General features: G+C 46.4%; 2 protein-coding genes across 2 annotated transcripts; both read right to left on the reverse strand.

Moving 5' to 3' along the window:
• Positions 1-26,686: 26,686 nt before the first annotated feature.
• Positions 26,687-28,021, reverse strand: LOC115460013 (gastrula zinc finger protein XlCGF26.1-like). The gene has a single exon (XM_030189874.1). The coding sequence runs from the start codon at positions 27,917-27,919 to the stop codon at positions 26,747-26,749; it is 1,173 nt and encodes a 390-aa protein (XP_030045734.1). The 5' UTR covers positions 27,920-28,021; the 3' UTR covers positions 26,687-26,746.
• A 34,585-nt stretch (positions 28,022-62,606) lies between these two features.
• On the reverse strand, positions 62,607-64,193 carry LOC115460754 (gastrula zinc finger protein XlCGF26.1-like). The gene is made up of 2 exons (XM_030190505.1): positions 63,986-64,193; positions 62,607-63,901 (listed from the first exon to the last, which is right to left on the reverse strand). The coding sequence occupies exons 1-2, from the start codon at positions 64,146-64,148 to the stop codon at positions 62,607-62,609; spliced, it is 1,458 nt and encodes a 485-aa protein (XP_030046365.1). The 5' UTR covers positions 64,149-64,193.
• Between the last annotated feature and the right edge of the window lie 7,690 nt (positions 64,194-71,883).

Genomic DNA, 71,883 nt, shown 5'->3' on the forward strand with positions numbered 1-71,883 from the left:
ACAACAGTTTGGCCGGCAGGTTGAGTAGGATAATGCAACCTCACGAGTGGTCGCTCAACTCAGGCCTGGTACGCAAGATCTTCCGAGCGTGGGGCACTCCCTCGGTGGATCTTTTTGCCACTCAGACCAATCACAAGGTCCCTCAGTTCTGTTCAAGACTTCAGGCCCGCGGCAGGCTAGCGTTGGATGCCTTTCTCCTTCATTGGTGGACAGGCCTTCTGTACGCGTATTCTCCCATACCTCTGGTGGGGAAGACTTTGCTGAAACTCAAGCAAGATTGCGGAACCATGATTCTGATCGCTCCCTTCTGGCCACATCAGATTTGGTTCCCTCTTCTTCTGGAGTTGTCCTCCGAAGAACCGTGGAGACTGGAGTGTTTTCCAACCCTCATTACTCAGAACGAGGGGGCGCTTCTGCATCCCAACCTCCAGTCCCTGGCTCTCACGGCCTGGATGTTGAGAGCTTAGAATTCGCCTCCTTGGGTTTCTCTGAAGGTGTCTCCCGAGTCTTGCTTGCTTCCAGGAAAGACTCCACGAAAAGGTGTTACTCTTTTAAATGGAAGAGGTTTGCTGTCTGGTGTGACAGCAGGGCCCTAGATCCTTTTTCTTGTCCTACACAGACCTTGCTTGACTACGTTCTACACCTGTCTTAAGACTAACTCAGTAAGGGTTCATCTTAGTGCGATTAGTGCTTACCATCATTGTGTAGAAGGAAAGCCTATCTCTGGACAGCCTTTAGTTGTTCGCTTCATGAGAGGTTTGCTTTTGTCAAAGCCCCCTGTCAAGCCTCCTCCAGTGTCATGGGATCTCAATGTCGTTCTCACCCAGCTGATGAAACCTCCTTTCGAGCCACTGAATTCCTGCCATCTGAAGTACTTGACCTGGAAGGTCATTTTCTTGGTGGCTGTTACTTCAGCTCGTAGGGTCAGTGAGCTTCAGGCTTTAGTGGTTCATGCTCCTAATCTTAAATTTCATCATAACAGAGTAGTCCTCCGTACGCACCCTACGTTCCTGCCGAAGGTGGTGTCGGAGTTCCATCTGAACCAGTCGATTGTCTTGCCAACATTCTTTCCCCGTCCTCATACCCATCCTGGCGAAAGCAAGCTGCACACTTTGGACTGCAAAAGAGCATTGGCCTTTTACGTGGAGCGGACAAGCCCCCACAGACAGTCCGCCCAGTTGTTTATTTCTTTTAATCCCAACAAGAGGGGAGTTGCTGTCGGGAAACGCACCATATCTAATTGGCTAGCAGATTGCATTTCTTTCACTTATGCCCAAGCTGGGCTGACTTTAGAGGGCCATGACACGGCTCATAATGTTAGAGCCATGGCTGCGTCAGTGGCTCATCTGAGGTCAGCCCTATTGAAGAGATCTGCAAGGCTGCGACGTGGTCATCAGTCCACACATTCACATCTCACTACTGCCTTCAGCAGGACAGCCAACGCGACAGTTTGGGCAGTCGGTGCTGCTGTTTGGGGTTTAGAATCCAACTCCAACCCTCCTAGGCCCATTTTTATTCTGTTCCAGGCTGCACTCTCAGTTAGCTGTTTCTTGTTTCAGGTCAATCTTTGTTATTCCCTCACCGTTGTGAGGTCCAATTGACCAATGGTTATTGTTTTGAGTGAGCCTGGGGGCTAGGGATACCCCACACGTGAGAATATCAGCCTGCTTGTCCTCGGAGAAAGCGAAGTTTCTTACCTGAAGCAGGTATTCTCCGAGGACAGCAGGCTGGATATTCTTACAATCCCTCCCACCTCCCCTTTGGAGTTGTCTTTCTTTTTTACTATTGCATTTAATTGAGGAGCGGGACCACGCGACAGGCGGGAAATTACGTGCGCGCATGCTCAGTACGGTTGCCACGCGCGGTAGAACACTCCAGAAGAGACTTCTACAGATTTTTGCTGAAAATCCTCCGAGGGCCGACGTGACGTCACCCATACGTGAGAATATCCAGCCTGCTATCCTCGGAGAATACCTGCTTCAGGTAAAGGATATGATATGCTTTGATGTCCCCATGCATACCTCCGACCCACCCCCATCCTCCCACCCTGTCAGACTGTCATAGTAATGCTTGAATGTTTTCACTTATATACACTGTCAGCTAGCACATTTGCTTATTTCCGATCTGACGAAGAAGGGCAACCTTCGAAAGCTAATCAAGAAATTTATTAAGTTATGTCCAATAAAAAAGGTATCATCTTATTTTCTTTTCCATGTTTTATTTTGTTTGATTTCTATTGATGCTTCAGGTAAGAAACTTCGCTTAGTAGATGATGGCAGACAAAGACCTGCACAGTCCATCCAGTCTGCCCAACAAGATAAACTCATATGTGCTACTTTTTGTGTATACCGGACCTTGATTTGAATCTGCCATTTTCAGGGCACAGACCGTAGAAGTCTGCCCAGCACTAGCCCCGCCTCCCAACCACTAGCCCCGCTTCCCACCACCGGCTCTGCCACCCAATCGCCGCTAAGCTTCTGAGGATCCCTTCCTTCTGAACAGGATTCCTTTATGTTTATCCCACGCATTTTTGAATTCCGTTACCGTTTTCATCTCCACCACCTCCCGTGGGAGGGCATTCCAAGTATCCACCACTCTCTCCGTGAAAAAATACTAGAACATAAGATAAACTTGCAACATTGGGACAGAACAAAGGTCCTTCAAGCCCAGTATCCATTTTTTTAAGAGAGGCCAGTCCATGTCACAAGTATCTGGGAAGATCCCAGAACACTAAAACAGATTTAATGCTACTTATCCTAAAAATAAGCACTGGATCTTCCCAAATCCATCTTAATAATGGATTATGGGCTTTTCTTTTAGGAAATTATCCAAACCTTTTTTCAACCCTGCTAAGCTAACTGCTTTTACCACATTCTCTGGCAACGAATTCCAGAGTTTAATTACAAGTGAAGAAATATTTTAAATTTGTTTTAAATTTAGTACTTAGTAGATTCATTGCATACCCCGTAGACCTAGTAATTTTGGATAGAGGACATTTCACCTCTACCTGTTCCACAAGCAAACAAATTTTACAAAGCCAGAGGAGAGGAAGCAGAAAGTGAGAGTCTGGTAAAGCAGGAGGAGCAGGTGCTGTGTGAGCAAAGGAGAATAAGGAAGAAGAGCCCGAGGGGCTGCAGGAAATAAAGAGCCCCAGGAATGGATTGAGCAGTGCCAGGCTCATTTCTTCTGTGTGTGTGGCATTGCCTGGCACTGCATCCCCTGCTGCCCACCTCCTGCCAGTGAGGGGAGGAGAATGAGGAAGAAGAGCCTGAGGGGCTACAGCAGGGAATAAAGAGCCCCAGGAATGGATTGAGAAGTACTAGGCTCATTTCTTCTTGTGTGTGTGTGGCATTACCTGGCACTGCATCCCCTGCTGCCCACCTCCTGCTAGTGTGAGGGGAGGAGAATGAGGAAGAAGAGCCTGAGGGGCTACAGCAGGGAATGGATTGAGCAGTGCCAGGCTCATTTCTTCTTGTGTGTGTGGTATTGCCTGGCACTGCATCCCCTGCTGCCCACCTCCTGCCAGTGTGAGGGGAGGAGAATGAAGAAGAAGAGCCTAAGGGGCTACAGCAGGGAATGGACTGAGCAGTGCCAGGCTCATTGCTTCTTGTGTGTGTGTGGCATTGCCTGGCACTGCATCCCCTGCTGCCCACCTCCTGCCAGTGAGGGGAGAAGAATGAGGAAGAAGAGCCTGAGGGGCTACAGCAGGGAATAAAGAGCCCCAGGAATGGATTGAGAAGTGCCAGGCTCATTTCTTCTTGTGTGTGTGTGGCATTGCCTGGTACTGCATCCCCTGGTGCCCACCTCCTGCCAGTGTGAGGGGAGGAGAATCAGGAAGAAGAGCAGCAGCTGCTATGTGAGGGGAGGAGAATGAGGAAGAAGAGTCTGAGGGGCTACAGCAGGGAATGGACTGAGCAGTGCCAGGCTCATTGCTTCTTGTATGTGTGTGGCATTGCCTGGCACTGCATCCCCTGCTGCCCACCTCCTGCCAGTGAGGGGAGAAGAATGAGGAAGAAGAGCCTGAGGGGCTACAGCAGGGAATAAAGAGCCCCAGGAATGGATTGAGAAGTGCCAGGCTCATTTCTTCTTGTGTGTGTGGCATTGCCTGGCACTGCATCCCCTGCTGCCCACCTCCTGCCAGTCTCCTACCTGCTCAACACAAACCCCAAGAGCCATTCTTCTGCCCTTCTCCAGAGCTCGATCTCCAGTACTGGCCCCCTTGGTCCTCTCTACACTTCTGGGGAAGCTTTAAGTCTGAGCCAAGACTTGGCTTCTGTTTAAATGGTGGCAGACGGAGGAGTGAATTAGGGAAGGAAGGAGCAGAGAACTGATCATCACTGAAAGCTATGGGTGGTTTTAGTAATAACGTCTTTGTGTCACTTCCTGGAATATTTTAGCAAATGTTAAGCACAGAGAGAGGAAACTCCAGGACCATTAGGACCACCCTAGGTGGAATGTGACAAATCAGAGTATCAGAGGGGCGGGATCTTGGCCTCACGAATCTTGACCAATCAATGGAAGGGGCGTGGCCTTCCTCACACGCTGTGAGTTATCTCATAAGAGTCACTTCCTGGGCGGCACAATGCAGTGAACAATGAGGTTTAAGAAACAAGTGAGCCTGTCTAGTCTACTGTAAGCAAGGAAGCCAATTAGGACAATCTCTGTTTCCCCTTCCCAGCGCAGCTGTCATCCCCATTCACTCAAAACAAAGCAATCAACCCTATTTTTATTTTTGCCTGAAGTAGGAATTGAACTCAGTTCCTCAGGACCAAAGTCCACCACTCTAACCACTAGGCCAGTTCTCCACTGTTGCTACTATTTGAGATTCTACATGGAATGTTGCCACTCCACCAGCAACACTCCATGTAGAAGTCGGCCCTTGCAGATCACCAATGTGGCCGCACAGGCTTCTGCTTCTGTGAGTCTGACGTCCTGCACGTACGTGCAGGACGTCAGACTCACAGAAACAGAAGCCTGCGCAGCCTTCTACATGAAATGTTGCTAGTGGAATAGCAACATTCCATGTAGAATCTCCAATAGTAGCAACATTCCATGTAGAATCTCCAATAGTATCTATTTTATTTTTGTTACATTTGTACCCTGCACTTTCCCACTCATGGCAGGCTCAATACGGCTTACATGGGGCAATGGAGGGTTAAGTGACTTGCCCAGAATCACAAGGAGCTGCCCGTGAGCACAGTTCCCCAGGACCACAGTCCACCACCCTAACCACCAGACCACCCCTCCCACATGAGCTGCTGCATCCACATTCTCGGTTTTTTTTAATTGTTGGTCCATCATCTGTAACAATTGTAAAGCTGTTTCAGTTTGATAGGCAGTGCTTTAAAAGGTGGAGGGCAAAAGGTTTTGGGGGTTGTTGTTTTTTTTACTTATTTACATAGGCGGTCAGTCAGTGGCCCAACTGTTTGGAGAGGCTAAAGGGGGTGGGGCGGGGCCAGGCTAAAGGAGGTGGGGTTGGGGCAGGGCCAGGGGTGGGGCTTACATCCATAATTGTCTGACAACACAGAAAAAAATAAGTAAAAATAAAAGTTACAATTAACACCTTTTATTAAATATAGATATTAGATATGTATGATATGTCAAAAAAGTGGTTGCTCAAAGCATATACTAACCAATGTGTATACTACCGTGTTTCCCCGAATATAAGACACTGTCTTATATTAATTTATCCTCCCCAAAACGCGCTAGGTCTTATTTTGGGGGGGATGTCTTATTTTTCTGGGATCGTGGTCGCCCCCCCTCCACCCGCCCTCCGTCGCTCCGGAACTAACCTTAAACTCCTTTCACCTTCGCAACGCAAGTTCCCAGCAGCAAGCAGCAGCAGGGCAGACCTCTCCTTCCTTCCATGCCCCGCCCTCGCCTGACGTACCGTAATGTCAGGCGAGGGCGGGGCATGGAAGGAAGGAGAGGTCTGCCCTGCTGCTGCTTGCTGATGGGAAGGAACTTGCGTTGCGAAGGTGAAAGGAGTTTAAGGTTAGTTCCGGAGTGACAGAGGGAGGGTGGAGGGGGGGCCCGGCGACCTCAGGTGGGGGGGCGACCTCGGGTGGGAGGGCGGGGGGCGGTCTTGTCCGGCTCTCGGTGACCCTGCTGCAAAAAAAAAGTTTGCTAGGTCTTATTTTCGGGGGGAGGCCTTATATTTACAAATGTAGCAAAATCGCTACTAGGTGCTATTTTCGGAGGACGTCTTTTTTTCGGGGAAACACGGTATTCAAAAATGTTATCAATTATTAAACACTGCTATTTCCATCCATGGAAAATCCCAAAAGGAAATAGTCACATTAGTGAAGTAACATCCGTCAGCTAGACTTCGCAAACTTGTGCAAAAACATACTCAGAACCTAATACACCAATATACCACCCAAACGGACATCACAGACCGTCAACAATATGAAACAAGGGATCATATCACAATTCTCATGTACAGCCACAAAACATCATTTTAGGGTGGATAGTATTCACAATGAGCTCCTTTTATTAACGACCAGATAGAGATAAGAGTTTTCAAATTTCAATTTTGGCACAGTATAAGTCATCTTTATGACTACTGATGCACTCAAGCTTGCAAGTAATTAATTTGAAACTCCAAAGCCACAGTCTCACACTACCTGTGTATAAAACAGGATACAGGATTCAGAACAAGTTATCATCACCCACAGTTAAATGTGAATCTTTCAGCATATAGAGTGAGAAAAAAAGGGGGGTTCAGTAACGCCACCCAGCCAGCCCAAGATGATCGGACTATAAGGCGTAGGCCCGGCGCAACATCATCTAGCCCCCCCCCCAAAAAAAAAAAAACTCCACACTATTAAATGGCCAAAATATCAAAAATGGACTTGAAATATCCTGAGGGTTAATAATGGACAAATTCCTGTTTCCAAAAAGTTGAGATCACAGAGTATAAGTCATCACAAACAAAATATAGGAAAAACCAAAAGCATTAGGGGCTTATAGCCCATTTAGTTATGTTTAAACAAAAGAGATCTGCATGAAACAAAATATTTATTTTTTTATTTTGACTTAAAACCTTCAGAATCAGGCAGTCAGCACCTACCTCTCCTGAAATCCAACGTACGTGCACTGCGTGCCAATTTCTGGGTCTGGGAAGGAAGTGGGAACACCTCAGACACTCTTAACCAGCCTTCCCTACTCAGTGAGGCCCCTCCCGCGTGTTCCCGCCTAAGCGGAACAGGAAGTACATCATGACGGGACGGGAGCGCTCGTAGGGAAGGCTGACTGGCTGAGCCTAAGGCAAAGAAAGAAGCACTGCACAGCACACGATTCCGATCGATGTTGGTCCTGCTGGGAAGCCGTTTTAAGACAGATCGGCGGTGTCCGGTGTGGAGCAGGGATGAGTGAGTTTTCTGTGGTCAGGACTCAGGAGCTGCAGGTCCGCTGGGAAGAAAACAGGAGGGACGTGGCGTGCTGGTGTGAGAGACCGGACGGGCGGAACTGGGCTGATGGCGCTCAGGTGATGGATGGTGATGGTGTAGAGTAGAATGGAAAAGAAAAGATAAAGACGGCGTGTCGGCGTCGCATCGTGGTCGGTCCAAGAATGAGAAACAGCTGATGATCTGAATCCGAGCCTGCTGCTGCGGCTGGGGAGAAGACTTAGCCTCCCCAAGCCTCTTATACCGGGCGTCTATGCTTATTGGACAGCTTTTTAATTTATTTGAAAGCTTCCCATATATGGATATAAATATCATGCAATAACAATTGAATATCACTAAAACAGCTTAAAAATTATTATAGCTGGTAGAAAACAGCAATTTTAAACTTTGTATTTTGTGCTCATTTTTCTACACTAAAAACTAAATAAATACACTATATACAATACAGATGGCCAAATTTTAGTGAGGATATCCTGCTTCCTGATGGGTTCATCTTAAATGTTGTTGTAAACTGCCTTGGGAAGCCTGGTGTTAGAAAGATGATGGACTATATTGAAATTAAATGGAACTTGAATTAAACTACTACTACTACTACTACTAACATTTCTAAAGCGCTACTAGGGTTACGCAGCGCTGTACAATTTAAACATAGAAGGACAGTCCCTGCTCAAAGAGCTTACAATCTAAAAGACAAGAGAACAATCTAAAGACAAGTGTACAATCTAGAGGACAAGTGGACAGTCAATCCAATAGGATGGATAGATTAGGGCATTCTATATTTCTCAAGCGGTTAGGCGCCGAAGGCAGCACCGAAGAGGTGAGCCCCAAGCAGAGATCCGAAGATGGGCAGGGAGGGGGCACGGCGCATGGGCAAAGGAAGACCGCTCCAGGCACAGGGCTATCCTTTCATTGAAAGGATGAAACTATCCTTTCATTGGGGCACACGGAATCACATCTTCATCTGTTTTGTAGAGCTTTACATTTTGGTACACACAAGGAGGTTTAATAGACAGGAGACCAAGTGACGTCAACACATTGAAGCCAATTCGGACAGTCTGTTTCCCCTTTCCCGCGCAGTCGTCATCCCCGTACACTCAAATCAAAGCAAGTAAACCTATGAGCTTCTGCATCCAAGTTGTCATTCTTTATTGTTTGTAGCATTTTTATTAATCTCACTATATTTTCAAACATGTCGGTTTCTGCAATATACGGATCAGTACATCTACCATCTGGAATTTTGGAAGATAGAAATGAAATAAAAATTACATTCTCCCAAGCAGGCTGCTTGTTCTCACTGATGGGTCGACGTCCACGGCGGCCCAAAAACGGCAATTTTTCCCAAGCAAGAATAGGCAAAGCTTTGCCAGAGCCTTCCAGAGCGTGGGGCACGCGCACTGCGCGGCCATCTTCCCACCTGTCATGCGGGAGTCCCACTTCAGTTTTTTCTTTTCCGCGGTTGGAGAATGGCTGCTTGTCCGTCTCTCTCCGTTCGGCCCAAAGAAAGAACCTTCGTTTTTTGAGCTTTGCTCCGTTTTTTGTTCCCCTTTTTCTTTAAAATACTTTGTTTCCTTCAAAAATTAAAAAAAAAATCCCTTATTTTCTAGTTTTTGTCCTCTTAAATTTTCTTTCGCTTCTGTTGCGGCCCTCTTAGGCCACGCGTATGCGGTTTCTCATTTTTGTGCCCTTTACTTTTGGCACAATCGAGAATTTAGACTTCGCCGCCGCTATTTTTCCGTCCATGTCATTGAGGACTCCCAGCGGCTTCAAGAAGTGTACTCGGTGCAACCGGACGATCTCAGATACCGACCCCCACGCGTGGAGTCTTCACTGCCTTGGGCCCAACCATCGCCCAGACGCATGTAATTTGTGTCTTAGCTTGAAAAAGCGGACACAGACGTCAAGACAAGCTCTTCGAGACCGCCTTTTCGGAGCTTCATCCGGTTCCTCGGCGTCGATATCGGCACCAGGGATGGCATCGACTTCAGGAGCGCAGGTAATGGCTGTCCAGAGACCACCACACGCTGGGAGCGGTGAGCCGTCGAGTGGGTCTCCACCTGTCTCGACGTCTCCTGTGTGAAGGGGTGGAGCAGATGGAAGTGGAAGGGGAAGTGAGGCGGCTCAAGAGCAAAAGGAGACAGAACAGAGCCTTGCCTTTATTACTTCCCCAGAGAGAGAGAAGAGAAAGGTTAGTGCCCCCTGAAAAATGGAGGAGAGAAAAAGACTACACTACCCAGCAGCCCCGGTGCAAGCCCTGGTACAGAGATTACCTTCCCCAGCAGGTCACAGGGGAGAACTCTGACAAGGCAAGGGAGGGGCCCCTGGAGGGTAATCAAGTGAAAGAGGAACAGCTGAAAAGTGGGTGGGACGAGGAACCCATGGAGTGGCAAGAGGCTGAGGAGAGGGAGAGAGAGGAGAACCCAGAGGAGCCGATGGACCTCACAGCCTGGGCTCATTCCTTAGGAAAAAAGCTGAAAAAGCAGGTGAACTTGTGGTATGGCAGCTGGGTTGCAAGGGGAAAGAGAAAGGGTCATGAGGGAGGAAGGTCAGTGTATTGAGAGAGTGACCCAAGAAAGGGTGGGACCTTTTTTCTTCCCAGAATGAGTTCAGGCTGTTATGAACTGTGTTAAAGGTGCTGTTTGAAGAGGGATTATTGCCTCCCCCTGTGTGAACTGTTCACAGCGGGAGGAAGCTGGTTGTGAGAAAGTGTTTGCTCAAGCCTGAAGAAGTGGTTTATTGGGAACTGTTTATTGGGATTGTTTGCCAAAGCATCAGGAAGAACCCGGGAGCAGTTTCTCTCTTTTTTTTGTGTTGTTTTTTTTTCCTTCACGGACATTCTCCTCCTTTTCAAAGGAGAGTGAGAGAAGGAGAGTACGGGGCTGTAGACTGCTTAAGGTGGAACAAACTGAGTTCTGGCCGCAGAGGACTGGAGTTGTTTTTCTTTCCTGCTGTGCTGTGATCCTGAAAGGAGAAAGGATTGTGTTTTGGATGCCTGCTTTATTGTTGTTTTGGAAACTGCTGGACTGTGAATCCCAGAAGGAAAATAAAGAAATTTGCTGATTTTCTTTTAAGTTTGATTTCTGTAAGCCCTGCCTATTGGACTACAGTGGGCTAGGAGGTTGGGACATAAATCCTGTTTTGTAGCCGGAGTGTCCAAGGCAGGGGCAAGATCCTGCGGACCTTGGAAGGAGGGCCGGATCTTTCACACCTGCTGTTCAGAGCCCACGGAACCGACCACTCTTGGACCCGACCCCGAGGAGACGTGTGGATTCCATGTCCTCCTCGTCGGTACTGAGTATCGATGACATGCATCGAGCGAAGGCGAAGCATCGTCATCGATCTCCTTCCACGCACGGTACCGGGAGCTCTGGGGCGTCGAAGGATTCAACGCCCCTGAAGCGCCAATGCCGGGAGGAACGTTCGCCCTCCATACAAGAGGCGTCGGGGCGTTGGTCTCCTGACAGCCCGGTACCGCCTCCTCAACCTCCCACGGGTTCTGACGCCGGTTCCTGCACTGACCCCACAGCCTTACTCGACAGCGACTCTAGACGAACGCATCCGAGCCTTTCTTCCAGGTCTTCTGGAGGGGTTGCTGCATCAGTCTGCTCTGGTACCGGAGGTGCTTGCGCCTTCGGTTCCGTCGATGGAAGCAGCAGCTGGCTCTATGCCTGTGGTGAGGTCTCTGACGCTGGTACCGTCTGCGGCATCAGCTGCCACCCAGGTCGATTCCCCGTCGACATTGTTGGAGGGAGCTTCATCGCCGCCAGCATGAGAGTCGACTTCTCGGCATCACCATCAAGGACATGGTTCCTCGGCGTCGAGACGGGCCCAGTTTCGGACTGCAGTTAAGGAACTCTTGTCCGATACAGATGAGGATGCCTTGTGGGATGAAGGAGAAGATCCCAGGTATTTCTATTCCGAGGAGTCTTGCGGTCTTCCCTCTGATCCTACTCCTTCACCAGAAAGAAAGCTTTCTCCTCCGGAGAGTCTTTCTTTCTCTTCATTTGTCCGGGAAATGTCTGTGGCTATTCCCTTCCCTGTGGTATCTGAGGATAAGCCCAGTACTGAGGTGCTCGAGGTCCTTGACTATCCTTCAATACCTAAGGAGTCATCCACTGTTCCTTTGCATAATGTCCTTAAGGAGACACTTCTAAGGAACTGGATAAAACCGCTAAGTAATCCCACCATCCCCAAAAAAGCTGAGTCCCAATATCGGATTCACGGAGAACCTGAGTTGATGAAGTTGCAGTTACCTCACGACTCTATGGTTGTGGATTCCACTCTCAAGAGAGCCAGGAGTTCTAGAGACTTTGCCTCGGCATCCCCGGGGTGAGAATCTAGAACCCTGGATTCTTTTGGGAGAAAGGCCTACCAGTCCTCTATGCTCGTGGCCAAGATTCAATCCTACCAGCTCTACATGAGCATTCACTTGAGGAACACGGTGAAGCAACTGGTGGACTTGGTGAATAAGCTCCCTCCGGAGCAGGCCAAGCCTTTTCAGGAGGTGGTCAGGCAGCAGAAGGCGTGTCGTAAATTCCTGTCCAGGGGTGCTTACAATTCTTTTCATGTTGCATCCAGAACTGCTGCCCAAGGTATAGTGATGTGCAGACTCTCATGGCTGCATGCCTCTGACCTGGACAATCGAGTCCAGCAGCGTACTGCGGATGTCCCTTGCCGGGGGGATAACATTTTTGGTAAGAAAGTCGAGCACGTGGTTGATCAGATCATGCAGTGGGAAACCGCTATGGACAATCTGTCTTGCCGGGTGCCTTCTGCTTCTACCTCAACTGGTAGACAATTTTTCCGGGGAAGCAAGAATGCTACCTTTGCATATAATAGGCGTAGGTACAATCCTCCTTCTTGACAGCCTTCTCAGGCTCATCCCCAGTGCGCTCGTTCACGTCAACAGCGTGCGCCAAGGCAGGCCCCTGTGGCTCCCCAGCAAAAGCAAGGGACAGGCATTTGACTGTCTCCAGCTGAGCATAGCGGCCATAAAAGTGTCCGTGCCAGACGATCTGCCGGTCAGAGGGAGGTTAAAATTTTTTTCACCAAAGGTGGCCTCACATAACCTCCGATCAGTGGGTTCTTCAAACAGTCTGGCTAGGATACTCCCTCAATTTGATCTCCACACCTCCAAGTTGCCCACCGGGAGCTCAGTCCTTCAGCTTCCAGCACAGGCAGGTACTTACAGAGGAACTCTCCGCCCTTCTCAGAGCCAATGCGGTTGAGCCCGATCCACCAGGGCAAGAAGGGCTGGGATTCTATTCCAGGTATTTCCTTGTGCAAAAGAAAACAGTGGGGATGCATCCCATCCTAGACCCTAAGGGCCCTGAACAAATTGCTGGTCCAAGAGAAGTTCAGGATGGTTTCAGGAGAACGATTGGCTATGCTCTCTGGACTTAAAGGATGCTTATACACACATCCCGATACTTTCAGCTCACAGTATCTTTGATTCCGTCTGGGAACACAGCACTTTCAGTATTGTATGCTACCCTTTGGTGTCGCGTCTGCGCCCAGGGTCTTTACAAAATGCCTGGCATTAGTTGCAGCGTCGCTACACAGACTGGGAGTACATGTGTTCCCTTATCTTGACGATTGGCTGGTGAAGAACACCTCAGTGGCAAGAGCTCTACAGTCCATGCAGATGACTCTCCAACTCCTGGAGATACTCGGGTTTGTTATAAATTATCCAAAGTCCCATCTCTTTCCAGTTCAACAACTAGAATTCATAGGAGCTCTGCCGGATTCACAGACGGCTCGTGCCTATCTCACCGAGGCGAGAGCAGACAACCTTCTGTCTCTTGTTTCCATGGCCAGAGCGTCTCAGCAGATCACAGCTCGGCAGATGTTGAGACTTCTAGGCCATATGGCCTCCACAGTTAATGTGACGCCCATGGCCCGCCTTCACATGAGATCTGCTCAATGGACCCTACCCTAGCTTCCCAGTGGTATTAAGCTGCAGGGAGTCTAGAATATGCGATCCAGCTGTCCACCGACTTTCACAATTCCCTTCAGTGGTGGACAATTCAATCCAGTTTGACCTTGGGACATCCCTTCCAAATTCCTCAGCCACAAAAAGTGCTGACAACGGGTGCATCTCTCCTGGGGTGGGGAGCGCATGTAGATGGGCTCCACACTCAAGGAGCTTGGTCCCTCCAGGAATCCGGTCTTCAGATCAATCTCCTGAAGTTGCGAGCAGTCTGGAACGCTCTAAAGGCTTTCAGAGATCGGCTGTCCAATCAAATTATTCAAATTCAGACAGACAATCGGGTTGCAATGTATTACATCAACAAGCAGGGGGGCACTGGATCTTGCCCCCTGTGTCGGGAAGCAATCCAGATGTGGCTTTGGGCACGCCAGCATGGCATGCTTCTCCAAGCCACGTTTCTAGCAGGCGTAAACAACAGTCTGGCCGACAGGTTGAGCAGGATAATGCAACCTCATGAGTGGTTGCTCAACTCGGGCGTGGTACGCAAGATCTTCCGAGCGTGGGGCACCTCCTCGGTGGATCTTTTTGCCACTCAGTCCAATCACAAGGTCCCTCAGTTCTGTTCCAGACTTCAGGCCTATGACAGACTAGCGTCCGATGCCTATCGCCTTCATTGGGGAACAGGTCTTCTGCATGCATATCCTCCCATACCTCTGGTGGGGAAGACTTTGCTGAAACTCAGGCAAGACCGCGGAACCATGATTCTGATTGCTCCTTTTTGGCCGCGTCAGATTTGGTTCACTCTTCTTCTGGAGTTGTCCTCCGAAGAACCATGGAGATTGGAGTGTTTTCCAACCCTTATCATTCAGAACGAGGGGGCGCTTCTGCATCCCAGCCTCCAGACTCTGGCTCTCACGGCCTGGATGTTGAGAGCATAGAATTCCCTTCCTTGGATCTTTCTCAGGGTGTCCCCCGAGTCTTGCTTGCTTCCAGAAAAGATTCCACGAAGAGGTGTTACTCTTTTAAATGGAGGAGGTTTGCCGTCTGGTGTGATAGCAAGGCCCTACATCCTCACTCTTGTCCTACACAGACCCTGCTTGAATACCTTCTACATTTGTCAGAGTCTGGTCTTAAGACCAACTCTGTAAGGTTCCATCATAGTGCAATTAGTGCTTTTCATCAACGTGTAGACAGTAAGCCTATCTCTGGACAGCCTTTAGTTGTTCAATTCATAAGAGGTTTGCTTTTGTCAAAGCCCCCAGTCAAACCTCCACCTGTGTCATGGGATCTCAATGTTGTTCTCACACAGCTGATGAAGCCTCCTTTTGAGCCACTGAATTCCTGCCATCTGAAGTATTTGACCTGGAAGGTCATTTTCTTGGTGGCTGTTACTTCAGCTCGTAGGGTCAGCTTCAAGCCTTGGTAGTGACTGCTCCTTACCTCAAGTTTCATCACAACAGAGTAGTCCTCCGCACTCACCCTAAGTTTCTGCCGAAGGTGGTGTCGGTGTTCCATCTGAACCGTTCAATTGTCTTGCCAACATTCTTTCCCCGTCATACCCGCCCTGCTGAACGTCAGTTGTATACATTGGACTGCAAGACAGCATTGGCCTTCTATGTGGCGCGGACAAGCCCCTTCAGACAGTCCGCCCAAATGTTTGTGTCATTTGATCCCAACAGGAAGGGAGTCACTGTCGGGAAACGCACCATTTCAAATTGGCTAGCAGATTGCATTTCCTTCACTTATGTCCAGGCTGGGCTGACTCTTGAGGGTCATGTCACAGCTCATAGTGTTCGAGCCATGGCAGCGTCACTGGCCCACTTGAAGTCAGTCACTATAGAAGAGATTTGCAAGGCTGCGACGTGGTCATCAGTCCACACATTCACATCTCATTACTGCCTTCAGCAGGATTCCCGACGCGACAGTCGGTTTGGGCAGTCGGTGCTGCAGAATCTGTTCGGGGTTTAGAATCCAGCTCCACCCCCTAGGCCCATTTTTATTCTATTCCAGGCTGCACTCTCAGTTAGATGTTTCTTTGTAGGTCAATTTTTCTTATGTCCTCGCCGTTGCGAGGCCCAATTGACCTTCTTTGTTGTTTTGAGTGAGCCTGGGTGCTAGGAATACCCCATCAGTGAGAACAAGCAGCCTGCTTGTCTTCAGAGAAAGTGAAGATACATACCTGTAGCAGGTATTCTCCGAGGACAGCAAGCTGATTGTTCTCACCAACCCGCCCTACTCCCCTTTTGGAGTTGTTGTTGTTGTTCTTCTTCTTTGTTTGCTTTTGGATCTGAGCAGGAACTGATGCGGGCAGGAAGATGGCCGCGCATGCGTGGTGGGCGTGCCTTGCATACCGGATCCTCCCGCAAAGATCTAGAATTTACTTGGACAGTTCTTCCGTTTCCTGGGCCGCCGTGGATGCCGACCCATCAGTGAGAACAATCAGCCTGCTGTCCTCGGAGAATATCTGCTACAGGTATGTATCTTCGCTTTTCTGTTGTGTTGCATGTGTCTACACACCTCTTTAGGAATACATAAGCATACATCTGTGTCAAAAGCAGGAAGCAACGGGGTTTCCTCAGTGGTGTACTGATGCTGAACAACAAAACAGGTACATAGATGATTTCTATCAGAAAGAAAGTGTGCTTTTACGTGCTGATCAGATAACCGTGGCTCTCTAAATCCTGGGCTAGCTTCCCTCCCACTTTTTCCGAGAATCCCTCCCAGGTTTTTGGGCCCTCCCCTTTCTCCAAGTACCCTAGGGAATTCTGGACTTTGTAGTTCTGGGACCCATGGCCTTTTGCTATATCCCCATTTACCCGCCTCATCACACCCTGTACAAGTCGTTGGTGAGGCTCTAACTGGAGTATTGTGTTCAGTTTTGGAGGCCATATCTTGCTAAGGTTGTAAAAAGAATTGAAGCGGTACAAAGAAAAGCTAAGAGAATGGTATGGGATTTGCGTTACAAGACGTGTGAGGAGAGACTTGATGACCTGAACATGTATACTCTGGAAGAAAGAAGAAGCAGGGGTGATATGATACAGACGTTCAAATATTTGAAAGGTATTAATCCGCAAATGAACCTTTTCCGGAGATGCAAAGGCGGTAGAATGAGAGGACATGAAATGAGATTGAAGGGGGGCAGACTCAAGAAAAATGTCAGGAAATATTTTTTCACGGCGAGAGTTGTGGATGCTTGGAATGCCCTCCCGCGGGAGGTGGTGATGAAAACGGTAACGGAATTCAAACATGAGTGAGATATACATAAAGAAATCCTGTGCAGAAGGAAGGGATCCTCAGAAGCTTAGCTGAAATTGGGTGGCGGGGGCTGGTGGTTGGGAGGCGGGGCTAGTGCTGGGCAGACTTCTACGGTCTGGGTAAGGTGTACACAAAAAGTAGCACATATGATTTTATCTTGTTGGGCAGACTGGATGGACCGTGCAGGTCTTTTTCTGCCGTCATCTACTATGTTACTATGATCAGATAACCGTGAACCCTGCAAAATGACAAATTACAAAACTGTTCTTAAACTCTTTGTGGGGGAAGTTTGGCCAAGGAAGAAATCTACCTGCCACAAGAATCACAAGAGACCCTGATGAGCTCTATATGCACCTGTTTCCCCCTGAAGACACCATGTTGTCTTGCGATCTTATAGACGATGATGCGGCACCTGGAAGCGCAGAAAGGAATTTTGTGCACCACCGGGTAATACTAACATCTTCATAGCCTCTTTTACAACTACGCATGCAGGTTAGAACTGTACAGGGCTCATCACGCTTTACAAGAGCGCTGTCCTTATCACGACACAGACTCTGATTTTTGTGAGCAAGGAGGGTAAGTGGAATCCTCCTTTGGGTGACTATTTAAGTGAATTAAAGAGTGAGATCTCTAGGGGTGAGCATATCACAGAGTTTGTCTCAGCCGATCCTAAAACATACGGGTACAGGTTATCCAGAAGGGAGACCCACCTGAAGGTAAAAGGAATCACACTCAACAACGAAAACAGCGAGAAAATACATTTTTGTAGTGCAAAGGAGCAAATTATGGATTTATTTCTTTATGACATTTATATCCCACATTATCCCAAACAAGTTTGGTTCGATGTGGCTTACAATAAACTGTATAAGATACATAACAAAGAATAATGCATAAGAAAGTAATTTGTTGTAAGAATTCAACTTTACAATACAATGTCATAAACATACTGGGATAACGATGGATGTTTAACATTTAGAAAATCTATTATGAATGAGAAATTGTACATGAAGCAAAGAGAAAGTTAATGGTAAATAGAGTAATAACCACTTCAGGTAATAATTAATTGTTTGAGATATGGTCGATCTTTGTGAAGGTTTGTTTGAATAGGAACGATTTGAGGATTTTGCAGAATCTAGTATATTCCTGTATTTTTCTTATTGTGGGTGCTAAGGAGTTCCACCATTTGGTTCTTAGGTAAGTGAAGTCTGCAGAGTGGACAGTTTTGTAGATCAAATACCAAATCTGATCATATATAATATCTGAGTATACTATGAGCGTACTGTCAACATCCTCATCTAGGGAAAACTTGTACAAAATAATGTGCTTTCAGTAGTTTTCTGGAAGCCAAATAAGATGATGTATTGCAAACTGAATCCGGTAGAGCACTCCATAAAGTTGGTCCAGACTCTCGATAGATGGTAAGCTTAATAAACCTAAATGAGGGTACTTCCAGCAATCCTTTAGTAGCAGATTGTAATGAGATCAATGGGTTGTAATTTTGGATTACGATCCAAGGGTGCCAGTGGGTGAACAAACCAAAATATCCATCCAGCAAAAAGGGATAGTCAGAAACAAGGCCCGGTGATTTGACCCAGGAGAATCCCCCACAGCGGCTGCTGAAGACGTCACATCTTTTTCTTCGGAGTCTTCACAGCCTCCTCCTCTATAGTCTGCTGTTGTTGAAGTGGTGGAGCAACCTGGTCTGAGGGGAACAAAGATGTCTCTCCTGAAAGCTGGGACTCTCCCTGTGTCCAGTGCTGAGCTGGGATCTCACCCTCATTTCCTACCCGCTGCGGGAGCACAAATGAATCCAACTTCAGTTGACCAAGAGGGGTAGAGGTGGCTTCAGGGGGATAAAACCTCACCTTACCCTTATGCTTAGAAGGCACGATAAAGCAGATTCTCATGTGTCCACTCAGTCATATTGCTCTGCCCCCCCCCCCCCATGTAATTTTTTGACCTTTGCAGCTGCTCCTCTAAGTTTTCTTTTTCACCCTTCTTCTCATTTTATCATAGTCTCCTTTTTGAAAGTTAAATGCTAACATATTGGATTTCCTGCATGTACTTACTACAGAGCTTATATCAAATCTGATCATGTTATGATCACTGTTATCAAGCGGCCCCAGCACCATTACCTCCTGAACCAGATCATGCTCCACTAAGCACTAGGTCTAGATTTGTTCCCCCTCTTGTTGGTTCCTGAACCAGCTGCTCCATAAAGCAGTCCTTGACTTCATCAAAATAAAAATTGGCGCACGTCCATTTTGGGCCTGAGACCTTACTGCCACCCATTGACTTAGTAGTAGGGTCTCAAGCATTAACCGGGTGGTAATGGTCTACGTGCGTAGAATGACGATTATCGCTTGGTTTGCGCCATGCACCAAAAATGTGGAGTGGAGGAGTGGCCTAGTGGTTAGGGTGGTGGACTTTGGTCTTGGGGAACTGAGGAACTGAGTTCAATTCCCACTTCAAGCACAGGCAGCTCCTTGTGACTCTGGGCAAGTCACTTAATCCTCCATTGCCCCATGTAAGCCACATTGAGCCTGCCATGAGTGGGAAAGCGCGGGGTACAAATGTAACAAAAAAATAGAAATAATTTTCTGACACACGTAGTGGACACACTTAAAAATCGAAATTACGGTCCAGGCCACACGGTAGCCGGGTGATGACTCCAAATTACACACATTGGGTGTTCGTAGGCATCTACGCAGCTTAGTAAAAGAGCCCCCAAGTTTTTGCAGGTGTTTAAGAGGCCAGTCTGAAATACCAAAACAATATGAGAGTGCAGGAAGTCTCCTATAATAGTCATTACTGATTTTTTCTCTCGGCCATTTCAGCTTTCTAGTTGTTTCTTCCTCCACTCCCAGATATTTTTATGTACCTTCCTGTGTGGATCATTCGGTGGTTTCTGAGGTTTACCTTCTAACAGAAGCTTTTATTACACTCAGTGCATGTAAATGGCTTCACTCCTGTGTGAATTCTCTGGTGCATTATCATGTATTTCTTCAACCTCGGTGCAGATAAATGGTTTCATTCCTGTGTGGCTTCTCCAGTGTCTGTTGAGTGTTTCTTTTTTAGTAAAGCTTTTACCACACTCAGTACATGCAAAAGGCTTCACTCCTCTGTGGATTCTGTGGTGTATTGTCATGTATTTCTTTGTGAAGCTTTTGCTACAGTCAGTGCATAGAAATAGTTTTCCTCCTGAATGCATTCTCTGGTGTATGGCAAGTGTTTCACTGTCATTGAAGCTCTTACCACTCTCACTACATGTAAATGACTCCACTCCCATGTGAAAGCTATGTGCCTTGTCAGGTCTCAGTGAAGCTTTTACCACACTCAGAACATTTAAATGCCTTCACTCCGGTGTGGATTCTCTGATGTTGTATCATGTATTTCTTCAACCTGAAACATTTGCTACACTCAGTACATGGAAATGGTTTTACTCCTCGATGGCTATTCTGGTGCATTGTGAGTGTCTCCTTGTCAATGAAGGTCCTACCACACTCAGTACATGTAAATTGTTGAACAAAAGAAAGATTTGTTGAATAAAAGTATGAAAAATGCGGAGTGGAAGGCTCCATGATTACAACAAGCTGGTTTAACACTAACCCTCCTGAGGCATGAGAAATTTGACGGACATTAAACATTAGCCAAAGGCAGGCTCCAGAAAGTCTGTGGGCTAAGAAGTTAGGGGGGGTAATAGAAAGCAGATGTTCTGCACATGATTAACAGTTTGTGGTATTCAGAGACTTGCACAGGAATGTTGTATGAGAGAATTAGTCAGAGGCCCGGTATAAAACTAAAGGGAAACAAAGAGGAAGCAAGCATTTTGAATTTCTCTTTGTCTGTGTATAGCATTTTGATTTGCCTTAAGCTTGCTGTATATTGCTTGTGTGTAGATATGCTTTGAGTACAGAAATGCTTCCTGCAATAGCCCATTGAGCTATGCAGAACAATTGTAAATACACTGTTTATATTAAATATCGTCTAGCCTTCTCTACAAAAGTAGCGGCATCCTTTTCTTCAAAGTGGCGAGCCAGCCAGGAGTAGGCCGCAAACGGAAAAGAGAAGGCGAGACGAAGAACAAATTAAGTGTGTGTTGTTAATGAAGTTTTTTACAGGATTTTGAGAGAGAGCAAGCGTTGTTTAAGCCTAATTTCTGTGCTCCACTGATGTGGGATTGATCAAACTGCTGAACTGGACATATAGGCTACGACTCCTGGGCTTGCTAAAGAGAAATAAGAAGACGCGTGAGTAAGCTTACATTGTGAACTTAGGTATATTTGTTTAGTTTTATAGTTTTCTGTTTTGTATATTTTCTTGGTTTAGGTGCAGTAGTATATTTTTGTAGGTTGTGGCTCTATAGGAGAAATTGTAATAGTCAGAATAAAATGAAAGGGAAAGGGGCAGATAAGAAAGAAAAGCCTCCTGTATATGCTATGTATTTAGATTTAGATAGTTCAAAAAAATGCTCCCCTTTGCAGCATGTCATAGAATTATTCCCATTAGAAAAAAAACAGATTGAAAAAATACATGAGAAATGGTATGATGCAAAAGATTCTTTTTTGAGCTGGTCTCAGTATGGATCGTTTGAAAAAATACAGCAAGAGCGGGAAAAGCAACCTTTTGTTCAGCCTGAAGGTTGAGGAATGTCATCTGTTTTTGATTTCTCGGGTGTCTGGCTTTACAGGTTAGAAAGGTCAAGAAGAACTGAAATTTTTTCTTTGTTCCTTTTAAAAGATTGTTTTAGATTAGATTTAAATAAGTTCTTTGTCTTATAGGGAATTCTGATCTCTGTTTATTTTAAAATATGTGTTATTCTGTTTCTAGTTCTCTATGTGGAATGTTTTTGCAATTTAACTTTGTTTGACTCTTTTTTAAGTGAGATTCCTGCAGTGTTAAGAGATCATCTGGCTTAAATTAGTCACAGTCCTAGCTAGTTCTGTGTGTAGGGCTAATAGGGGAAAGAGGTGATTTAAAATCTTTAATAACATCTGAACAATATGATTTGTCAGCAATATGGTTACTATGCTTCAGAATGTTATCAAAATGCAGGAATGCCCCAAGTACAAATGCAGACGCAGCAAGGATTGATGCCACAAGTAATAGGGATGCCTGTGAGTGCCCCGCAGACTGCAATACAGCAGCCAGCGACGCAATCACAGGGACCAGGGGCTGCAGTACAGAGACAAGGCACTGTAAATGCTTTTCCAACTTGGCAGAATATTCCAGATCAATGCTATTGACTGGAAGCAGACAAGTGTCAGGAGGAGGGAATGATTTTCAGATTAGACACAAGGGAACCCTTTATTACATTGACAATTGGCAAATATGGAACTCCTGTGAGATTTTTGATAGATACAGGGGCGAGTACCTCTGTGTTGTGTGCAAAACCGCAGGGAGTTAAGCTTTCAAATCAGTATAGAACAACAGTGGGATTTACGGGGATAGAACAAAGAAAAAGGCTAACGGAACCGACTCTGGTGCGATTGGAATGCCAACCGCACGGTTCAAGGGAGGCTGTGGTACCCTTTTTAGTGGCACCTGATTGCCCAGTAAATTTGTGTGGTAGAGACTTATTGTCTCAATTAGGATTGTGTTTAGATTTTGGAAATAAAGAAATACCAAGTTTGCTCACTATGGTCCAACAGTTGAATAATGAAAATAAAGTAAGGGTTATGGAAGAATTACCACAACATATTTGGAGTACAAGTGATTCACCATATGGACTAGCTGTAAATGCAAAACCCCATAAGATAGAATTAATAGAAGGGGCAAAGGGGCCGAAGCAAGACCCTTACCCCATACGACCTAAATTAGTATCCAAAACCCTGGAGCACATTGATAAATTATTGAAATGTGTTGAACCTTCAGTATCCCCGTACAATACCCCATTGTTTCCTGTCCCAAAAGGGGAAAACAATGTAAGAATAGTACATGATTTAAGAGAGCTAAATGAGGTTACAAAAAATCAATTTCCAATTTGTGCAAATCCTGCTACACTTTTGCACACTCAGAATATATATGCATATAACACTGTTATTGACTTGTCTAATGCATTCTTTTCAATACCTCTTCATCCAGAGTCTAGGGATTTGACGTCATTTATAGTACAGAATGAGGCATACAGGTGGACTAGGATGCCTCAAGGCTTTACTGATAGTCCATCGGTATTCTCAAAACAACTAATGATGGATTTAAAGGATTTCAGGAGTCAATTGCCTGACACGGTGTCATTGTTTGTCTATGTAGATGATATTCTACTGTCTGCTGAGACTGAAGCAGAATGCCTAGATTGGACTACAAAATTATTTTTGTTATTAGGAGAGCTAGGATATAAATGTAACAGGGAAAAATGTATTATAGCTCAGTCTACTGTCACCTTTTTAGGACAAAATGTTTCAGCAGAACATAAGGTCATTATACCGGAAGTTATATCTATTTTAAATGAGACTCCGGTACCGCAAACAGTTACCCAGTTACGTGCTGTTTTGGGAATGTTAAATTACTGCAGACAATGGATACCAAATTATACACAAAAAGTAATGAGACTTTATAAACATTTGAAACTGCCCGCAGCTACACCAAAGAATACACTAATTGTATTGGAAGAACAGGATAAGATGGTATTGGCTAAGATTGTGAGGGATTTGTTATCTCCAGGACCGTTAGCAGTAATAGATATCCAATCACCTGTGCATTTGTGGGTAAAAGACATGGGAAATAGTTGGGCAGCTATGATTAATCAAAACAATGAAGTAAATGCACCAGTAGCTTTTTTGTCAGGCTCTTTTAATCATGTGGAAAAGGGAATGAAAGAAATACCAAAGTTACTGACAGCTATAGTGGCTGCAGTAGGTAAATGGAGAGCACAAATGCCTTTTGTTCCTATTGTAATACATACCAACCACACGATTAAAACGCTGTTGAGCCCTAGCCAAACAGCATTGACAGCCACTAGATTTGGAAAATATCAAGCAGTACTTTTAGGACAAGATATAAGAATAATACCATTAACTAAAGAACAGAGAAATAAGATAGATCTGCTTTTTCCTGTTGATCAAGAGATTGAGATTGATACTATAGAAATCCCTACATTTCACTGTCTTACTTTTGAACCCTTATCTGATGGGTTAATATGGTTTACAGATGGAGCTTGTGAAAGGACTGTTGCAGGCTTTGCCTGCGTGCAGGTAGATGAGAATCTAAGAAAGATATTGCAAGTACAATATAAAACCCCTCCTAACCAGACTGCACAGCATGCTGAACTTTTAGCCGTTATTACGGCCTTACAACACACTGATATGACTCAAAATGTCACTATATATACTGATAGTGGTTATGTTGCAAGTTCACTACAGTATCATATATTAAAATGGCAGCGTAGGGGGATGATAACCAGTGCAGGTAAAAATTTACAACATTACACATATTGGAAATTGCTGTTTGAAATTTTGGCAAGAAGGGAACGTGAAGGTAGAAAAACTGCAGTTGTGTGGACCCCGGCCCACACTGAAAGGCCAACCTTTGAGGCACTAGGTAATGCAATGGCTGATGCAGCAGCAACGGAGGTGGTTAAGCAAAGTGAAAAGATTTTGTATAATACTAGACAGACACAGGAAGGGCCACTTACGAATGTAGATAAGATTGAAATGTGGCAGCCGGAGGGACAGGAAAGTGAAAAATGGTTGAAGAGAGGATGTATGAAGTTGGGAAGTGAATGGTTTAATGCAGAAGAAGGATTACCTTGTATGCCAATGAGCCAGGCGATTAAGGTATTGGCTGAGTGGCATGCAACCATGCATTGGAATAAGGAAACAATGAGGCAACAGTTTGAGCAAAGATTTTGGACTTTAAAAATTGATAACCTGATTCAACAGGTTGTGCAGAATTGCATGGTATGCAATATTAACATACCTAAGCGAGGTCCTAAAATATCACCTGGGACACTTCCAATACCAGAAGGCCCAGCAAAAGAATGGTATATTGATTTTACCGATATGATTGTTCCAGTGCAGGGAAAAAGGTATTTGTTAGTTTGGGTGGATGCTTTTTCAAGGTGGGTAGAAGTATTTCCATGTAAAAGGGAGACAGCACATGAAGTGGTACAATGCCTGGTAACTCATATTATGCCAAGACATGGGTGTCCATCTAGAATAATTTCTGATAACGGGACACATTTTAATAACAGTGTTTTGAAAGAAATGGAAACAATTATGGGTTTAACACACAGAAAAGTATCAGTGTATCGCCCCACCTCCAATGGTTTGGTGGAACGCTACAATGGTATTTTAAAAACTAAATTGAGAGTATTACTGAAGGCTTTAAACAAGGAAACAGCAGGTAAACCATATACCTGGCTTGATTTGTTACCATTAGCTTTGATGGTTATAAGGGCCCAACCTAATGGGCGTACTAAATTGACCCCATTCCAAATTCAGACAGGACGTCATTTCTTCCCGATGCAGACAGCAAGTACTGATAGCACAGCTCAGTACTGGCAAAAGCTACAACCTATGTTGAACCTGACAAGTGATATGATCCGAACAAATGTAGTATCACAGGCAGGAACTACTAATGATGTTTGTGCTTTTAAAGTAGGTGACCTAGTGCTACGAAAGAACTTTACACATAAAACATGGAAGGATCCTGTGTATGTAGGGCCTTTTGCTATCACGGCCCTTACTCAGACCGCTGCCTGTCTGGAAGGTCATACTTCTTGGATACATTTAGCAGATATTCGACGAATTAATAACATTGAAATGGACAAAGAATAAACAAACATCATGTCCCTAAACATGATGGTATTGGACTGTTGTTGTTTGTTAATGGACAATGAACACATATGATAATAGACTTGTTACAGTGGCCAAGATGTTGAATTTGACTGATTGTATCATATGTGCCCACTGACTGACATCATCCTTGTCCTTGCCAACTATGATATATGGGACTACAATGATAAAACCATGACTGTGATCCCAATAATACCTGTGTAAGAGATGATGAAAACCTTCATTGGACAAATGAGACTATTTATAAGCAAGCCTTGCTTATGGACAAGTACCCACAGACATCATGTTGGTGTCTGATTAATAGTATGACAACTGAACACATTCCCCCGATAAAGTGCACTTACATGCAGAATGTTGTAACAACTGATTCAATGAATGTTATGCTTTTAATTTGTGTAATTTTTAATGCCACATCAGCTAATGAAAAGTAAGAATGAATGACAGTGTATTCCCCTGTGATGAAGCTCACTGTCCTATAAATTATATACCTCAAGAGATATAAATTTTGTACCCTAGTACAATTAAATCTGTTTAATGCAACATGTATTAGCATGTTTGCAAAGATGTGCCAGGATGCTTTTAAAATAACAATGATAACTGAAATCAAAAATAAATAAAACTTTAATATGTCAGCCAAAAATATTGAAAAAGCGTGCAGAAACTGAATGCCACAAACAAAGGGGGGAGGAAATTTAGAAGGGAGGTAAGGATACAGATTGGAGCTAAAACAGATGTTTGAGTCCTGGAATACCCGGCCTCAAAAGGGAGGATTTGTTGAACAAAAGAAAGATTTGTTGAATAAAAGTATGAAAAATGCGGAGTGGAAGGCTCCATGATTACAACAAGCTGGTTTAACACTAACCCTCCTGAGGCATGAGAAATTTGACGGACATTAAACATTAGCCAAAGGCAGGCTCCAGAAAGTCTGTGGGCTAAGAAGTTAGGGGGGGTAATAGAAAGCAGATGTTCTGCACATGATTAACAGTTTGTGGTATTCAGAGACTTGCACAGGAATGTTGTATGAGAGAATTAGTCAGAGGCCCGGTATAAAACTAAAGGGAAACAAAGAGGAAGCAAGCATTTTGAATTTCTCTTTGTCTGTGTATAGCATTTTGATTTGCCTTAAGCTTGCTGTATATTGCTTGTGTGTAGATATGCTTTGAGTACAGAAATGCTTCCTGCAATAGCCCATTGAGCTATGCAGAACAATTGTAAATACACTGTTTATATTAAATATCGTCTAGCCTTCTCTACAAAAGTAGCGGCATCCTTTTCTTCAAAGGGCTTCACTCCTGTGTGAACTCTGTGGTGCCTTGCGAGATGTCCCTTCTCAGTGAAGGTTTTTTACCACACTTAGAACATCAAAATGGCTTCACTTCTGCGTGGATTCTCTGGTGTTTTGTGAGGTTTACCTTCTGACTGAAGCTTTTATTACACTCACTGCAGATGAATGGTTTCATTCCTGTGTGGATTATCTGGTGTTGTGTGAGGCCTGTTTTATGAGTGAAGCTTTTATTACACTCAGTGCAAATAAATGGTTTGATGCCTGTGTGGATTCTCCAGTGTTTTCTGAGTGCTTCTTTCACAGTAAAGCTTCTACCACACTCAGTACATGCAAAAGGCTTCACTCCAGTGTGGATTCTCTGGTGTATTATCATGTATTTCTCTGTGAAGCTTTTTCCACAGTCAGTGCATAGAAATTGTTTTACTCCTGAATGAATACTCTGGTGCATGGTGAGTGTTTGTTTGTCACTGAAGCTTCTGAAGCTTTTACCACACTCACTACATGCAAATGGCTTCACTCCTGTGTGAACTCGGTGGTGCCTTGTGAGATTTCCCTTATCAGTGAAGGTTTTACCACACTCAGAACATTTAAATGGCTTCACTCCTGTGTGGATTCTCTGGTGTTTTGTGAGGTCTCCCTTCTGACTGAAGCTTTTATTACACTCAGTGCAGATGAATGGTTTCACTCCTGTGTGGAATCTCCGGTGTTTTATGAGGCTTGTTTTATGAGTGAAGCTTTTATTACACTCAGTGCAGATAAACAGTTTCACTCCTGTGTGGATTCTCTGGTGGTTGGTGAGGTATTCCTTCCGACTGAAGCTTTTATTACACTCAGTGCAGATGAATGGTTTCATTCCTCTGTGGATTCTCTGGTGTTTTGTGAGGTATTTCTTCTGACTGAAGCTTTTATTACACTCAGTGCAGATGAATGGTTTCATTCCTGTGTGGATTCTCTGGTGGTTGGTGAGGTATTCCTTCTGACTGAAGCTTTTATTACACTCACTGCAGATGAATGGTTTCATTCCTGTGTGAATTCTCTGGTGTCTGGTGAGGTTTCCCTTCTGATTGAAACTTTTATTACACTCAGTACAGTTAAATGGTTTAATTCCTTTGTGGATTCTCTTGTGCATTGGGAGGTTTCTTTTCCAACAAGCAGCAGAAGTACACAAGCTTTCATTTTGCTCAATTTTCTGGTAGTTTGAGAGGTCTGTCTTTCTGCAAAAGACTTTTTCAGATTTAGTAGTATTCATTGATTCTTCACCAGTCTGAGGTGTTTTATGAACTGTGAATGTTTCTCTACGGCTGAATTTTTTCTTACATTCAGCACTTGAAACTAGTATCTCTTCTGGGTGGAATTTTGCATTTCTTATGACATTTTCTTCCTGACTGAAGCTTTTGTCACGACTAGAACATGCAGATAATCTCTCATCAGTGTCATTTTTCTGGTATTTTGTAACGCTTCCTTTATTGATAAAAGTTTTCTCATCTACTGTCGTTGTACACACTCTAGTTTCTTTATTATTGTTCTCATGTTTCTCTTTCTTCCTACTGAAATCTTTCCCACACTCAGAACCTATACAGTGGGTCTCTCTTATGCATGTTTTCTGCTGTTGCTGTAGTTCTCTCTTTTGACTGAAGGTTTTCCCACAGTCTGTACCTGTATATGGTCTCTCTTCAGTATCGGATCTCTGATGTGATTTCAGAGTTAAATGATCATTAAGGAATATCTCACATCCATCACACAAACATTTCTGAACTCTCATCTGGTTTGTCTGTTCTTCCACTGTTTGTGTGATATTACTGGTACAATGTTCACACAGAGCTGAGGCTCCTGTTGAAGGTTTTTGTTTATTTTGATTTTTTCCCTTTTCTCCCCAGTCAGAACAGGACGAAGTCTCTTCTTTCTCTCTTTCTGAGAACATCTTTTCCTCTTCAGGCTTCTCACTGAGCTTCCATTTATGTGTCTCTGCATTACTGTTCTTAGGGTCATCTTTTTCTAAATAAATAAAAAACAGAGCATTGTATAGTACTGTAGGAGAACAGCAGTTTAACGAGTTCAATAAAAAATCTGTATAAATAAATTGTAAATCTTCCACCCCCTCCCTGTTGGGAATACATTTCCAAGCTAATCACTACCAGGGATGAATACAGAATATATGATTATATTCAAGTTGATATTTAAAAGCACCTTTTGGTCTTTGTACATAGATATCGTTTAGCCCTATAACTGCTCTTTATCAGACAGGCTGCAAGATGCAAGGCTAAACCTTCAGGGTGCTTGTTCCCCAGATAAACTAATTTGGGCGTTCCCTGATCCTGAAGTTCACAGGAAGAGATTCATCATTAGCCAATCATATATTTGTTACAGAAGCTTAGTTATTGTAAATATGAGAATAGACATCTGATTGCAAACTTGCCAATAATAAGTTATATTTTACTTAAAGCAAGTTCTATTCTTTACCGTCTATGTTCAGGCTAATTTAGTAAGTATATTTTAATGTTTATTTTTTATTATGTATTTTTTCTCTCGCTAGGAGAAAAAGGCTTCTGATGTTCGGTATACTTAAAGCTTTTGCTTATCGCTATGTCAGCTGCCGAACCAACTTCTTCATTAAACTATAGACCTAATGAAGACGTTGGTTCGGCAGCTGACATAGCGATAAGCGAAAGTCATTAAACATACCAAACATCAGGAGCCTTTTCTTCCTAGCAAGAGAAAAAGTACATAATACAAAATAAACATAAAAATATACTTACTAAATTAGCCTGAACATAGAAGGTAAAGAATAGAACTTGCTCTAAGTAAAATAGAACTGTTTCATGGTCAACTTCTCAGCCTAGTCTATAAACAATAATAAGTTATACAAGCAAGAGTCTCTTTCTTCCTGTGAGAGGAACTAGACCAGCCTGGAAGCAAATCGTTTCTCAGTGCCTGCAAAGTTCCTGTTTCTGAGGTAACAAAACATTCCTTTTATTCTTTTATCTAACTGTGTGTATGTGACAATTCTCACGTCTCTGCGGTGCCCCCCTTATCTAAAAACAACATCTGGCTATATTTGTTCCTGCAACACCAATCTCACGACCCTCTCCAGTCGGTCCAAAACTCTGCTGCCCGTCTCATCTTCCGCCAGGGTCGCTTTACTCATACTACCCCTCTCCTCAAGTCGCTTCACTGGCTCCCTATCTGTTTTCGCATCCTGTTCAAACTTCTTCTACTAACCTATAAATGTACTCACTCTGCTGCTCCCCAGTATCTCTCCACACTCGTCCTTCCCTACACCCCTTCCCGTGCACTCCGCTCCATGGATAAATCCTTCTTATCTGTTCCCTTCTCCACTACTGCCAACTCCAGACTTCGCGCCTTCTGTCTTGCTGCACCCTACGCCTGGAATAAACTTCCTGAGCCCCTACGTCTTGCCCCATCCTTGGCCACCTTTAAATCTAGACTGAAAGCCCACCTCTTTAACATTGCTTTTGACTTGTAACCACTCACCTCCACCTACCCTCCTCTCTTCCTTCCTGTACACATTAATTGATTTGATTTGCTTACTTTACTTTTTGTCTATTAGATTATAAGCTCTTTGAGCAGGGACTGTCTTTCTTCTATGTTTGTGCAGCGCTGCGTACGCCTTGTAGCGCTATAGAAATGCTAAATAGTAGTAGTAGCCACAAATCTGCACGATAGCCCTAGGGCAGTGATGGCGAATCTATGGCACCAGAGCCCTCTCTGTTGGCATGCGCGCTGTCGCTGGTCCACCCACCCTTCCTCCCTCCGTCCCTCCGAGCACCAGGCCAGCCTCCCTCCCTCCCACGAAGCCGCCCGCCCGCCCTCCCTCCCTCCAACCAACCAAGCACCTGGTCGCCCGCCTGCCCTCCCTCCCAGCACCAGGGCCCCCCCTCCTCCGAAATTTAAAAGGTGTACCTCGGGGTTAAGGCGGTGTCGGCAGCGAGCCCTTGCGGAAACAGGAAATGAGGGCGGGACCAAAGCTTGAGAGACAGAAGGGAAGTCCGAAGGCGCGCAGAGCAAAGAACACGCTTTTCGCTGCCGACGCCATCTTCTCCGAGGTACACCTTTTAAATTTCGGAGGAGGGGGGGCCCTGGTGCTGGGAGGGAGGGTGGGCGGGCAGTCTGGTGCTTGGGTGGTTGGTTAGAGGGAGGGCGGGCGGCTTGGTGGGTGGGAGGGAGTCCTGGTGCTTGGTGGGAGGGAGGGAGGCCTGCCGCTGGGAGGGAGGCCTGCCTGGTGCTGGGAGGGAGGGAGGGAGGTCTGGTGCTTGGTGGGAGGGATGCCTGCCGCTGGGAGGGAGGGCGGGCGGGAGGGCAGGGGGGAGAGAAGGGTGGCTTGACATGGGTGGCTGGAGGAGAGGGCAGGGGAAGAGGAGGGTGGCTGGAGGGGAGGGCAGCGGGGAGAGGAGGGTAGCTGGACATGGGTGGCTAGAGGGTGGCTGGACAGTTGTGGCTGGAGGGGAGAGGAGGGTTGCTGGACATGGATGGAGGGCAAGAAATGACGAAGAAAGGAGGAAAGTAAAGAAATAAATGGAAAGGAAGCCCTGGAAACGGAGTTAAGAGAACAGATAGAGAGCAGCAGAATCAGAGACTAGGACCAATATGGATAGAAAAACAAAATCACCAGACAACAAAGGTAGAAAAAATCATTTTATTTTCATTTTAGTGTTTGGAATATGTCCAATTTGAGAATTTACATCTGCTGTCTTATTTTGCACTGGGTATACTGGTGCTGTAACAGCTTACAGAAATGATTTATAATGAAAAAAAAATCATGTTATTTTTTTTTCTATACTAGTATAATATTTTCAATGATGTCTGTTTATATGCACCATGGCTGGTGTAAGGGGTGTGGCTATCAAAGGGGTGGAGTCATATGTGGTGACCCCGCCCAAAATGAGTACCAGCACTTTGTGATAAATAATTAGATTTTGGGTTGCTGTTTGGGCACTCGGTCTCTGAAAGGTTCGCCATCACTGTCCTAGGGCTTGTTTCACCTCCTTCTTCACCCCTCCCTGTTGTTTTGCTTGCAAGTGGAATGTTAGATAAGAACTTCTGCTGGAATTCTGCCTATGAACTCCTGATGACCTTACCTTGATGAATTACAGAGTTGGGGGAGACTCTGCTTCACAGAGAGAAGGGAAGGAATCTTAGGAGTTACACAGTAGTCCACCATTTTATGGATTGCAAATTTATACAATATACTGAGCTGGGCTAAGCTCCATCGAGTCTCCAACAGTGACCGATCTGGTCACAAGTGCCAGGCAGATCCCAAAAAGCAGATCTATTTCTCATGATTCATTTTCCAGTGATGAGCAATGGAACCCCCAAGTCTATTTATGTGCTTTTCCTCCAGAAACTTTCAAACCTCTTTTGAATCCCTCTATATTAGATGCTTTGACCACATCCTCCAGCAACTGAGTCCACAGTTTAATTATTAGTTACAGGTAAATGGCAGATGATGTTTAATGTGAGCAAGTGCAAAGTGATGCATGTGGGAAAGAGGAACCCAAACTATAGCTATGTAATGCAAGGTTCTGTGTTAGGAGTCACCGACCAAGAAAGGGATCTTGGCGTCATTGTTAATGATACATTGAAATGCTCTGCTCAGTGTGCTGCAGCGGCTAAGAAAGCAAATAGAATGTTAGGTATTATTAGGAAAGGAATGGAAAATAAAAATGAGGACGTTATAATGCTTTTGTATCGGTCCATGGTGCGACCGCATCTCGAATATTTTGTTAAATTCTGGTCGCTGCATCTCAAAAAAAGATATAGTGGAATTAGAAAAGATACAGAGAAGGGCGATGAAAATGCTCTTTTACGCGCCAAACAGGATTATTATATCCAACTGACTAACTCTCTTGGCTCTAACCCTCGACTTCTCTTCACCACATTGAACTCTCTCCTCAAGGTGCCCCCTCCCCCAACTCCCCCTTCATTATCTCCTCAGACCCTTGCTGAATTCTTTCACGACAAGGTTCAAAAGATAAACCTTGAATTCTCTACCTCACCACCTCTCCCTCCACTAGTCCGTTCCCCTCTCTCTCCTTCCCCTCATTCCCTTTCCTCCTTTCCTGAAGTTACTATTGAGGAAACTACACTTCTCCTTTCTTCCTCAAAATGTACCACCTGTTCCTCTGATCCCATTCCCACCCACCTTCTTAATGCCATCTCACCTGCTCTTATTCCTTTTATCTGTCACATTCTCAACCTCTCACTTTCCACTGCAACTGTCCCTACTGCCTTTAAACATGCTGTGGTCACACCTCTCCTTAAGAAGCCTTCACTCGACCCTACTTGTCCCTCTAATTACCGACCCATCTCCCTCCTACTACTACTACTACTATTTAGCATTTCTATAGCGCTACAAGGCATACGCAGCGCTGCACAAACATAGAAGAAAGACAGTCCCTGCTCAAAGAGCTTACAATCTAATAGACAAAAAATAAATAAAGTAAGCAAATCAAATCAATTAATGTGAACGGGAAGGAAGAGAGGAGGGTAGGTGGAGGCGAGTGGTTACAAGTGGTTACAAGTCAAAAGCAATGTTAAAGAGGTGGGCTTTCAGTCTAGATTTAAAGGTGGCCAAGGATGGGGCAAGACGTAGGGGCTCAGGAAGTTTATTCCAGGCGTAGGGTGCAGCGAGACAGAAGGCGCGAAGTCTGGAGTTGGCAGTAGTGGAGAAGGGAACAGATAAGAAGGATTTATCCATGGAGCGGAGTGCACGGGAAGGGGTGTAGGGAAGGACGAGTGTGGAGAGATACTGGGGAGCAGCAGAGTGAATACATTTATAGGTTAGTAGAAGAAGTTTGAACAGGATGCGAAAACGGATAGGGAGCCAGTGAAGGGTCTTGAGGAGAGGGGTAGTATGAGTAAAGCGACCCTGGCGGAAGATGAGACGGGCAGCAGAGTTTTGAACCGACTGGAGAGGGGAGAGGTGACTAAGTGGGAGGCCAGCAAGAAGCAGATTGCAGTAGTCTAAACGAGAGGTGACAAGGGTGTGGATGAGGGTTTTGGTAGAGTGCTCGGAAAGAAAGGGGCGGATTTTACGAATGTTGTAAAGAAAGAAACGACAGGTCTTGGCGGTCTGCTGGATATGAGCAGAGAAGGAGAGAGAAGAGTCAAAGATGACCCCAAGGTTTCGAGCTGAGGAGACAGGGAGAATGAGAGAGCCATCAACAGAAATAGAAAACGGGGGGAGCGGGGAGGTGGGTTTGGGGGGGAAAATGAGAAGCTCGGTTTTGGTCATATTTAATTTCAGGTGGCGTTGAGACATCCAGGCAGCAATGTCAGACAAGCACGCTGAAACTTTGGTTTGGATGCAAGGTGAGATATCAGGGGTAGAAAGGTAGATTTGGGAGTCATCAGCATAGAGATGGTAGGAAAAGCCATGGGATGAGATTAATGAACCAAGGGAAGAAGTGTAGATAGAAAAGAGGAGGGGACCAAGAACAGAACCCTGAGGTACGCCGACAGGCAGAGGGATAGAAGTAGAAGAGGATCCACCAGAGTGAACACTAAAGGTGCGGAGGGAGGGGTAGGAAGAGAACCAGGAAAGGACAGAGCCCTGGAATCCGTGAGGACAGGGTATCGAGAAGTATGCTGTGATCGACAGTGTCAAAAGCAGCGGAAAGATCAAGAAGAATGAGGATGGAATATTGACCTCTGGATTTAGCCAGTAATAGGTCATTGGAGACTTTAGTAAGCGCAGTTTCGGTTGAGTGGAGAGGGCGAAAACCAGATTGGAATGGGTCAAGAATAGCATGTGAGGAGAGAAAATCAAGGCAGCGGCGGTGAACAGCACGCTCAAGTAATTTGGAGAGAAAAGGAAGGAGGGAGATGGGTCGGTAATTAGAGGGACAAGTAGGGTCAAGTGAAGGCTTCTTAAGGAGAGGTGTGACCACAGCATGTTTAAAGGCAGCAGGGACAGTCACAGTGGAAAGTGAGAGGTTGAGAATGTGACAGATAAAAGGAATAAGAGTAGGAGAGATGGCATTAAGAAGGTTGGTGGGAATGGGATCAGAGGAACAGGTGGTACATTTTGAGGAAGAAAGGAGAAGTGTAGTTTCCTCAATAGTAACTTCAGGAAAGGAGGAAAGGGAATGAGGGGAAGGAGAGAGAGGGGAACGGACTAGTGGAGGGAGAGCTTGAGCGTGCTGTTCACCGCCGCTGCCTTGATTTTCTCTCCTCACATGCTATTCTTGACCCACTACAATCTGGTTTTCGCCCTCTCCACTCAACCGAAACTGCGCCCACTAAAGTCTCCAATGACCTATTACTGGCTAAATCCAGAGGTCTCTATTCCATCCTCATTCTTCTTGATCTTTCCGCCGCTTTTCACACTGTTGATCACAGCATACTCCTCGATACCCTGTTCTCACTTGGATTCCAGGGCTCTGTTCTTTCCTGGTTCTCTTCCTACCTCTCCCTCCGCAACTTCAGTGTTCACTTTGGTGGATCCTCTTCTACTTCTATCTCTCTGCCTGTCGGCGTACCGCAGGGTTCTGTTCTTGGTCCCGTTCTCTTTTCTATCTACACTTCTTCCCTTGGTTCATTAATCTCATCCCATGGCTTTTTCTACCATCTCTATGCTGATGACTCCCAAATCTACCTTTCTACCCCTGATATCTCACCTTGCATCCAAACCAAAGTTTCAGTGTGCTTGTCTGACAATGCTGTCTGGATGTCTCAACGCCACCTGAAATTAAACATGACCAAAACCGAGCTTCTCATTTTTCCCCCCAAACCCACCTCTCCACTCCCCCCATTTTCTATTTCTGTTGATGGCTCTCTCATTCTCCCTGCCTCCTCAGCTCGAAAGCTTGGGGTCATCTTTGACTCTTCTCTCTCCTTCTCTGCTCATATCCAGCAGATCGCCAAGACCTGTCGTTTCTTTCTTTACAACATCCGTAAAATCCGCCCCTTTCTTTCCGAGCACTCTACCAAAACCCTCATCCACACCCTTGTCACCTCTCGTTTAGACTACTGCAATCTGCTTCTTGCTGGCCTCCCACTTAGTCACCTCTCCCCTCTCCAATCGGTTCAAAACTCTGCTGCCCGTCTTGTCTTCCGCCAGGGTCGCTATACTCATACTACCCCTCTCCTCAAGTCACTTCACTGGCTCCCTATCCTTTTTCGCATCCTGTTCAAACTTCTTCTACTAACCTATAAATGTACTCACTCTGCTGCTCCCCAGTATCTCTCCACACTCGTCCTTCCCTACACCCCTTCCCGTGCACTCCGCTCCATGGATAAATCCTTCTTATCTGTTCCCTTCTCCACTACTGCCAACTCCAGACTTCGTTCCTTCTGCCTCGCTGCACCCTACGCCTGGAATAAATGTCCTGAGCCCCTACGTCTTGCCCCATCCTTGACCATCTTTAAATCTAGATTGAAAGCCCACCTCTTTAACATTGCTTTTGACTTGTAACCACTCGCCTCCACCTACCCTCCTCTCCTCTTTCCTCTACACATTAATTGATTTACTTGCTTTATTTTTTGTCTATTAGATTGTAAGCTCTTTGAGCAGGGACTGTCTTTCTTCTATGTTTGTGCAGCGCTGCGTACGCTCTGTAGCGCTATAAAAATGCTAAATAATAGTAGTAGTAATGGGATGACTTCCCTATGAGGAAAGGCTGAAGCATCTAGGGCTCTTCAGCTTGGAGAAGAGACGGCTGAGGGGAGATATGATAGAAATCTATAAAATAATGAGTGGAGTGGAACGGGTGGGTGTGAATCATTTCTTTACTCTTTCCAAAAATTGGGGCATGCAATGAAGCTACAAAGTAGTAAATTTAATACGAATCGGAGAAAGCTTTTCTTCACTCAATGTGTAATTAAACTGGAATTCTTTGCCAGAGAATGTGGTAAAGGCGGTTACCTTAACGGGGTTTAAAAAGGGTCTGGCCGGCTTCCTAAAGGAAAAGTCCATAGACCATTATTAAATTGGCTTGGGAAAATCCACTGCTTATTTCTGGGATAAGCATCATAAAATGTATTAAGCTTTGCTGGGATCTTGCCAGGTATTTGTGACCTGGATTGGCCACTGTTGGAAACAGGATACTGGGCTTGATGGACCTTTGGTCTGTTACAGTGTGGCAATACTTATGTCCATTCTCTTAGGCTGCTGCAGTTGGCATTATGATGTTGTGGTTGTCCGTCTGAGTAAGTGGAACAGACGTTTCAGCCAACATGCTCTGGCTTTCTTCACAGTGGCTGAAATGTCGGTTCTTCTTACTCAAACGCGGCAAGACCCAGATAACTACAATAATAAACCTTTCAACGATTTTTCAATCTGCTGTTCTTTACTTGATTTTGAACTGAAAACAATGACAACAACAAAGGCAGAGATAACAAACAGACAATGCATCTAACTGTTCCTAAACCAATAAAGCTACTAGCTTTGGCTCCGATAGCCCCCTACAGTAGAAGATGAAACAACCACTGACCCAGCAAAGCCTCAACCTCCCCTTCCCCTCCCCAAACATAGAACCATAATGACAGACAAGGGCCAAATGGCACATCCAGCCTGCCTTTCCTGAGAAACCACTAACTCCTCCTTTCCTAAGAGATCCCACGTGCCTGTCCCATGCTTTCTTAAATTGACAGTCTTCGTTGCCACGACCTCCACCAGGAGGCCATTCCATGCCTCCACCACCCTTTCCGTGAACAAATACTTTTGTAGATTCCTCCTAAGCCTATTTCTTTTAACTTCATTGTATATCCCCTCAATCCAGAGTTTTCCTTCATTTCAAAAAAACTCACCGCCTCCTGTATATCGACGCCACTGAGGTATTTAAATATCTCTATCATATCCCTCTCTCCCGCCTCTCTTCCAGCATATACAGTGGGGGAAATAAGTATTTGATCCCTTGCTGATTTTGTAAGTTTGCCCACTGACAAAGACATGAGCAGCCCATAATTGAAGGGTAGGTTATTGGTAACAGTGAGAGATAGCACATCACAAATTAAATCCGGAAAATCACATTGTGGAAAGTATATGAATTTATTTGCATTCTGCAGAGGGAAATAAGTATTTAATCCCTCTGGCAAACAAGACCTAATACTTGGTGGCAAAACCCTTGTTGGCAAGCACAGCGGTCAGACGTCTTCTGTAGTTGATGATGAGGTTTGCACACATGTCAGGAGGAATTTTGGTCCACTCCTCTTTGCAGATCATCTCTAAATCATTAAGAGTTCTGGGCTGTTGCTTGGCAACTCGCAGCTTCAGCTCCCTCCATAAGTTTTCAATGGGATTAAGGTCTGGTGACTGGCTAGGCCACTCCATGACCCTAATGTGCTTCTTCCTGAGCCACTCCTTTGTTGCCTTGGCTGTATGTTTTGGGTCATTGTCGTGCTGGAAGACCCAGCCACGACCCATTTTTAAGGCCCTGGCGGAGGGAAGGAGGTTGTCACTCAGAATTGTACGGTACATGGCCCCATCCATTCTCCCATTGATGCGGTGAAGTAGTCCTGTGCCCTTAGCAGAGAAACACCCCCAAAACATAACATTTCCACCTCCATGCTTGACAGTGGGGACGGTGTTCTTTGGGTCATAGGCAGCATTTCTCTTCCTCCAAACACGGCGAGTTGAGTTCATGCCAAAGAGCTCAATTTTTGTCTCATCTGACCACAGCACCTTCTCCCAATCACTCTCGGCATCATCCAGGTGTTCACTGGCAAACTTCAGACGGGCCGTCACATGTGCCTTCCGGAGCAGGGGGACCTTGCGGGCACTGCAGGATTGCAATCCGTTATGTCGTAATGTGTTACCAATGGTTTTCGTGGTGACAGTGGTCCCAGCTACCTTGAGATCATTGACAAGTTCCCCCCTTGTAGTTGTAGGCTGATTTCTAACCTTCCTCATGATCAAGGATACCCCACGAGGTGAGATTTTGCGTGGAGCCCCAGATCTTTGTCGATTGACAGTCATTTTGTACTTCTTCCATTTTCTTACTATGGCACCAACAGTTGTCTCCTTCTCGCCCAGCGTCTTACTGATGGTTTTGTAGCCCATTCCAGCCTTGTGCAGGTGTATGATCTTGTCCCTGACATCCTTAGACAGCTCCTTGCTCTTGGCCATTTTGTAGAGGTTAGAGTCTGACTGATTCACTGAGTCTGTGGACAGGTGTCTTTCATACAGGTGACCATTGCCGACAGCTGTCTGTCATGCAGGTAACGAGTTGATTTGGAGCATCTACCTGGTCTGTAGGGGCCAGATCTCTTACTGGTTGGTGGGGGATCAAATACTTATTTCCCTCTGCAGAATGCAAATAAATTCATATACTTTCCACAATGTGATTTTCCGGATTTAATTTGTGATGTGCTATCTCTCACTGTTACCAATAACCTACCCTTCAATTATGGGCTGCTCATGTCTTTGTCAGTGGGCAAACTTACAAAATCAGCAAGGGATCAAATACTTATTTCCCCCACTGTACATGTTGAGGTTCATGAGCCTGTCTCTCTATGTTTTATGACGGAGACCACTTACCAATTTTGTAGCCGCCCTCTGGACAGACTCCACCCTGTTTATATCCTTCTGTAGGGGTGGTCTCCAGAACTGCATCCCTCTCCTTATGCACCCAAGCATCCTTCTGGCTTTGACCGTCGCCTTTTCTACCTGTTTGGCTACCTTATCATCAGACACAATTACCCCCAAGTCCCGCCGAGTGAGCAATTGTGAAAAACAAAGTATAGGATACCCTAAGAATGCCAGAGTCATAGTTATTGAAGGTATTACAGACAGGAATCTAAACAATACTCCAATAAAACTTAAGAACATTAGAAACAGGCCCACCCCAGATACTAATGTCATCTCGCCATCACTCATTATCAGTCACACCGGCTTCCTGTAGTGAGACTCACCCACTGCCAGTCACTCCTTAATGTGCCTGAGAAGAGATTTTAAGAATAACGGGAAACCCTTACCTAGAGACATCAGGATCTCATAGTTCTCCTTCATCACCTCCCTCCAAAGCTCCTTCTGCTCCTCATCTAAATACTCCCACTCCTCCTGGGAGAAAGAGACAGAGACGTCTTCAAATGTCACCCGCATCTGAAACACAAACCAGAAACACAGTCAGGGACACGGGAGGTGCTCAGAATGCATTAGATTTCAGCTCCTGGCTTTGTTTTGGGGGTTATAACTGCAGATTTTTTTAAAATTCAGCTTTATCTATCTTTTTGTGTAGAATTTCCCCCCCCCCCCCACCACACACACACACACAGCAGTTTTCTCTGCCCCAACCTTTATTTCTTTTTTTTACTCATTCCAAGAATCCCACCTCCCCATTCCTCCCAGAGCACACAAATCCAATACCTCTGTCAATCTGCAGCCCCCACCAGCAGTAAAAACACCCAGATCTCTCTCTCATACTGCAGACACTGGTTCTCTTTCTGAAATCCCTGGAAGTAAAACCCGGCTGGCTCAATCCATCCTCCTTTTTCTGGAGCCATATGGTAACCCTAGTCCCAGCACATATATTTCCACAGCTCTCTCAGGATACCCCCCAACCCACATAGCCCCCAGCTCACACCCTCCACTGTTCTCTCAACATCCTCAGCACTCACAGCATCATAGCCATCCCCCCCCCCCCCCCACTGCATATACACTCTCCCCACAGCTCTTTTGGGCCGATGATCAGAAGCAAATGCAGGCGCTAGAGGCTGTTAGCGCCATACTAGCGCCTGCATTTGCTACCACCCCATGATCAGAGCAACTGAGCGAGTGAAACAATGCGCTTGCAGGCTCTGAACACAACTAGCATGCAAATGCATGCAAAACAGGGCTCTTAGCATAAGTAGCATGCAAATGCATGCTAAACCTATTCATCCCCAATGATCAGCGACCAGCATGCAATTATCATGGGGTAGACAATCCTCCCGCACTTGTTCGACAAGTCTGGGTTGTCAAAAGGTAGTCTCCCTCCTCTTCCATCGGCGCGGTGTGAAGCCCAGCGCATCCCAGAGGAGGCCACCTCCCTCCTCCAACTGAAGGTAGGGGGGTAGGGAAGGGTCGCTAGACCACCGGGGTGGGGGGGGGATTGACCCGCAACCCACTGGGCCACCAGGGACATCTGGTGTTGGGGGACTGGAGGTCCACTGGATCTCCAGCCCTCTGTTGCTGGGCGGGGGGTTGGGTCAGGGTTCCTGTGGGGGGGGGGGGCTGCTGCATTGAGGGGAATGGGAACCTGCTAGCGTGCAAATGCCTATCTTCATGTTCCCATTCGGGCAGCGCATCATCGGTTGGGCTGAAAGTCTTTTGGATGGCCCGGCCTTAGATAGAGCTTCCTTGGTGCAAGAGCTAGCCAAGTTAGAGATGGGCTCTTCCTTTTTGGCAGTTCTAGTTATGATCTGCTGAGAGCTTCTGCTAAGAATATGGCGTTGGCGGTTGGGCTCTTTGGCTTCGTGGTTGGACGGCGGATGCGGCATCTAAGTCCAAGTTATGTTCTCGCTCCTTCAAGGGGACCTTGCTGTTTGGAGAAGAGTTGGATAAGTTGGTTCGATTTTTTTCAGCGTACTCAGCCCTTTCGTGGAGGTCAGCGAGGAGGCCGAGACGCGCCGGGGGGAGGTCTGTCCTCCGGGCGTGCTTCACAATTAAGGTGTGCGGGTCCAGCCTCTGGTAAGGGTAAGGGCTCGTTTGAGTCAATTCTATCAGAGGTGGACTCAGATCAGTGGGTACTCGAGGTAAAGCCCCCTGCTCTTCCAGCACTATTTTCAGAGCGCTGTTTGGAACAGCACGGGGCTTTTGATCATCTGCTCATTTGTGAATATTGCCAAAACATATCACCAGCTGTCTCCCTCCCTCCCATATGAACTCCTCCCGTCCTATGGAATCCCCAAAATTCAGCCACGTTTCACCCCTGACACCCTTAGCTTTTCCTCTTTGTCCCTCCTGCAGCACCCCCTCCTCAGCTTGCCCTTTTCATCTCCTCTCTCCCTCCACCCCTAGTATGCACCTGCCCTCTCGCTGCACCACCTAACTTGTCCTGTTCATTACCTTTCATTTCCTTTCGTCCCCAATGCTCTACACAGATGAAGAAGCAAGAAGATTGATCCTGCGCCTCTGTCACAATGACTTTGACTGCTGAATTTGAACCGTGAGGTTCTACGGTGTCTCCCAAGGCTCAAATTCAGCAGTCAGAGCCAGTGCGGCAAAGGAACAGGACACAGACCAACATGTAGATGCTCTCCTCCTTCTGTTTGTGATGAGGATTCTAGGTCAGTTCCGCCTGGACAGTTCCTACCGGACCATTCCCACCCACCAATTCCCACCCAGAACTCAAAAAATACAAAACACATAAGGCAAGTAATCTCCCCCTCTTTTCTCTTCCAGATCGTACCCCCTCACACCCCCCTCCACAACATTATCTTTTACACATCCTTTTCCCATTCCAGACATGCAGTTAATGAGGGGGGGGCAAATGCCCCCCACACCCCCCAAACTAGGTTTCAACCTCATTCATGTTTAATCTGGAATCTAAATGTCATAAATAAGTAAATAAATATATAGTTAAATTCAAACTATATGTGGGGAAGGGGGGAAATGACCCCAACCCCACCCCCAAACTAGATTTCAACCTAATTTAGTCCCTCAAAATGACACGCTGATTACGATTTATAACAAATGACTACCTATGAAAAGTTATTGTCCTCTGTGCACATCCGTTTGCTGCTCTAACTTCCTCGTTCCAGACCTGATCTAAGAAAGAAGCGACAATCGGTTAAAAAAAAAGGCTAGAGAGGGTGGGAAATGACTGGGGGGGGGGGGAGGAGGGGGGAGTCCTTGGTAGGAACTCGCATGATACCATGATGAGCCCCAGGAAGGTAGGGGGCAAGAAATGAAATGGAACAAGGAGAGCGGTGCCACAGGAGGGCAGGTGCATACTTGGGGGTGGGGGGAGAAGGGCTCAGTGTACGACTTCTGCAGAGTCACCATTGGCATCTGTTTTAAATGGCTATTCTTCAATACTGTTGGGTGTGTTTTTTGCATGGATTTGATGGAGACCTTTATATGCCTGTTTTGTGGCTGAGCTCTGTGGTTTATAATTGCCAGGGGTTTTTTTTAGCATTTGCATCAACATTTGTAGCTGTGTTAGTACAATTTATATATTTATGATCTATATTAAACATTTTTCTGTATTCATTGACACTCTTTTGTAGCCCTTGACGAAAACCCTGGTAGTGTGAAACATGTCCCTGTCAAGCTTTTTTTTTTTTCTTACATTTGTACCCCGCGCTTTCCCACTCATAGCAGGTTCAATGTGGCTTACATAGTATAACTTATGTGTACCTGGGGCAATGGAGGGTTAAGTGACTTGCCCAGAGTCATAAGGAGCTGCCTGTGCCTGCAGTGGGAATCGAACCCAGTTCCCCAGGACCAAAGTCCGGTGGTGGGAGGCAGGGCTGGTGGTTGGGAGGCGGGGATAGTGCTGGGCAGACTTATACGGTCTGTGCCAGAACCAGTGATGGGAGGCGGGGCTGGTGGTTGGGAGGCGGGGATAGTGCTGGGCAGACTTATACGGTCTGTGCCCTGAAAATGACAGATACAAATCAAGGTAAGGTATACACAAAAAGTAGCACATATGAGTTTATCTTGTTGGGCAGACTGGATGGACCGTGCGGGTCTTTTTCTGCCGTCATCTACTATGTTACTAACCACTAGGCCACTCCTCCACTATTTATGTATTTATTATTTTATGGGTAGTGAATACATTTTGGATAGTTTTATTTTTAACCTCTACGATCTGCTTTCTTGTCTTTTATTAATAACATAAGATAAGCATTGCCATGCTGCAACAGATCGGAGGTCCAACAAGCCCAGTATCCTGTCTCCAACAGTGGCCAATCCAGGTCATAGGTACCTGGCAAGATCCCAAAACAGTAACACAGAATGATGCCCCACAGTCCTTGCATTTTTGGAAAGAATAAACAAGCGATTCATCTCCGCTCCACAAGAAAACAAACTGCAAAAGGGGGAAGGGACAGGATTTCATATACGACCTTTCTGTGGTTACAATCAAAGCACTTTACATATTAAATAAAGGAGGAGCAGCTGCTGTGTGAGAAGGGAATCAGGAAGAAAAGCTGCAGGGAATAAAGAGCCCCAGGAATGGATTGAGCAGTGCCAGTGAGGGGAGGAGAATGAGGAAGAAGAACCTGAGGGGCTACAGCAGGAAATGGATTGAGCAGTGCCAGGCTCATTTCTTCATGTGTGTGTGTGGCATTGCCTGGCACTGCATCCCCTGCTGCCCACCTCCTGCCAGTGAGGGGAGGAGAATGAGGAAGAAGAGCCTGAGGGGCTACAGCAGGGAATGGATTGATTCTTCTTGTGTGTGTGTGGCATTGCCTGGCACTGCATCCCCTGCTGCCCACCTCCTGCCAGTGAGGGGAGGAGAATGAGGAAGAAGAGCCTGAGGGGCTACAGCAGGGAATGGATTGAGCAGTGCCAGGCTCATTTCTTCTTGTGTGTGTGTGGCATTGCCTGGCACTGCATCCCCTGCTGCCCACCTCCTGCCAGTGAGGAGAGGAGAATGAGGAAGAAGAGCCTGAGGGGCTACAGCAGGGAATGGATTGAGCAGTGCCAGGCTCATTTCTTCTTCTGAGTGTGTGGCATTGCCTGGCACTGCATCCCCTGCTGCCCACCTGCTCAGCACAAACCCCAAGAGCCATTCTCCTGCCCTTCTCCACACCTCCAGCTCCAGAAGGGAAGGGGAGAGGGAGAGAGGAAAGAGAATGTAAAGAGATGTTAGGAAGCAGAAAGTGACAGAGGGAGAGGGAGAATGTAAAGCAGAAAGTGAGAGTCTGGTAAAGCAGGAGGAGAATGAGGAAGAAGAACCTGAGGGGCTACAACAGGGAATAAAGAGCCCCAGGAATGGATTGAGCAGTGCCAGGCTCATTTCTTCTTCTGTGTGTGTGGCATTGCCTGGCACTGCATCCCCTGCTGCCCACCTCCTGCCAGTGAGGGGAGGAGAATGAGGAAGAAGAGCCTGAGGGGCAGCAGGGAATGGATTGAGCAGAGCCAGGCTCATTTCTTCTTGTGTGTGTGTGGCATTGCCTGGCACTGCATCCCCTGCTGCCCACCTCCTGCCAGTCTCCTACCTGCTCCATCCTCTTGCCCTTCTCCACACCTCCACCTCCAGTCCAGCTCCCTCCTTGCAGCCACTCCAGGGACAGCTGCACTGCTGGTGGGTCAAATCAGGACTGAACACAAATTAATGTAGCAGGGAAAGAAAGAGAAGAGGGAAGTGAAACTCCGCCCCTTCACTCCACCCCAGGAACATTCTGACCAATCCCTAGGTAGGTGGTAGGTGAGGCTCAGTTTGAAAGGGGCGGGATCTTGTTGCTTTTCCCTCCCTATTGTTTTGCGTGTACTAAATTGACGCCAAGCTCCGCCCACTGGCTTCAGCTCTTTCCAGCCTCTTTGTCTCATGTCATAGAGTCACTAACTGGCACATTGCAGACAGCCCATGAGAGCAGAGAGAGGAAGCACCGACTGAGACAAAAACAGGTGCTGCCACCTCTGGCCGGATGTTTCTGCAGCTTTCAGTTCTGAGTGGTGGTGGGCTTAAATGCTACAAAATCTGAACACAAAATACATAAACCCACACATAGCAATAAGGAAAGAATCCTGAATATATAAACAAGTCAATAATAAAGCACAATGAAAGGGAGGGGGGAGAGTAAGTACCAGGCAAGGAGTTCTACCATTTAGTACCTTGGTATGAAAAAGTAGCTGAATATATAGATAAACAAAATCTATGCAATAAGGTAAACCAAATTGTAAACACCAATGAAATAGCATAGGTATAATGTGCTTCAAAGGTACAACACAATGAACAGAACATGAGCCCTCCAGGGACAGGGAAAGACCCAGAGTACCTGAATGCAACGTAGTAAATGACGGCAGATAAAGACCTGAACAGTCCATCCAGTCTGCCCCATAAGATAAACTCATTTTACATGGTATGTGATCAGTGGCGATTCTTGTTCGGCTGCCACCCGGCAGTGGCGTACCAAGGGGGGGTGCATGCCGCTGGGGGGGGGTGCCGCGTGCCGGTCAGCTTCGTTCGTTTTCATGCTCTTCCGGGGCAGAGGGAGCATGGAAACAAACGAAGCTGAGCGGCGCGCGGCACCCCCTCCCCACCAGCAGCATGCACCCGGGGGGGTTCTTTCGCCGGTAGGGAGTTGCGCTGCACCGGGAGAGGGGGCGCTGCACCCGGGGGGCGGGGCGCATCGGTGATCCGCCCCGGGTGTCAGCCCCCCTAGAAACGCCACGGCCACCCGGGGCAGATCGCCGCTGCGCAAACCCCCAACGGTTGCAGCGGTGTCCCCCCCCCCCCCCCTGGTTGCATTCTTACCTGCTGGCAGCATCCGCGTGGCTGTCGGATCCACTGGTTCCCTGCTCCCTCTGCCCTAGAACAGGAAGCAACCTGTTCCAAGGCAGAGGGGGCAGGGAACCAGCGGAGCAGACAGCCACACGGCGGACCGCCCCGTGCTCGGTAAGCCACTGTATGTGATACGAGTTTGATTTCTCCTTGCATTTCTCAGGGCACAGACCGTAAAAGTCTGTCCTGCACTGTTCTTGTACTAAAAGTTCTGAAGCTAACATCGAAGCCCCTTAAAATTTACACTCCAGCCCACCCATCTCTATTCAGTTACAATCAGGGCATAGACCATAGTCTGCCCAGCACCGGTTTTGCTTCCCAATTACCGCCTTCACCTTGACCTACCTACTGAAAAAGGTGTGAGCAAAATCAAAATAAACCCAATAAAACATCTGAGCATCAATTACAAAGATACATTAATGAATAAAGAAACAGATAAATATCGATCTAATTTACCCCAATTGCATTTACGTGTAGCAGGAAATTGTAATGATATATCCTCATATCTCTTAGATAATAAAACTGTGTTCCACCAGATGAAAATGGATAAACTGGAATTATCCTTCCAATGTTGAATGGTCAATTTAAGAGCAATGGAAATTAAAACATCAAATAAAGAAGCAACTTCATCAGAAAGAAAGAGAGTTTGTAAGGGCAATACATTTCCAAACTAAGGGGTCCTTTTACTAAGCTGCGGGACGAGGGGCCCAGCGGTAGCAGCGCGCTAAGCCCGATTACCACCAAGCAAGCCATTTCTGAGGGTTTTCTTTCCCCTCTCCCCCCCCCCCCCGAAACGGTGTGCCCTCAGGGTAGAGCTACTGTTGGGCTTACCCCGCTCTTAAAAAGGACCCCTAAATGCTTAAAAGATACAGGAAATGAGTTAGAAAGTTGTACGATATCTAATATTTTAGGCCAAATATCCAGCCAAAATGTATAGACATTATTGTACCTTTCTGATAGAGCAAGACCAACATAAATCATTGAGAGATAATTTACTTTTAAAGGATTTAGTAGGAGTCCAATGAGCTCTGTGTTGTAAAAAAACAGGAGAGGGAGGATCTCGGGCTATTTAACCAGGAGAGAGACCATTCTTTATTTGACAAATGTTCACCAGTATCTTTTTCCCATGCTTTTTGAGAAGAAATACTACATTGTTTTGACAGAGTTTGAAAACATTCACAAAATGAAGAGGCCAAAGGTGCAGGAGTAGAAAACAGATTTAAAAATGGTTGTAATGGAAGGGAATTTGAAACAATTTTAATGTTGAGGTGTAGGAGAGGAAAGGGAATGGGATTTGATATACTGCCTTTCTGTGGTTACTCTTTTATAATTGCGAATGCAGGTCAGAACTGTACAGGGTTCTTGACACTTTTCAAGAGCACTGTCTTTATCATAATACAGACTCTGTGAGTTTTGTGAGCAAGGAGGGTGAGTGGAACCCTCCTTTAGATGACTATTTAGATTAATTAAAAAGTGAGATCCCTAAGGGTGAGCATATCTCGGAATCTGTCTTAGGTTATCCAGTGGGGAGACCCACCTGAAGGTAAAAGGAATCACACGATCCAAGGGTGCTAGTGGGTGAACAAACCAAAATATCCATCCAGCAAAAAGGGATAGTCAGAAACAAGGCCTGGTGGTTTCACCCAGGAGAATCCCCCACAGTGGCTGCTGAAGATGTGGCATCTTTCTTCGGAGTCCTCACAGCCTCCCCCATGGTGTTGTCAAAGTGGTGGAGCAACCTGGTCTGAGGGGTCAAAGATGTCCCTCCCAAAAGCTGGGACTCTCCCTTTGTCCAACGCCGAGCTGGGATCTTATCCTCATTTCCTGCCGGCTACGGAAGCACAAATGAATCCAACTTCTGTTGACCAAGAGGAGTAGAGGTTTCTACTAGCTCATCTCGTACATTCCTGAATCTACATTATCCCAACTGTAAAGGACTAAAATATACACTAACATATGCATCTAATTTCTCCTACATAGCCACGCAAATCTGGAATGAACTACCAAAAACCATAAAAACAACCCACGACATAATAAATGTCTGTAAATTATTGAAGACCAATTTATTCAAGAAAGCTTACCATAATAACACACCCTAATTGTCAATTAACAAGATGTACACTGGACTTTCACAGTATCTAATTCTTTATTTGTTTTGTTACATTTGTACCCCATGCTTTCCCACTCATGGCAGGCTCAATGCGGCTTACATGGGGCAATGGAGGGTTAAGTGACTTGCCCAGAGTCACAAGGAGCTGCCTGTGCCTGAAGTGGGAATTGAACTCAGTTCCTCAGGATCAAAAGCCACCACCCTAACCACTAGGCCACTCCTCCACTCCTATTTTGACGTTTAATATTCTTGATTGTTTCAAGCTAAGTTATCCCGATTTTTATTATAAGACTAGTAAAAAAGCCCCGTTTCTGATGCAAATGAAACGGGGGCTAGCAAGGTTTTCTTCAGAGTGTGCAAGTGGGAGTATGTGTGTCCCTGCCCTCTGCCCTCCCCCTCCCCCCTCCGAGTCCAGTGTTAAGTTTCCTGCTGTTCTCTGTTTGTGTTACAGAGAGAGTGAGGGCATCTCTCTCCCCTCCCCCCTCTGCGTCCTTCACTGTTAGAGAGAGAGGGATTTCGTGCTATGCTGTTTTCCTTCACTTATGGGGAAACCGGATGTCTCTGGCGCTTCACACTTCCGGCTGGAGGCTTCATTAGAACGTTGGTGGTGCCTTTTATATATAGAGATGAACTTTCCTTCCTGAATACTTACTCCATTCTGTCTGCTCTACCTTAACTATGTATTTCTTTTTTTCCGGAACTGGTAACCACCATTACGGAAATACGTAAGCCACATTGAGCCTGCAAATAGGTGGGAAAATGTGGGATACAAATGTTGTAAATAAGTAAATAAAAGGTCACCTAACCCTTACACTTATAAGGCATGAAAGAGAGAGGAACAAGGTAAGCACAGAGCAGATTCTCAGGTGTCTTCTCAATCAGCCATTTTGCCCTGCTCCCCCCCCCCCCCCATTGTAATGTTTTGACCTTTGCAGCTGCTCCTTTTTCGCCCTTTTTCTCATTTTATCATAGTCTCCTTTTTGAAAGTTAAATGCTAACATATTGGATTTCCTGCGTGTACTTACTCCAGAGCTTATATCAAATCTGATCATGTTATGATCGCTGTTATCAAGTGGAGCCAGCACCATTACTTCCTGCATGAGATCATGCGCACCACTCAGGACCAGGTCTAGAATTGTTCCCTCCTCTTGTTGGTTCCTGAACCAGCTGCTCCATAAAGCAGTGCTTGACTTCATCAAGGAATTTTACCTCTCTAGCATTCCCTGATGATACATTTACCCAGTCAATACCGGGTTAATTTAAATCACCCTTTATTATTTGGCTCCCCAGTTTGTTAGCCTCCCTAATTTCTGATAACATGATGGATGGTCGTACACTCCTATACAATCCTTTTTCTCTTTATACATGGAATTTCTATCCATGGGTATTCTAAAATGTTTTGTGTCCTGCAGAATTTTTTTTTTCATATTTTTATTAAGGTTTTTCAAGTATAACACAAAACAAACAAACAAAAAAAAGTTACAATAATCCATGGCAAAGTTAATAACAAAAATGAAAAGACAGAACAACATACCATGACAATACCCATAGCAAATCAGCAATTATACAATTATCAGGTAGTGCTATTAGGAGTCCGACAAAATGAATCTAAACGAGCCCAGGTCTTCAAGACAGATTGAACACAACGGTGCTTATGGGCTAGAATAGTTTCATATTTCCTAATCACACACACGTTACTCCACCATTCATTATAATTGAGATGTACATTATTTTTCCAGTTTGAAACAATTAAGTGTAAAGCAACAGCCAACAATATATTAAACAATTTCTTATCGGATTCTAAGAGAGAGAGGTTAGGAGAAGAGGCCCTTAAAAGCACAACATCATAAGAAATCACGGTTGACGCAGGCAACTGAAAAATAAGGCGCAACTGAGACCAAATGAGTCGCCAGTATGCTCTTACGTTCTTACAGTAAAAAACCATATTGGAAAGGGATCCATCTGATTCTTGACAGGACCAGCATTTGTAATCAAGACTCTTAGTAATCCTGGCCACTCTAGCAGGTGTCCAATAGGCCCTGTGAAAAAGAAAATAGGAGGATTGGGAAATTGCTGCCGATTTAGTTGGACGCATCGAATGGACCCAAAAGGTGTACCAGTCAAAATCAGACGCATCAATCAGACGAGATCCCTTTCCCAAGACAGCCGTAATGGAGCAACAGCATCAACAAACGAATCCTGAAGTTTTTTATAAAGGACAGATGCTTTCTTCTTACCAGTTACAATACTGAGACAGAGGGCAACAAAATCTGAAGGAGTAGAGACCTGAAAGGTCGAGAGAAAGGCAGAGATATCCTTCCACACGGGAGAGGCCAGCAAAGAAACATCATATAATGCAGCCAAAGCGGGATCACGTGGTGCTATGAGCTAAGCAGCAGCCGGTTGCTTGGGCTCCCGAACCCTCACCCGCAAATCACATAAATTACGGATTGCACTCGAAGTGGCTTTTTGCAGCGAAGCGTGGGAACATCACATGGATAGATATCTTCGTAGTGCGCCCGCGATCACGGCACCGAAGACTAATAAAAAAAGAGAAAATTAAAGTTAAAGTCGAGGTCGGCGGAAACAAAATGGCGGACGGCGCACATGGAACGCCGGTGGCGTTCTCAGAAGCACAACTAGAACAGCTTACCTCCGCAATGACCAGAGCGTGGGAACCGAAGTGGGCAGCACTGGACAGGAAACTGGAAGGGATCCAAGCCGCGTTGGCGGGCCTGCAAACCCGCGTGAGCGACGCCGAGGTGCGCATAGCAGCGGTGGAGGATGAGACACGTGCATATGGGCCAGATATAACCGGTCTACAGCAACAGATGGACACGCATGCCTCCAAGTTGGAAGACTTAGAAAACCGCTCACGCAGAAACAATATCCGATTGGTGGGACTCCCGGAATCGCTCCCGGAACGTAACTTGGAGGTATGGCTGGAGACGTGGTTAGCGAAGGAATTGGCCTTAACAGATTCCATGGGGCCAGTGGTGGTGGAACGGGCCCATCGTGTGGGGAGAAAGATGGAAACGCAGGGAAGGCCCCGAGTGGTGGTAGCAAAGCTGTTAAACTACAGGCATAAACAGGAAATTTTACAGGGCTTTCGTATGAAGAGAGAGACCTTTAAATATAATGGAAGAAACGTTTTAATATTCCAAGATTTCTCTGCAGAGGTGCAAGCCAAGCGTAAACACTTCCACCCACTGTGCACTGCACTAATTAACAAAAAAATCCGGTTTGCTTTACAATATCCAGCATAACTAAAGGTGCAGTTGCAAGACCAGTGGCATACGCTCCCAACAGTGGAGGCTGCGCGGAAATTTCTCCGAGACAAGGATATCATGGGAGCAGGGCAAGAACAAGATAACAGGCCCTAAAGAAGAAGGGGCGCAGAGTTGGGACTATATGTGAGTAGAGAGAAAAAGCAATCCACACATATTGAACATGAAGGGTGGGGGGTCATTAGCCGAATAGCGTGATTCAGTTCCATAGCTAGGTGAGGCCTAGAGTATGGAAAGGGGGATAGACAAAAGGGAGCATGGGCGGGTGGGTTCGGGGGGGGGGAAGGGCGGTTGGAAGGGAGAGTTAATAAATATCACCAGTTTAAATGTGCAAAGAAGATGGAGAATTATGAAACTAGCTGATGTGGGTACACATGTAGGAGCCCAAGGGTTGGTCGCGGAGGCATTTTTGAGAACCTCATGCCAGCACGGATAATAACGTGGAATGTGGGGGGGATAAGTACCCCCGCGAAACGTTACAAGATTTTGCAAGCGCTGCGAAGGCATAAAGCAGATATAGCTTGTCTGCAGGAAACGCGGCTGAATGGCCAGGAACATGCTAAATTGAAAAAGACCTGGGTGGGAGAGTGTTATGCAGTGGATGCGCAGGGGAGGAGGGGGGGCCTGGCGGTCTTGATTAGAAAAGGGCTTTCATGTAAAGTAGAGGTGTTAGCCCAGGGGGGCAGGGGGAGGTACCTTATTTTGAAGATCTGGATGCAGGGAGTGGAATTTTTGTTGGTAAATATATATGGCCCGAATGAATATATGCCCGGCTTCTATGCGGCTTTGGGAAGCGCCTGTTTGCAATATAAAATGGCAAAATTGATGGTGGTTGGGGACTTTAATATGGCCTCAGACCCTGAGATAGATACCTCTAGCCCCACCTCTCCACATTATCAGGGTCAGAGGCGCAAAGATTTTAGTGCTTTCCGGAAGCTACTGGGGTTGGTGGATGCCTGGAGAACTTTACACCCGGGGGACAGAGAATACACTCACAGATCACGGGCACATGGTACATTGGCCCGTTTAGATTACATACTATTGGAGTCCACCATGTTCCCCTGGGTGTGGGCCACAGAGGTGGGTCCGGAGGAAGTCTCGGACCATGCGCTGGTGTGGCTGGATATGGCTGTCCCGGCAGATAGGGAAGGGGGTAAGGGATGGCGGTTTCCGGGATACCTGCAAGGAGATGTGCGATTTCAGACATATTTACAAGAGAAATGGGACACATATGTTACTAATAATGGGGTTCACGCAGAAACACAACCAGTGCTGTTTTGGAATGCTTCCAAGGCAGTAATACGGGGAGATATTATCGCATACTGCAGTGCCCGGCGCAAGCGACAACAAGCTAGTATCTTACACCTAGAGAAGCAATTTCAGAGGGCTAGACGTACACATATGCGTAAGCCCACTCATGAGTCTTTAGAAAGACTGAAGGCGGTCCAGGTAGCGTTGAACACCCTTCTGCATGAGCGAGAGACACGTTCCGCTATATACTATAAATATAAGCTAAGTAGATATGGGAACAAAGCAGGGCCCTTGTTGGTAAAAGTGATCAAGAACTGGGGGGGGGTCTAGGGCCATTGTAGCGGTTAGGAATCAGGCGGGGGCCTTGGTAAACTCGAGGGAGGGAATTGCACAAATATTTGATGAACATTATGCCAAATTATATACATCCGAGCCAACAAGCGAAGTGCAAATAATAGAACAATATTTGAAGAAGGCTGGCCTAGATAAACTGACCGATGAAGAGCAAGAGGGATTGAATGCGCCTTTGACCCTAGAGGAACTGAAAAGAACGATTAAGGGGTTGAAGTCTAGGTCGGCTCCGGGCCCGGATGGGTACACAGGGGAATATTATAAAATGCTGGCCCCGGAAGCGTTGGCCTCCTTATTGGAGTACTACGAGGGTGTAATAGAGACAGGCCAATTCCCTGCATACGCAAATCAGGCCTTGATAACATTAATTCCCAAGCCGGGTAAGTCCCTAGATTGTGCAGACGCATACAGGCCGATATCTTTACTTAATGTAGATATTAAAATCTTAGCCAAAATGATGGCTGAAAGACTAGCGGGCTGCCTACCTCGCTTGATAGATATTGAACAAGTAGGGTTTGTGAGAGGCCGACAATCTACGCAAAATGTTCGCAGATTACTAATGGCGATGGCAGTATGCATAGAGAAAGCAGAACCGGCTTGGATATTAAGCCTAGACGCGGAAAAAGCGTTTGATCGGGTGCAATGGGATTACCTGTTTCGGGTGCTTGAATATATGGGCATCACTAGAAAATTTTTAGGTATAATTAAGGTTCTGTATTGTCACCCCACAGCGCGAGTGTTAGTTAATGGCATGAAAGGTAGGGAATTTGAAATAGAGCGGGGCACAAGGCAGGGCTGTCCCCTCTCTCCCCTGCTGTTTGTGCTGGCATTGGAGCCGCTGCTGCGCACGCTGAAGGCGGAACAAGCAGTAGAAGGGGTCCAGGTGGGGGAGCGGTTAATTAAAGTGCTGGCATATGCGGATGACTTGTTGCTAACGTTGACCAACCCACGAAGATCTACAGAGGTTCTATTAGAATGTATTAGGCAGTTTGGTCACATATCAGGATTTAAGTTAAATTTATCAAAATCAGTGGTGCTGCAGACGGGGAGGAAGGAAGAGGGGGGAGCAGGGGGAGGGCAGATACCTTTCCAGATAGCTCAAGGTAAATTCAAATATTTGGGAGTTTTGGTTTCAACAGAGAGGAAGGAACTCTATGATCTTAACATACAAAGACTGCTAATTGACACTAGAAATAGCCTACAAACATGGACAACACTGCCCCTCTCTTTGTTGGGCAGAATAGCCCTATACAACATGATAATAGCCCCGAGGTGGCTATATGTTCTACAAACAATGCCGTTATACATGAATAAGAAAGATGAGAAAAAATTGGACAGAATGATCCAGCACTATTTATGGCGGGGCAAAAAAGCTCGCTTGCCGATGAAGGTGCTGTGCGTGCCGGTGGAGTATGGAGGATTAGGACTACTGAGTGTGCGGTACTTCAATGTGGCCTGTGGAATGAGACATATAAACGATTGGTTCCGAGGACTGAGTGACTTTTCAGATACTACTGTGGAACTGAGTTTAACTTTGGGGACTCATTTTAGCAATTATTTGCACTCGACTGGGTCACCCGTACCACAGGTTCTACAGCGAGCCCTGATCATGAGAACAGCGGCAGCAACATGGAAATGGGTCAGCAGGATGCACCATTTTTCAACAAAGATTTCACCGTATTTGCCAATTTGTGACAACCTGGCCTTTAAACCAGGCAGTATGTATGGGACATTCAGGAAGTGGAAAAAGCGGGGATTGGAGTACTTGCTGCAGGTGCTGACCCGGGAAGGGCACATGAGATCGTTTGAGGCCCTGAAAACAGAATATGGTCTACTGGAGGGGGAGCGATTCCATTATGAACAGTTAAAGCATTATGTGACGTCTTTGCCCTGGGAACACCTGGCAGAGGATGCTCAGGAAGAACTTGCATTGGCTTTTTCCCTAGGGGCCCAGCATAAAGTGCCACTTTCTCATCACCACAGGCACATAAAGGACACTATGCCAGAGCCGGATTATAAAACTTTATCCCAACAGTGGACAGCAGATCTGGAGACAGATGTCACGCCAGCACTGGTGCGGTCTCATATACTGTCAATCAGAAGGGTGACATACCAAGCTGCACATTGGGAATTACAGTATAAGTTTGCTTGTCGGCTGCATATTCCACCTAGAAGAGCATTCTACATGGGTCTGTCGCCCTGGGGGGAATGCCCGAAGTGTGGAGCAGAAGGGGCCAATTTGGGACACATGTTTTGGACATGCAAAAACATACAAGGATTCTGGAAGACTACCATAAACTATGTTAATGACATCTGGCACCAGCGTTGGAATTATGACCCGGCCCTGCTGTTTGGACAGCCCCAGCTGCGGCAGCCGCTGATGAAGGGCTTTACAGCTTTTGTGGCAAGAACTGTGATAGTTGGTAAACAGATTATTTTAACGGAGTGGTTGACCAATAAAGTGCCCTCCCTGCAACAGTGGCGCATGAAAATGTTGTTGATGATGCGGGTAGAGAGGGTAGAGATTGTTGACTTTGAATCACGGGCAGGGGAAAAATTTCAGCAACTGTGGGCACCCTTTTGGAATACATTAACTCCATCTGCACGAAGTTATTTGCTGAATGTATGAATAATGTGATATTAATATGAGGGAGGGGGAGGGGAGGGGAGGGTGTGGGGGGGAAGGGGAGAAAAGGTAAAAACTACATTTCTGTAACAAACAGTTTGGTTACTGTGTATTTGGTTTGAATAAAGATGATTTAAACATAATGCAGCCAAAGCATCCGGTGACAACAACGTACCTGCAATATAAAGGTGTGATAACAGCCATATACCTTTACGAGACCATTCAGCTTTTTGGGACTGCAAGTGAACAGACTGCAAGCTAGAGTTATACAAGAGGGAGACATCCTCCAGGGAGGCAGCGCTAACTCCAAGACCAGCCCTAAACGTACGGATATTAAAGGCAGAAGCCTTCAACAAACGCAAGTGCTTGGTATATGGATACAAATCTGCAGAGGGTAAAAGATATAAGGGGCAAGGGCGCACCAAGGCGGCCTCAAAAATCAGCCACCTAGGCGTCAGATGAGAGAATTCCCTTTGGAACCACATTAAAGACTGTGATAGGCGAAAAGCCATGTGATAATTTTTTAAATCAGGGACATTGAATGAGTCGGCATCTTAAGCTTCTTCAGTGCATTGCGAGGTGGTTTTTGTCTCCAAAGAAACTTAAGTAACAAGGAGTCAATCTTGGCGTAGAAAGAATTTGGGTAAGAGAAGGGAGTCATACTAAATATATAATTCAACTTCGGAGCCAGAACCATCTTGATAGCCCCAATCCGTCCCCACCACGTCAAATAAAGTGGAGACCATAAACCCAGGAGTGAAGTGGTTAAATTCAAAATTTGATTCTGAATAAGAGACTTGGTCTGATCCACCGACCTGGAATACCAAACTCCCAAATATTTAAGTTTAGAAGGTTCCCAGGCAAATGGATATTGAGATATCTGAGATCTATACACCAGGGAATTTAACGGCATGATGGCTGATTTAGACCAATTTATTTTATAGCCAGACAGAGAGGAGAAGGAATTGATTACATCCAAAATAATTGGCAGGGAGTTTGGGGTGGTATAGAGTAAAATAGCATCAGCATAAATAGAAAGTTTGAATACCTCTCCTCCCACAGACACCCAGAGATATTGGAATGAGCCCGGATAGCCAGAGCCAATGGCTCTAAGGCAATATTAAAAAGCAGAGGAGACAATGGACAGCCTTGTTTAGTACCCCGCCGGAGAGGAAAAAGTTGAGAATTTGTACCATTCACTGATATTGAAGCCATCGGATCAGTATATAAAACTTTGACCATTTTAATAAAAGATGGACCAAAATTAAACCAAGCCAAAGTGTGAAACAAGTAATCCCATTCAATTCTGTCAAAGGCTTTCTTAGCGTCAAGTGAGACCGCTATAAACAGCTCACTTGAGCCCTCAACATGTGCAAGGACATTCCAAAAGAGTCTAGAGTTATCGCTAGCCAACCTGCCTATCGTAAACCCATTTTGATCTCTATGGATGATATCCGGCACAATATGTTGAAGGCGCAAGGCCAAGATTTTGGCATAGATTTTGTTATCAATGTTAATCAAAGAAATAGGCCTATAATTCTCAACTTTAGACGGGTCCCTATCTGGCTTGGGTATAACAATGATCTTAGATTGATAGAAAGAGCCAGTTTGACCTTCATAATGTAAGAGCGAATTATAGATAATATGTAACTTGAGCACCAGAAGATCTGCAAACATCCGGTAAAATTCCACAGGGAGACCATCATTACCTGGTGATTTACCTTTAGAGAGGGAATGAATAGCCTCCAATATTTCCTGTTGGGAGAAGGGTTGTTCCAAAGCGTGCTGTTGAGACCCATCAAGTAGAGGCCTATCAAGATGGTTCCCAAAGTCCCCAAAGGATCCTGATGAAAAATGTACCTCAGAGTCATATAATTTGTGGTAGTACGATTGGAATTGCTGGGCAATATCTTCATCCGAGGTATATATGACCTGTGCGCAGTCAACTATTTGCGAGACCCTAATCCTATTTCTCGTAGTTTTAAGGTATTGCGCAAGAAGATGGCTGGCCTTATTACTCTCAGCGTAGAATGTCGACTTATGAGCATGAATTAATTCCAGCGCATCTTTAGAAAGAGTGGTATTAAAATCGTACCTCAAATTCTGCAAGCACAAAAGAGTCGTTGAATCATTATCAACGACAAACTGGTCTTTCAATAGCTTAAGTTGAGCAGTTTTAACCTCCAGGTCTCGTCTACGCTGACGAGCGTGCATGGCAGAATAACTAATTACATGCCCTCTAATTGTAGCTTTAAAAGCATCCCACCACAAGAGTGCTTTACCCTCCTCCAATGGGTTAAAATTAAAAAATTCATCCATCTTGGATTTATGTTTAAATCTTTTTATTAATTGGTATTCTCAGAAAAGATACATTCATGCACTGCAACCATAGCACATCACAATGTAATACAACATGTTAACTGCTGATAACTATTACTCTCAACTTGATGTCTGGATATTTCTTTTAAACAACCTTACTACCTCCTCCCTCCCCTCCCCTCCCTTCCCCTCCCCATCCCCTCCGCTTTTACCCTCCCCCTCCCCCCTCCCTCCTCTACTCCTCGATTTAGTGGCTTTCTAAACATAGCAGGGCCTTTCCAGTGTCACATATGTTTAACAATTAAGTAGTCTGCTCCTGGCTGCTGGTTGAAGAGTGTTCCAAAAATTACTCCAGGTGTTTGTCAGTTGTCTACCCGCTTCTGTTTCAAAGTCTTGTACTCCACGTCTCTCTAATTTCAACATCTCTATCATTTGTACCCTCCATTGGGCCAAAGTTGGGCTAGCACTCTCTCTCCAGTTTGTCAGTAGTACTCTTTTCCCCTGCAGCATCGCTCGTTGCAAAAACCCCTTCAAGCCCGGCACTCGGAGACCTACATTTTTAAAGTCTTCAAATAAAAGCAAGGGTTGTAATGGAACTGTACAGTTGCAATACTTCTCAATGGCTCCCACCACCACTCTCCAGAAGCTTTGCACCTGCGGGCATAACCAAAACATATGGCTCAGAGTAGCTGGATCTTGACCACATTTCAAGCATGCCCCAGAAGCTCCAAACTTTGCCTTATATGCTCGATTAGGTGCCACATAGAGTCTCAATGCAAACTTGTATTGCAGCTCCCAGTCACGAGGGAACGTGACACTTTTCCGTGTGCTAGTCAGAAACCCTGTGAACAGAGCCTCCGTCACTTCCTCTCTGAGGTCTATCGTCCACTTTTGTGCATAACCTCTGTAATCTATATCCTCCGTCGAGTCTAGGAGGTTTCTGTGAAAGAATCTCAGCGGCACCACACTCTGGGCCCCCAAAGTCAGCGCCGAACTTATAATCTCCTGCACATCTTCACATAAGTTCATCCAGCCCAATGAGTGTACATAATGTCTCACTTGGTAATATACCAGGGGGTCTGCCCTCTGTAGCCCAAACTCTCGCTGCAGCTCAGACAATTTCTTAAGTTGTCCTTCCTCATCCAGTATCTGATATAGATATTGAATCCCTTGCGAATGCCATTCAGCAAATGTCCTGGAAGAGGTCCCCACTGGAAAGTCCGGGTTGTGTTTTAATGGCAGAAAGGGCGTTGCTGCAGAAGAGAATCTGTGCCGCCGGCATAGCCACCTCCATGCTTCTCTTGCTGAGCTGACAAATGGGTTTTTCCTGATTTCCAGCTGCGGCCTCCTCCTCGTGGTGTGTAACAGCCATCCCAGGTGCTCCTTGGGAGACAGCAAGGTCTCTATGGCAGTTGGCGTGAAGTTCTGCGTACCAGCCAGCCAGTCTCTAATGTGCCTTAGTATACAGGACACCCCCAAATACCTTACATTCAGCAACCCCATTCCCCCATTGGCCCTAGGCTTCTGCAATACCGTTATTGGCAGTCTGCGGCGCCAGCCTCTCCACAGGAATTCCTGAATCAGTTGAGACAGCCTCCACTCCTCCCTCCTCCGCAAATATAGTGGCAACATTTGGAATAAATAAAGCCACTTGGGCGCTATCAACATATTAAACAGCGCTATGCGGCCCATTAACGAAATGGGGTAGGCGCCCCAGAGTTGCAGAAGCCTTCGAGTCTCCATCATCAGATCCATCTTGGATTTAATAAATTGAACAAAGCGATCATCCTGCAGCAGCAGAGAATTAAATCTCCAAGGTGGTGCACTCCGACTAGGCAATACCGCAGTTAAACTAAGACACACTGGCGAGTGATCTGAGAAAACCTTACTCAGTATTTCTGAATTACATATATGTGGCAATAAATTCGAGGAGATTAAAAAGTAGTCAATCCTTGAAAAACTCTCATGCGGAGGAGAGTAAAAAGTAAAGTCTTTCTCTGTGGGATGAAAAAGACGCCAGGGGTCCACCAATCCCAGAGAGGTCTTAAGATCCCGGACCTATCCAATGATTTCAACAGCCTGGGAGGACAGGTGGATTTCCTATCCAGGATAACATCCTGCACTTGATTAAAGTCACCACCCAGTAGAATATTGCTGGCTCCAAAGGAAACAATCTCAGTAATTATATTATGAAAAAACGAGGGAGAGTCAGAATTCGGTGCATACAAGGTCCCTACTAACCAATTAGAATCGTGCAGTTTTAAGCTCACTAATATCCATCTCCCCTCAGTATCGGAGCACTGTTTTATAATGGAAAGTGGAAGGGAGGTGCGAGCAAGAATTGCAACTCCATTCTTTTTATGCACTGCAGAGGAGGCAGCAACAAGAGAATAGAACTGGTCTTGGAATCCCGCCACATCAGATGCAAGAAGATGCGTCTCCTGAACTAGAATAATATCAACCTGCAGCCCTCTAAAATACATCAAAACCTTCTTACGTTTTATAAGATTATTTAAACCTTGTACATTAACAGAGACTATTTTCATCTAAAGACAATATAAGTACAGGTTAGGTTCATAGGAACCAATCATGGAAAATGGCATCACAGGCATGGAATATCGTTGGAAAACTGCGAAGGAGACTATGCAAAAAGAAGAGAGACCAGAAGAGGTACCTAGGAGAGAAATAAAACCCTGGAAACTGCAAACCCCTCCACAGAGAAAGCAGGAACTGCACTGCCACAAAACCAGAGACCTTCAGGGTAGCAGACTGCCAGAAATGACAAGAACCCTCAGAGAGTATCAGTGAGCCGGCAGACTGCAGTGTGAGAGAACAACAGGAGCAGTAACAGGAGGAGTGATACCCCCGGTAGTACAGGCATCTGGAGAAAACGACTGCCAACAAAACGTAATGCCCCCCTGGGACCAAAGCTGCAAGAGAGAAAGTCCGTTGTGATATGCAGAATTTTTAATCTATTCAATTCAAGAATCTTCCTTAACATACAGTGCTATAACTCCACCAATTTAATCCGCCCTATCACTGCAATATAATTTGAACTCTGGTATGACATTATCCCATTGGTTGTTTCTCCCCTGCTGATCCAATTCCTTGAAAAGTTTTGTTCTCTTCACAAATTCTGTTGCTTCCATCCCTTTTGGCACCGATAGATTTTCACCCACTCCTTCTACTTGTCAAAAGGATTCTGGAGGTTTTCTTTCATATTTTAATACCCTTTGTGAACTGGGATCTGTTGATGCCATTAAGTAAACTTGGAGGACTATGGAAAAAGAAGCCAGCAGATCAATATAACATCAGAAAGATTTTATTGAAGATACCGCATGTAAACAAATTGCCCGACACAGGCCGTGTTTCGCCCACCAAGGGTTGCGTCAGGGGCTACAGTAAACAAACACCATCTAGCAGGTGAGGGGGGGAGAGAGCTGGGGGAGGCCCCAGAGAAGAGCAGGTCGGAGAAGGAGAGGGAGGAGAGAAAAGAGGTAATGGAGATCTGGTGTCAGAGGAGGAGGACAGTGACTCTTCAGAGGAGGAAGATTTCACGGACTATTTCAGGATCCAGAGGTCCCGACCAGTGGCCTGATTAAAAGGGTGAGGAAGATAAAAAGTACAGAAAAGGAGGTGGTGGAGTTGGGGAAGCAGGTTAAGATGGCAAAAGCCCTGTGCAAACTAGCCCCAGTGGAGCACCACAAGACCTATACAAAGGAGGTAACCCGTTTACTTAAGCTTCTTCAAAAGAAAGAACATTTGCTGGAGGTGTTACTGGAAATGTTACAGTTCCAAAATGATGTTTAAGAATAGAGGGGATCGCTCAGAGCATGTGGTCGCAACATGTGCTGTATTTATATTTTGATTCTATTCTGTTTTATTATTCCCCAATAAATACACTAAATTTGAATTAATTACATTAACCTGCATTGTACGTTTAGGAACATGTGCTTAAAGCATTTGGAGCTTGCACATGTGAGGACATGTGCTTTTCACCAATATAAAGGCCAGATAGTTAACTTTAAAAAGAAAATGTTTATTTCTAATACAGGCAAGATAACAAATTTACAATAGAGAGGCAATTTTAGAGAGGATCTTTTACCAATGGAAGTATGCTACAAAATAACAGGTTTGATTGTAAATGAAGCTGGATAACAAACATTGATGGAGGCTGCTATGGAGAGTGATGCAGGAGATCCTTGCTGGAACAGGAAGTTTCTTTGTAGATTTGCTGTCTGATGGAGCTTGAAGCCGTTTCTTTCAGGTGGATGTGATGTCCAGCTTGAGAAGTCAGGATTCCAGGAGATTCTAGCTTGCTTTTAGATTTAATCACTTCAGGGCAGCGGCGACTAGGACAGGAGCATCAGGAACAGCCAGGAAGAACTCTCCTTCTAAAGAAAGAGCCCCTGCTTTTAAAGTGTCTGAACTGGGCATTTATCGTCAGGTGGTTGCCCTTGGTCCAATTAGAAAGCTCCTGGGTAGCTGAATTCTGGGCATCTGGCTTTGAGATGGAGCATGGCAACAGGTCACATTCTCAATGACATCACAAGACTTCCTGCCTGGACATCTGCTAGTCCATTGTCTGAGAGTGATTGAGCTTAGATGGACTTAGGACATGGAAATAGCTTCTCACCTGTGTGGATTCTCTGGTGTATGGTCAATTTTCCCTTTGTACTAAAGCTTTTACCACAGTCAGTACATGTAAACGGCTTCTCACCTGTGTGGAGTCTCTGGTGTCTGGTCAGTCTTTTCTTCTCAGTAAAGCTTTTACCACACTCAGTACATGTAAACGGCTTCTCACCTGTGTGCATTCGCTGGTGTATGGTCAGTGTTTCCTTCGCAATAAAGCTTTTACCACACTCAGTACATGTAAATGGCTTCTCACCTGTGTGGATTCTCTGGTGTATGGTCAGTGTTTGCTTTTTACTAAAGCTTTTACCACACTCAGTACATGTAAACGGCTCCTCACCTGTGTGGATTCTCTGGTGTATGGTCAGTGTTTGCTTTTTACTAAAGCTTTTACCACAGTCAGTACATGTAAATGGCTTCCCACCTGTGTGGAGTCTCTGGTGTCTGGTCAGTCTTTTCTTCTCAGTAAAGCTTTTACCACACTCAGTACATGTAAACGGCTTCTCACCTGTGTGCATTCTCTGGTGTGTGGTCAGTGTTTCCTTCGCAATAAAGCTTTTACAACACTCAGTACATGTAAATGGCTTCTCACCTGTGTGGATTCTCTGATGTATGGTCAGTGTTTGCTTTTTACTAAAGCTTTTACCACACTCAGTACATGTAAACGGCTTCTCACCTGTGTGCATTCGCTGGTGTATGGTCAGTGTTTCCTTCGCAATAAAGCTTTTACCACACTCAGTACATGTAAATGGCTTCTCACCTGTGTGGATTCTCTGGTGTATGGTCAGTGTTTGCTTTTTACTAAAGCTTTTACCACAGTCAGTACATGTAAATGGCTTCCCACCTGTGTGGAGTCTCTGGTGTCTGGTCAGTCTTTTCTTCTCAGTAAAGCTTTTACCACACTCAGTACATGTAAACGGCTTCTCACCTGTGTGCATTCGCTGGTGTATGGTCAGTGTTGTCTTTTCAGTAAAGCTTTTACCACACTCACTACATGTAAACGGCTTCTCACCTGTGTGGATTCTCTGGTGTATGGTCAATTTTCCCTTTGTACTAAAGCTTTTACCACACTCACTACATGGAAATGGCTTTTCTCCTGTGTGGATTGTCTGGTGTATGGTCAGTTTTCCCATTATGCTAAAGCTTTTACCACACTGATTACATATAAATGGCTTCTCTCCTGTATGGATTTTCTGATGTCTGGTCAGTGTTTTCTTCTCAGTAAAGCTTTTACCACACTCAGTACATGTAAACGGCTTCTCACCTATGTGCATTCTCTGGTGTATGGTCAGTCTTCCCATTATGCTAAAGCTTTTACCACACTGATTACATATAAATGGCTTCTCACCTGTATGGATTTTCTGGTGTTTGATCAGTTTTCCCTTCGTACTTAAGCTTTTACCACACTCACTACATGGAAATCGCTCAATGGTGTGGATTCTCTCGTGTGTTGTGAGGTGTTCTTTTTGACTGAAGCTTTTATTACAGTCAGTACAAGTAAATGGTTTCATTCCAGTGTCAGTTTTCGGGTGGTCTCTGAGACTGTCTGTAGTGAAACGTTTACCACACATAGTAGAGGTAAATGGTTTCATTCCAGTGTCAGTTTTCGGGTGGTCTCTGAGACTGTCTGTAGTGAAACGTTTACCACACATAGTAGAGGTAAATGGTTTCACTGCTGAATGAAGTCTGTTGTGCATTGTGAGGTTTCCTTTCCAACAAGCACTTATTCCACTGTCAGCAGAAGTATATAATCTCTCATTTTTCTCGATTTCCTGATATTTTGAGAGTGTTGCCTTCCTGCAAAATATTTGTTCAGATTTAGTAGAAGTGTCCGATTCCCCAGCAGTTTGAGCTTTTTGGTGATCTATGACTGCTTCCTCTTGACTAAAGCTTTTCTGACATTCAGCACTTGAAACTGAGCTCTGTCCTTGGTGGAAATTTTCTTCCTTGTTGGAGCTTTTCTCACATCCAGGACATGAAGATATTCTCTCATCAGTGATGTTTTTCTTATATTTTATAATGTCTGCTTTGTTCGTTAAGCTATTCCCATATTCTGTAAATATACACATTGTAGTTTCTTTATTAGTTTTCTTGTGTTGCATTAGTGTATTCTTCCTACCGAAACCTTTCCCACATTCAGAACCTGTAAAATGGTTCTCTTTTAGGACCACTTTCTGTTGTCCCTGTAGTTCTCTCTTTAGACTGAAGTTTCCCCCATTGTCCGTACATGTAGATGGTCTCTCTTCAGTATCAGATCTAAGATGTAATTTTAGAACAAAACGATTGCTGAGGAATATCTCACAAATATCACAGGAACAGCTTTGATCTCTCATCCGGTTTCTGTCCTCTTCCCTTGTCTTAATGATATTACTGATACTGTTTTCACACGGAGCTGAGCCTCCTGGTGAAGGTTTTTGTTTTTCCTTTTCTCCCCAGTCAGAACTGGAAGAAGTTTCCTCTTTGTCTCTTTCTGATAACATCTTTTCCCCTTCAGGCTTCTCACTGAGCTTCCAGTTATGTGTCTCTGTATTACTGTTTTTAGGGTCCTCTTTTTCTTAAAAGTAAAAAAAGAGCATTGTGTATTATTGTAGGAAAAGATATAAAAACAATCTTACAATCCAAACGTATCACAGGCACAAAATAGCAATGATGAGCCAGTAATTATTAAATTGTAAAATGGACAAACGATCCCCCTAAAGCCACCTTAGTAAACTTTTTTTTATATATTTTTAAGGGAGGGGTCTGTGGGGTGCTATGCGTTTTTTGGTTTTGTAAGAAGATTCAATTCAAGCTTCTCATTCTTACCTATTTGCTTATTTCCGATCTGAGGAAGAAGGGCAACCTTCGAAAGCTAATCAAGAAATGTATTAAGTTATGTCCAATAAAAAAGGTATCATCTTATTTACTTTTCCATGTTTTATTTTGTTTGAATTCATTCTTACCTACAAATGCACTCAGTCTGCTGCCCCTCACTACCTCTCTACCCTCATCTCCCCTTACGTTCCCCCCGAAACCTCCGTTCACAAGACAAATCCCTCCTCTCAGTACCCTTCTCCACCACCGCCAACTCCAGGCTCCGCTCATTCTGCCTCGCTTCACCCTATGCTTGGAAAAACCTTCCTGAGCCCTTACGCCAAGCCCCCTCGCTGCCCATCTTCAAGTCTTTGCTTAAAGCCTACCTCTTCAATGCTGCTTTCGGAACCTAACTCTTACCGTTCAGGAAATCCAGACTGCCCCAATTTGATTGCCCCTATTGGACTGACTGTTCACTTGTCTATTAGATTGTAAGCTTTTTGAGCAGGGACTGTCCCTCTATGTTAAATTGTACAGCACTGCGTAACCCTAGTAGCGCTTTAGAAATGTTAAGTAGTAGTAGTAATTAACAATTAAGGAGCACTCATAATAAGAGTTGGGTTGTTTATCATTGTTAATATTGATGTATTTGTTGAGCGAGTCGGCAAGATGGCGTCCGTGTGAGGGAGCGCTGCACATCTGCTCTTAATCCAAGGCTCTGCTCCAGTAGCGAATACTTTCTGTCACCTGATATTATGGTGAAGAGAAAGGGGAAAGTCGGGGCAAAAGCCGCCGTGAGCCCTGGCGGAAATCCGACACTCCGGCAGCCGACCCTGGAATCTTTTGACCTTCATGCATTGGGAGTTCCGCTACCAGCTTTGGTTGGATCCCCAGGACAACAGGGGGATCTTAGCTTCTCCGAGGACAAGCAGGCTGCTTGTTCTCACTGATGGGTTGACGTCCTCGGCAGCCCCCTCCATCGGAAAGTTTACTAGCAAAGGCCTTTGCTAGTCCTCGCGCGCCCATGCGCACCGCACATGCGCGGCCGTCTTCCCGCCCGAAACCGGCTCGAGCCGGCCAGTCTTCTTTTGTCCGCGCTCGGTACGGTCGTGTTACGCCGTTCGTGCCCCAGAGAGTCGACCTCGCGCGTCCTTTTCGACGTGTTTTTTTCCTTGTTTTCTTACAAAAAGTTCGGGAAGCACTCCGGAAGTGTTCCGGAAGACCCTTTCGGGTTTTCTGCCCTTCCCGTATTTTCTCAGCTTTTGCCCCGTAAGTTTTCTTTCGTTGTCGGGGTAGGCCTAGTTTGGCCTCGGTCGAGATTTTTCTCCCTTTAAATTTTGGTGCTTCAATTTTCGCCATTTCGGCTTTTGATTTCGCCGGCGTGATTTTTCCGCCCATGACATCGAAGCCTTCCAGCGGCTTCAAGAAGTGCACCCAGTGCGCCCGGGTAATCTCGCTCACTGATAGGCACTCTGCGTGTCTTCAGTGTCTAGGGGCCCAGCACCGCCCTCAGAACTGCAGTCTGTGTTCCCTGTTACAAAGGCGGACTCAGGTAGCGAGATTAGCCCAGTGGAACGTTTTGTTCTCGGGCTCTTCGTCGACATCGGCACCGGAGGCATCGAGTGCATCGACGTCGTCAGCGTCCGGACCATCTTCCTTGGCTGCCGCTCCATCGACTGCATCGAGGCATCGGACCTCTGCATCGGCGCCGAGGCATCGGGTGACTGCATCGACGTCGGTGGTACCGAGACTTCGTCTGCTGATGTCGTCGGACGGAGGTGCATCGTCAGGAGTGCAGGTGAGGGCTGTCCATTCCCCTGCTGGTGGCGGTGAGCCTTCGGGTGGGTCTCCTCCTACCCTGAGGGCTCCTGCGGTACAGCCCCCCCGGGATCGACCCTCTTCGGTCTCGGCCCCGAGGAAGCGACGGATGGATTCTACGTCCTCCTCGTCGGTGCCGGGGAGCTCCGGTGACATGCTTCGGAAGAAGTCGAAGAAGCATCGACACCGGTCTCCTCCCCGTGTCGGCACCGAGAGCTCTGGGTCGCCGAGGGATTCGGCACCCAGCAGGCATCGGCACCGAGAGGACCGCTCACCCTCTGTTCAGGAGGTGTCGATGCGCTCCACTCTGGACAGCCCGGAACAGCCTCCTCGCCCGGAACAGGTTCTGACGTCGACGCCTGCATCGACCTCTCAGCCTTTTTCTGCAGCCACTCTAAACGAGAGCCTCCGGGCCGTTCTCCCAGAGATTCTGGGAGAGCTGTTGCGCCCTACCCCTCCGGTACCGGCGGTGCTTGCGCCTCCGGTACCGTCGAGCGTGGCGCCGGCTGGCCCATCGCCCAGGTTGAGGTCCCCGACGTTGGTACCGCGTGCGGTGCCGACTGCGGCCACCTCCCAGGAAGGCTCCCCGACTACGTCGGCGGAGGGAGCTTCGCCGATGTGGGCGAGGGAGTCTACCTCTCGACGCCCCCACCGTGGACGGGGTTCCACCGAGTCGAGCAGGGCGAGGTTGCAGACACAGGTTCGTGAACTTGTGTCTGACACCGAGGGTGAGGCCTCGTTGGAGGAAGAGGAAGATCCCAGATATTTCTCTGACGAGGAGTCTGAGGGTCTTCCTTCTGATCCCACTCCCTCTCCTGAGAGACAGCTTTCTCCTCCCGAGAGTCTGTCTTTTGCTTCCTTTGTCCGGGAGATGTCTACGGCCATCCCCTTCCCGGTGGTTGTGGAGGACGAGCCCAGGGCTGAAATGTTTGAGCTCCTGGACTATCCTTCTCCACCTAAGGAAGCGTCCACTGTTCCCTTGCACCATGTCCTGAAAAAGACATTGCTTGCGAACTGGACCAAGCCATTAAGTAATCCCCACATTCCCAAGAAGATCGAGTCCCAGTACCGGATCCATGGGGACCCAGAGCTGATGCGCACTCAGTTGCCTCATGACTCTGGAGTTGTGGATTTGGCCCTAAAGAAGGCTAAGAGTTCTAGGGAGCATGCTTCGGCGCCCCCGGGCAAAGACCCTAGAACCTTAGCCTCCTTTGGGAGGAAGGCCTACCATTCTTCTATGCTCGTGGCCAAGATCCAGTCTTACCAGCTCTACACGAGCATACACATGCGGAACAATGTGCGGCAGTTGGCGGGCTTGGTTGATGCTCTTCCCCCTGAGCAAGCCAAGCCTTTTCAGGAGGTGGTCAGGCAGCTGAAGGCGTGCAGAAAATTCCTGGCCAGAGGAGTTTATGACACTTTTGATGTTGCGTCCAGGGCCGCTGCTCAAGGTGTGGTGATGCGCAGGCTCTCATGGCTGCGTGCCGCCGACCTGGAGAATAGACTCCAGCAGCGGATTGCGGACTCGCCTTGCCGTGCGGACAACATTTTTGGAGAAAAAGTCGAGCAGGTGGTAGAGTCTCTCCACCAGCGGGACACCGCATTCGACAAGTTCTCCCGCCGGCAGCCTTCAGCCTCTACCTCTACAGGTAGAAGATTTTTCGGGGGAAGGAAGACTGGTCCCTATGCTTCTGGTAAGCGTAGGTACAATCCTCCTTCCCGACAGCCTGCGGCCCAGGCTAAGCCCCAGCGCGCTCGCTCTCGTCAGCAGCGTGCGCCTCAGCAAGGCCCCGCGGCTCCCCAGCAAAAGCAAGGGGCGAGCTTTTGACTGGCTCCAGCAGAGCATAGCCGACATCCAAGAGTGCCGGGCGACCTGCCGGTCGGGGGGAGGTTGAAAGCTTTTCACCAAAGGTGGCCTCTCATAACCTCCGATCAGTGGGTTCTGCAAATAGTCCGGCAAGGATACACCCTCAATTTGGCCTCAAAACCTCCAAATTGTCCACCGGGAGCTCAGTCTTACAGCTTCCAGCACAAGCAGGTACTTGCAGAGGAACTCTCCGCCCTTCTCAGCGCCAATGCGGTCGAGCCCGTGCCATCCGGGCAAGAAGGGCTGGGATTCTATTCCAGGTACTTCCTTGTGGAAAAGAAAACAGGGGGGATGCGTCCCATCCTAGACCTAAGGGCCCTGAACAAATATCTCGTAAAAGAAAAGTTCAGGATGCTTTCCCTGGGCACCCTTCTCCCCATGATTCAGCAAAACGATTGGCTATGCTCTCTGGACTTGAAGGATGCCTACACTCACATCCCGATACTGCCAGCTCACAGACAGTATCTGCGATTTCAGCTGGGCACACGCCACTTCCAGTACTGTGTGCTACCTTTTGGGCTCACCTCTGCGCCCAGGGTGTTCACAAAGTGCCTAGCTGTGGTAGCAGCGGCACTTCGCAGGCTGGGGGTGCACGTGTTCCCATATCTCGACGATTGGCTGGTGAAGAACACATCCGAGGCAGGAGCCCTGCAGTCCATGCAGATGACTATTCGCCTACTGGAGCTACTGGGGTTTGTGATAAATTATCCAAAGTCCCATCTTCTCCCAATGCAGAGACTCGAATTCATAGGAGCTCTGCTGGATTCTCGGACGGCTCGCGCCTATCTCCCAGAGACGAGAGCCAACAACTTGTTGTCCCTCGTCTCGCGGGTGCGAGCGTCCCAGCAGATCACAGCTCGGCAGATGTTGAGATTGCTGGGCCACATGGCCTCCACAGTTCATGTGACTCCCATGGCCCGCCTTCACATGAGATCTGCTCAATGGACCCTAGCCTCCCAGTGGTATCAGGCCGCTGGGGGTCTAGAGGACGTGATCCACCTGTCCACGAGTTTTCTCAAATCCCTGTATTGGTGGACGATTTGCTCCAATTTGACTCTGGGACGTCCCTTCCAAATTCCTCAGCCACAAAAAGTGCTGACCACGGATGCGTCCCTCCTGGGATGGGGAGCTCATGTCGATGGGCTTCACACCCAAGGAAGCTGGTCCCTCCAGGAACGCGATCTGCAGATCAATCTTCTGGAGTTACGAGCGATCTGGAACGCTCTGAAGGCTTTCAGAGATCGGCTGTCCCACCAAATTATCCAAATTCAGACAGACAACCAGGTTGCCATGTATTATGTCAACAAGCAGGGGGGCACCGGATCTCGCCCCCTGTGTCAGGAAGCCGTCAGCATGTGGCTCTGGGCTCGCCGTCACGGCATGGTGCTCCAAGCCACATATCTGGCAGGCGTAAACAACAGTCTGGCCGACAGGTTGAGCAGGATTATGCAACCTCACGAGTGGTCGCTCAATTCCCGTGTGGTACGACAGATCTTCCAGGTGTGGGGCACCCCCTTGGTAGATCTCTTCGCATCTCGAGTGAACCACAAAGTCCCTCAGTTCTGTTCCAGGCTTCAGGCCCACGGCAGACTGGCATCGGATGCCTTCCTCCTGGACTGGGGGGAGGGTCTGCTGTATGCTTATCCTCCCATACCTCTGGTGGGGAAGACTTTGTTGAAACTCAAGCAAGACCGAGGCACCATGATTCTGATTGCTCCTTTTTGGCCGCGTCAGATCTGGTTCCCTCTTCTTCTGGAGTTGTCCTCCGAAGAACCGTGGAGATTGGAGTGTTTTCCGACCCTCATCACACAGGACGAAGGGGCGCTTCTGCATCCCAACCTCCAATCGCTGGCTCTTACGGCCTGGATGTTGAGGGCGTAGACTTTGCCTCTTTGGGTCTGTCAGAGGGTGTCTCCCGCATCTTGCTTGCTTCCAGGAAAGATTCCACTAAGAGAAGTTACTTCTTCCATTGGAGGAGGTTTGCCGTCTGGTGTGACAGCAAGGCCCTAGATCCTCGCTCTTGTCCTACACAGACCCTGCTTGAATACCTTCTGCACTTGTCTGAGTCTGGTCTCAAGACCAACTCTGTAAGAGTTCACCTTAGCGCAATCAGTGCATACCATTACCGTGTGGAAGGTAAGCCGATCTCAGGACAGCCTTTAGTTGTTCGCTTCATGAGAGGTTTGCTTTTGTCAAAGCCCCCTGTCAAGCCTCCTACAGTGTCATGGGATCTCAATGTCGTTCTCACCCAGCTGATGAAACCTCCTTTCGAGCCACTGAATTCCTGCCATCTGAAGTACTTGACTTGGAAGGTCATTTTCTTGGTGGCAGTTACTTCAGCTCGTAGAGTCAGTGAGCTTCAGGCCCTGGTAGTCCAGGCCCCTTACACCAAATTTCATCATAACAGAGTAGTCCTCCGCACTCACCCTAAGTTCCTGCCAAAGGTTGTGTCGGAGTTCCATCTGAACCAGTCAATTGTCTTGCCAACATTCTTTCCCCGTCCTCATTCCTGCCCTGCTGAATGTCAGCTGCACACATTGGACTGCAAGAGAGCATTGGCCTTCTATTTGGAGCGGACACAGCCCCACAGACAGTCCGCCCAATTGTTTGTTTCTTTTGATCCCAATAGGAGGGGAGTGGCTGTAGGGAAACGCACCATATCCAATTGGCTAGCAGATTGCATTTCCTTCACTTACGCCCAGGCGGGGCTGGCTCTTGAGGGTCATGTCACGGCTCATAATGTTAGAGCCATGGCTGCGTCGGTAGCCCAC

The sequence above is a fragment of the Microcaecilia unicolor genome, chromosome 1, assembly GCF_901765095.1.
Source record: "Microcaecilia unicolor chromosome 1, aMicUni1.1, whole genome shotgun sequence".
Taxonomy (NCBI): Eukaryota; Metazoa; Chordata; class Amphibia; order Gymnophiona; family Siphonopidae; genus Microcaecilia; species Microcaecilia unicolor.

Excerpts from the sequence above, each read along its gene's own strand:
- LOC115460013 (XM_030189874.1), bottom strand. The coding sequence starts at position 27,919 with ATGAATACTACTAAATCTGAAAAAGTCTTTTGCAGAAAGACAGACCTC.
- LOC115460754 (XM_030190505.1), bottom strand. The coding sequence starts at position 64,148 with ATGAAACCATTTACTTGTACTGACTGTAATAAAAGCTTCAGTCAAAAA. Across the intron at positions 63,902-63,985 it reads ACACCAGAAAATCCATACAG|GTGAGAAGCCGTTTACATGT; the intron begins GTGAGAAGCCAT and ends GAATGCACATAG.